Below are 51110 nucleotides of genomic sequence, written 5' to 3'. Positions count from 1 at the left end.
AGTGTTTAAAAGAATACAGTTTCTGTGTAATTATTTCAGGCACAGCTAGCCGGGTGGCAGAAAGCGGCCCGCCGCTCCTCATCACAATGGACACAAGTGTGTCATGAGTGTGACATCAACACCTGAGGTGGGAGGGTGGCACTCAGCCTTTTTGTGTTCTTGAAGCTATGCTGCCTTCACCTCACCTAAGTAATCAACAGATTTACCCTTTAAATGGACCTCACAGGACCCACCCAGAACCAGCTATGGGGCATAAGCCAAAGAAACTGGATGGAAGTTTACGAAAGTTCAAGCAGGATGATCCCTGTCAATAGAAAGTTCACACCCCTAAGGCATCGTATGTGCACACATTATACACTTAGTTACTGGATAGCAGCCTTTTGTGAGGACAAGGCCAGCCTGGTCTACAAACCAAGGTCCATAACAGCCAGAGCCACACTGAGAGGCTCCATGTCTGGAAAAATAAAGAAAAGATGAGATGAAAGAATTTTCCTCTAGCCCAGGCTTGTGATAATCAAATAAAGGCAGTCCTTGTCAACAAAATGTCCCCCTGTTTTTCCAAAAGTACAGGTATTTGGGGTGGGTCTCTGGAGTGCTGGGCAGAACATCCCAGCACTAGGTAGTGTTGTTCTAAAGCGTGTTCCTTGAGGTCTCTGGCCAGCAGAACTGATCCTTTGCTTCCAAATGATTATTGCCCCAACTCCGTGACTGATAACACATGAGCTTTAATACTGCAATCGCCCTGCTCCCTGATAGAAAATGAAAATGTCCCACAAAAGGTCAGTTTCAGGCACACAGAAGGACAGAAGATGGTGGAGGGACCTGGTGTGCTATGTCCCACCAAGGAAACTTCCTCTCTTCCTCAAAGAACGGGTTCTTTTAGACTTTCACTTTTTTTGTTCTTGAATCCTTTTCAGCTGCCCTGTTCCATCATTAGCATCACAAAATGGGATCTAACTCTTACCTCTGGCCCTCTCCAGCCCTGACTTTGAACTGCCAGGAAGATCCTAAGACAACCTCTTTGTAGGAGGCTTTCTGCTAGAGCACAGGCAGACATCCATCTGTGCCCTTCCTTAGGACACCATCCAGTGTGCCTGTCAGTCCTCAGGACAAAAGTCCACATGACTTGGCCTAGACTTGGAAAGTACCTGACTGAGTTATTAAGTGAGAACACCAAGGGACTTGGAAAGGGTGGGCAGGAGGCAGTGAGATCAGGGGAATGTGGTCAAAGCTTTCCATGTGCGTGTAGGTAAATGTCACTGAGAGAATACTCATGTTGTAGAGTCAATGTACACGAATGTTTTAAAATGGTGAATGAAGGAATGAACCCAGAGAAATATTAAAACTAAAGGTTAAAGTAGAGTAAACATCTAATTGATGCAGATGATAAAAATTGCCCCAATTATACCCCAGACCGAGGAAGAAAGAAAGGAAGAAAGGGTTATTTTCAATCCTGGAAACATATACCTCTAAACCCCAAATCTGTGACCTTAGAAGGAAACTCACTGTGTTCAGATTCAACAGCTCATGAATATCCACCAAGTGGGACCAGCTCACTTCTATCTAAATCACTCTTTCAACTGCAGATCTGTCAGGAGCCTCTCTCAACTGTAAGGAGAGGAGGCAGCCTCAGCCAGAGCAGTTAAGAAACAGGGTTCTGTCATTGTGAGGTCAGAGCAAGAAATGGACCAATGATGGCTTGGCTTAGATCACTGGTTTTCTTCACATTCTGTCCCTAAGTACAGGAAGGCTGCCCTGGTCAGTTGGCAGGTAGGGGCCTGGGGAGGCTGGTTACACCCAGTTAGCATTCACTATATCTCCCTTTTTTGTTCATCGTGTTTGTTCTTTCATTCTTTTGTTCTTTTGGGGACCTGACACCCAGCTCCCAATTAAATTATACACAGTAGCTTCTTCTTACTTACAATGCCTAGCCTTAGCTTGGCTTGTTCCTTTCCAGTTTTTCTTATCTTTGAATTATTTTGTCCACCTTTCCCTCTGGCTCTGGGCTTTTTAGTTTTTTGTTTTTTTTTTAAAAGCACTCTGTGTATCTTTCTTTGATTATTACTCAGTGTCTGGATAACTGGATAGCTTACCCTAGCATCCTGCTCTCCTTGTTCTCTTGCTCTTTCTCTGTTCCTTCCTCTACGATTTCTCCTTCCATTTATACTCTCTGTGTGACTGACCAACCTATCCTTTCTCCTGCCTTACGTTTGGCCATTAAAATCTTCATTAGCCTACCAGGTGTTTTAGACAGGCAAAGCATCACAGCTTCACATAGTTCAACAAGTGCAACCTAAACAGAAGTCACACACCTTGAAATAATATTCTACAACACCACATGCCCTATCTTTTCCTTCTGGGTTTATTTACCAGGTTCTCCAACTTTGAAACATGGCGACATGCTAGAGATCAGATTTTAAACACGGGATCTTTCCTTGGGTATTACACATCCAAGCCCTAATAGAAACCCTTTCCACTTTAATAATCACAGTAGTTGGAATCATGTGAATTATAACAGGCTCTGGATGTTGTCCTTCACCATTATGGACACTGTATACTTTTCAGGAGCCATTTTCCCAAAGATGATTGCAGGCACCATTGTCCTAAGAATGTTTGCAGAAAGCCTCACTATCTTGAGAGCTATTTTCTCATGAAAGCTGCCACAAATCCCAACTTTCTTGATAGGAGGGACCATTGTCCCAAGAATGTTTGTAGAGAGCCCCCACATCCTAGCTACCTTGAGAGCTGTTTGTTAAGCAGAGCCACAAAAGTAATGTTTCCACTTACCAGGTGTGCTGACTAGTGACTTTGCTGCCTTGGCAAAGGCCCCCAACCCGATTCAGGTCCCTCATCCAGGGGCTATATAAGCCACTGCCATTATGCTAAAAAATGGAGGCTTTGACAAGAGAATTTGGCTTGGCCTCATTCTTCTCTTGCGCCCATGTTCTTTCAGGTAGCACCTCTCTAGACCCTGGAATAACTGGACCTGCTGAGCAGGTAAATATACTTGCTTTCTCTTCCTGTGAAGAAACATCATGACCAAAAACAACTGGAGGAAGGAAGCTTTACTTCCCTTTCACTTTCCTATCAGAAGCTACCATGAGTGGAAGTCAGGGCAGGAAGTCAAGACCAGAACCTCGAGGCAGGAACCAAAGCAGGTACCATGGAGTAAAGCCACTTACTGACTTGCTCTCCTTTCCTCTCTAAGACAGCTTATTTTATAGATACACCCATGACCTCCAACCAAGGGACATCAGACACTGATTGAAATTCCCCATAGACTTACTTATTAGATAGTTAAGTTCCTTCTTCCTCAGATTACTCCAGCGTGTGTCAAGTTGACATTTCCAACTGGCACACACTGACACCCATCTATTAGTGGATGGGGAGCATGGTCCACTTCTCACAGACCCTAACATACTGTCACGACTTTTGGCTCATGGAACCCATCACATCCGTCCTCAAAGCAATCAATTCCTTTTGTAGTAGACTCAGATTGATCAGAGTAACATGGTAGCCTCTGATTGACTATGGGATGCTGTGGGAATGCTCTGTTTCCCAGGACACTCCAGGGCAAGTGACTAACTTCTACGGGGCTGAGAAGAATAGACTTTATCACATTTTCTCCATAAGCTCCTCATCCAATTTCCTACCAGACAGAAAACTAGGACCCCAGCAGGCAGTGTGTTGATATGTTCAAAGTGATCAGAGGAAAAAAAATCTATCAGTGGTCCCGGAATCCACACCTCTGAAGGGGGAGGCACATGTGGTTTCTTCAATGAAACCGGATGTTCTGGGCGAATATTTTAGGGGAAGTAGAGGGGGAAATCCTCCCAAAATAAACCAAATAACCACCAAAATAGTTGAGAATGCAAATGAAAAATTTAGAGCAGACCTCGGAGCTAGGGCAACTCCCAAGTAACTTTTCTGAGTGTTTTTAGACTCCTTTAGCTCTCATGGCTACTTTGATGATTTAAATTCTGTTTTGTGTCTCTGTCTATGTGGATTCTAAACCCTGGTACAGTTGGTGCTGTCTTAGTTCCAGGTCTTTATGATCTCATGCCTCAGAAATACCATCCATTGCCACCTGCATTAAGCCATCTGCTACTGCTAAGGCTCTCATTGTTGTCACCGTCTGACCTCCAGTCCCTCACTGCCACACACCACCTTCTACAAATGTCTCCACTGCCTGTTTGTCCTGCAGTCGAACCCTAGACCAAACCACAAGATCAGCTATCCACTCCCAGTTCTACTTTTTTCAATCATTTATCGTTTTTAGTGAGATATAATTTTCTCCCCTCCCCTCCCATCATCCCCCTCCCCTCTACCCTCTCCTATGACCCCCATGCTCACAGTTTACTCAGGAGTTGTCTTTTCCTACTTGCCATGTCCATTAGATCCCTGTGTGTCACTCTTAGGGTCCTCTTTGTTGTCCAGGTTCTTTGGGTTGTGAATGGTTGGCTGGGTTTTCTTTGCTTTATGTCCACTCATGAGGGAGTGCATGATATTTGTCTTTCTGGGTCTGGGTTACCTCCTTCAATATGATGCTTTCTACATCCATCCATTTGCCTGCAAATTTCAAGATGTCATTATTTTTTTTTTTGCTGTGTAGTATTCCATTGTGTAAATGTACCACATTTTCTTTATGTATTTTTCAGTCGAGGGGCATTTAGGTTGTTTCCAGGTTCTGGCTACGAAAAACAATACTGTTATGAACATAGTTGAGCACATGCCCTTGTGGTATGATTGCTCATCCACTGGATATATATATCCAAAAGTGGTATTGCTGGGTCTTGAGGAAGGTTGTTTCCTAATTTTTGGAAAAATCACCATACTGATGCTCAAAGTGGCAGTATCAGCTTTCATTCCTACCAGCAATGCAGGAGTGTACCATTTACCCCACCATATATCCTCTCCAGAATATGCTGTCATTGGTGTTTTGATCTTGGCCATTCTGACAGGCATAAGATGTTATATCAGAGTTATTTACATATGCATTTCTCTGAAGGCTAAGGATGTGACCATTTCCTTAATTGTCTTTCAGCCATTTTAGATTCATCTGTTGAGAGTTCTCTGTTTAGGTCCATACCACATTTTTTACTGGAATGTCTGTATTTCCCACTTTTTCTTCCATGAGGTTCAGTGTGATTGGTGTCATGTTGAGATCTTTGATCCTTCTGGATTTGTGCTTTGTGCATGGCGATAGTTGGACCTATTTCATTCCTCGACATATTGATATTCAGTTATACCAGCACCATTTGTTGAATATGCTTTCTTTTTTAATATTTTATATATTTTACTTCTTTGTCAAATATCAGGTGTTTGTAGGTGTGTGGATTGATATCCATTCTTTGATTCAGTTCCATTGGTCCTCCTGTGTGCTCTTATGGCAATACCAGACGGTTTCAGTATTGTAGCTCTGTAGTAGAGTTTGAGTCAGGGATTGTGAGGCCTTCAGAAGTTCCTTTATTGTACAGGATTCTTTTGGTTATCGTGGACTTTTTGCTTTTCCATATGAGGTTGAGTATTGTTCTTTTGAGGTCTGTGAAGAATTTTGCTGGGATATTGATACACGTGGCTTTGAGTATGTAGATTGGTTTTGGTAAGATTGCCATTTTGACTACGTTAATTCTGCCTACCCGAGAGCATGGGACATCTTTCCATCTTCTAGTGTCTTCTTCAAATTCTTCCTTCAAAGATTTAAAGTTCTTGACTCACTGGCCGCTGGTCAACTTGGAGGCAGAGGCCAAAGGGGAAACTTTGTGGACCGCCTATCGATGAGCACCTGAACAGGAGCTGCTGTCCTTGGAACCGGAATAGATCCGGAAGCGCCTGGAACTACTGAGTGCCAGATCCATAACCGCTGCCATGATACTGATCCGGGGCCTTCCGGGGGACTTGACCAACCAGGAAGTAGGCTATTGTGATCTTCTGAGCGACTATGAACTCAAGGACAGTTGGTGGACAAATACAAAGGGACAGCTTTCGTGACCCTGCTGGAAGGGGATCAGGCTAAGCTGCCATCAAGGCCTTCCACCAGAGCCGGCTTCGAGAGCCGGAGCTGTCAGTTCAGCTGCAGCCTACAGATGCTCTGTTGTGTGTGGCCAAGCTGCCGCCCTGCCTGACCCAGGCACAGTGTGAGGAGCTGGTGCGGCCCTTTGGCAGCCTGGAGCGCTGCTTCGTAGTGTACAGAGAGCGCACAGGCCACTCTAAGGGCTATGGCTTTGCAGAGTACATGATGAACGGCTCGGCTGCCAGGGCAAGGCTGATTTACAGAGCAAACCACTGAGCCCCCAAACACTGTATGTGTATTGCACAGATGCTGGGCCGCTGTCTCCTGCCTTTTTGCGCTCCCGGTGCCTCTGTGTGGACCATCTGCCACCTGGCTTCAATGATGTGGATGCCCTGCACCAGGCACTGTCCGCGGTCGATATACCCACCTTCTTTCACCTGCCATGTGGCAAGGGTGGGCAGCTGAGGGGCTTTGCAGTACTGGAGTATGAGACAGCAGAGATGGCAGAGGCTGCAGAACAGAGGGCAGGTAGCCTGGACCTGGGTGGCAGTCACCTTCGTGTGTCCTTCTTTGCTCTAGGTTCTACTGGCCACAGCATGCTGACAGCACTCATTGCTGCCCATGCCACAGCTCCCAATCGAGGCAAGGGACTCCCGCTTGAGCCAAACATCCTGCAGCTGTTGGACAATCTGGGCCCATCTACCTCCCTCCAACTGCTGCTCAATCCTCTGCTGCATGAAGTGCCAGTGGCCAGCAGGGCCTTTTGGGTGTGCCCACTCCATGCTACGGCTCAGCGGACCTACCCTGTCCACTGCCCTGCTCCAGTTAGCCCTGCAGACCCAGAGTCAGAAGAAACCTGAGATCCTGGGAGACTCTCCTCTGGGTACCTCCAGGCAGGTGCCCAACCTGTCAATTCCCTCCTTGGGAGGTGTCTTCAGATGGTGATGCTGGCTCTGGGACTGAAACCTGCTGAGGGAAGCCACAATCCCTTACTACCACCACTGCTGGGCCCTTCTGGGGTGACCGGGAGCCCATGAGTCTGCATTCCCCAGCATCCCAGCTCATTCCACACCCAGCCCCTGTGGGACTCTGAGGCCCCAGTCTTTGTTAGAGGCCTCCTGAAGGACAATGTGCCCCTGCCAACCACCCCTGGGGTGTCACTGTTGGTTGAGCCCCCAAAAGGACTACCGCATCTCCCTGAACCCCTACCTGAATCTACATAGCCTGCTTTCATCCAGCAACCTGGAAGGCAAGGAGACCCGGGGCTGGTGAGCATTGTTTAATTTCCATGTGTTTGTGGGCTCTGGAATTAGCATTGCTGTTGAATTCTAATTTTAAGCCATGGAGATCTGATAAGATGCATGGGGTGTTTCAAATGTTTTGTGTCTGTTGAGGTTTGCTTTGTTACCCAGTATGTGCTCAATTTTTGAGAAGGTTCCATGAGGTGCTGAGAAGAAGGTATTTTCTTTTCTGTTTGGATGGAATGTTTTATCGATGTCTGTTGAGTCTATTTGAGTTATCACATCTGTTAGAGCCACTCACAGCTCTAGATCTACTCTGGAAGGTGACCTTTGACTCTTGTCAGTGCTTTGACCCTGCTTATCTCTCAGGGGTGATGTGAACAGCCTTCTGGGATGGATGGCTGGGACCAAGCCTGCTTTGGTCTCAAGGTAGAGTGGCCTCACAGCAAAACCTGCCTTCAGTCAGGACCAGAAGGGGTTAATCTTAACAAGCCCTGGCTGGAATCTTCTAGGGTGGTTGCACCACTGTAGAGAATTAGATCCTCAGGAAATACTGGTCTTTGTTGTGATAGTCAATGGGAGGCTCCCCCAAGGGACTGAAATGGCTGAGAGGTCTAGTCACATTTTGGGTCTTTCCTAGTTAGGTTTCCACTGCTGTGATAAACGCCATGACTGATACCAACTCGGGGAGACTGGGGTTTGTTCTTTACTACACTTCACCATCCATCAATGAGGAAAGCTGAGGTTCAAAGCTGGAGGCAGGAACTGAAGCAGAGACCATGGATGAGGCTGCTTACTGGCTTTGTCTCTCTGCCTTTCTACCTTCCTTGTACAACAAAACCACCTGTCCCTGGATCACATTATCCACCATAATGAGACTAGGCTCCCCTGCATGAATTAACAATGAAGAACACACCCTGTAGTCATGTCTGCAGGCCAATCTGGTGAAGGCAACTCTTTGAGGTTCTGTCTTCCCAGGTGTGTCTACTTAATAACTGAGGCTATTACTGCAAGGTTTTATTCATTTTCGAGAGATGATTTCTTGAAACCCAAATTGACCTCAAATTCAATATTTAACTGAGGATGACCTTGAACTTCTGATCTTCCTGTCTCTGCCTCTCAGGTGTTAGAGTTACAGGCATGTGCCACCGAGGCTGGCTAAGAAATTTTTATTCCTCTTCCCAGATCCATATTATTCCATAATGTAGTGGATTTAACTGTCCTTACTTTAAATCTTTTCTTTTATTTACGTATCTATTTGTTTTTGCAGTAGGGACATCATATGTGCAGGACCTTGGGAAGAACTCAAGTATAGACATGTGCCACCACCCCAGCTTGTGTGTGTGTGTGTATGTATGTAACATGTGTGGTCATGTGTGTGTACATGTACTCAACTAGTGCGTGATGTCTTTACCTCCTTCTCCCTTTTCTTCCCTCAATCAATTATTAATTTTGTTTTTTGTCATTGCTTTGACAGGGTCTTTCTGTAGTCCTGAAACTCCATATATACACTGATCTTGAACCCACAAAGATCTCTTGCTTCTGAGTTCTGGGATTAAAGGCATGTGCTGCCATATTCAAATAATCCTTGTTGTTTTGTTTTGTGGAGCCAGGATCTTACTATACAGTCCAGGCAGGCATGGAACTTGGTATGTAACTCGGGCTGGCTTTGCATTTATAATCCTTCTGTCTGTCTCCCAGCTGGTGAGATTAACGCATAGGGCATCACATGGGTTTCAGCCTCAGTTTCAGGTCTGCATCCCTGTCTCACCGACCTTTAAAATATTACCCTAGATCAGTCAATTCTGTAAACTAGAGACAAGAGCAGGGGCGGGCATCTGGGAAGGCCAAATTTACATGGATAAAAATGTCTGTCCTCATCTGGTACATACAGAAGCTCTCTTCCCATCCTCGGTATGTCAGAGAACCACTAGAAACCTATTTGTTCTTTCATTATACCATGTTTTTTTTTTAACTTGAATATTTTGTATACAATGTATTTCCAGGAAATACTTTCCCTCTCCCCTCCTTCACTCTAGATCAGTCCTTCCCTTTGTGGCGAGAACTCCATTCCCAGTTAACAATGATATTTTAGCCGGGCAGGGTTGGCACACTCCTTTAATCCCAGCACTTGGGAGGCAGAGGCAGATGGATCTCTGAGTTCGAAGCCAGCCTGTTCTACAAGAACTAGTTCCAGGACAGGCTCCAAAGCTACAGAGAAACCCTGTCTCAAAACCAAAAGAAAACAACAACAACAAAACAAAAGACAATGATATCTCATCACATCAGGGCCTACCTGTTATTACAGATTAGTCTTTTATTCCTAGTCTGACATTCAAGAGCTCCCAAACAGGGACAAGTCTTGGTATATTTGGCATAAACAGACATAACTTTTGCTTGTCTGTGGAAAGAACAGCAGCCACAAATAGCTTATATGCATACGTTACCTGGGAAGGGACATTTTTGGGTGGCTCAATTCTAATGGATGGGTCCCACTCCCCTGGAGGGAGCACAGTCACCTGGTCCAGGAACTCATCTATCCCGGCCAGAAGGTCATCTCGCTCCTTGGCTTTATATGCCACATCATGAAAAATCTACAGAAGGGAGGAAAACACCTTAGGAAAACTCAACATTACTGTGTTTGCAACGATATCCACTGAGAAATGGATACAGCCTCTTGATTTTTATCTCTGGCATGGATATCTAAGACATAAAACTTAGTGCTTAAAGGAACCTAACGCAGAGTGCGGAGGTGCCTGTGCCCGTGAATCCAGGCACACCCCAGACCACAGCAGGAGGGCACCTCAAGTGGAAGGCCAGGTGGGCTCAGGGAGTGAGACCCTGTGTCAAGGAGATAAGACACCACTTAAAGTCATTTTATTGTCTCCACAGGAGAAAGGACACAGAAATTCTCTTAGTCACGTCTGAAAATAGACAGTCTTGCTAATGGAGGTCATCTGTGAAAGGACCAGAGAGAGATCACACATGAACTTAGCGCACAGATGTGTGCCTTGGACAGCCATACATGAACTTAGCGCACAGATGTGTGCCTTGGAACCACTGCACAGCAGCCCTCACCAGGTACAGAGTGACCATGACACCTCCACATGACACTGCCCGAGGGCACAGCCTGACCTTATGCAAACCTCTCTTTCCAGGGAACAGGAGTATTTCTTTATACAAATAAGTTCAACATATTTAATTAACTATATTCTCTAGAAAGTTAACTCAGGCTTCATGAGCTACATTAAATATGAGTTGACACATTTTACTTGGCAATAATAATTCTCCCAGAAAATGATGTCTTTGCATCTTGGATTACTTAAAAAAGGGAGAGTTAAGTGGCCATACTGGTACATGCTTATAATCCCAGCACTAGGTGTTCAAGGCCAACCTGGGCTACTAAGAACCTGTCTATAAACAAACAAGCAATGGAACTGCAAGGAAAGTCTCCCAGAGGGTGTGGTTCTCTTTGAATGGCTCCTAGAGAAGTCCCGGATGCTTCCCAGCAGATGCTGCCACAGTCCTTATCGTATCCCCAACAACGCACACAGCTTCCGCGAGATAGAAATGCTCACTAATTACGAGATGAGTGGATGGAAGGCAGAGTGGTCTGTACCTCATCGGTCATGATGGTGGCCATGGATCTGCCAATCTCGTGGTACTGCTGACCTTTTCCTACTGGGCCCAGCAAGATAAACAAAAATCTGCCAAAACACACAAAAGAGGGAGCTACATAAATAAAGAAGGAGAAGGGACATCTTATCCACTCTAAATAGCAAACCTCGCCCCGACTACCACACAGAGACCATCACCGCCTTCAAGAAGAACATCAGCCTGCTATGGCCAGGCGCCATTCAGAGCTATTAATAAGACATCATTCAATAACGTGGCTGGCTGGGCTTCTTAGCGTTACCATAGACACAGTTCCTAGCCATAGAAAGGATGTCTTTTCAAAACACTGCACCGCTGTGTAAATTCAAGGTTATCTAATCCCCATCCATTGTTCTATTAAGAAAATGACAGAGAAAGGGAAGGATAAGAAGTTGAAATGACCAAGTCCTGGAGAGGAGCGTGAATTGTGTTCTGGACATCTGTGCACTCTCTATAATCAGTGGGGCTCTGAATCACCACGTCACCACCTTGGGGCACACAAATAGCCAAGTCCTGCCAGCACTGTGGAAAGACATCAGTACCTTTCCCTAGAGACAGTTCCCTGGAGACGAAGGCCTCCTGGTGTGACAATCCACTGGACCTTGCTGTGCTCTTTCCCTGTTCTCCTGGGCTCTTCTTCCAAGGCCAACAGTACTCATGGTCACAGCCTTAAAACTTAGAACTCACTCCCCCCCACCCCTCATCCTCCCTTCACCCCCACTTTCATAGCTCACCAAGGAATTTTAAACACTCTCTCCGAACGGCACACCCTAACTTCTGGTACTAACTAGCTGCTAGCGCCAGTGCTCACACAGGTCACTCAGCTCGGGGCAGGACCCAGGTACCTTGTTGGGATGGGCACTTCTGTCAGGCCCGAGAGGAGCACAGCTGGGGAGAGCCTCACAAAGGCGACGATGGGACGGTCCAGAGTGTCCACCTCTCCAACCAAGACATTGGAGGCCTCTGCCCCAGTGGGAATTTTTTTCATGAAATGAAGGTCCACCTGAAAGTACACAGGAGCCTTTGAGAATTTAGGAGCCATCGGCTTCGCTGGCAATCATTCTCTTCAAGTATCACTCAAGGTTACAGAAGAGTTCCTCACTGTTTTATTTGATTTTTATAAAAACCCTGAATGGAGCGATCATAGATCAGATCAGTCCACTATTTTAAAAAAAAGGGGAAGAGATTAAGATTCAGGGAGAGAATTCTGACTACAACTACGGAGTATAGAATACACGCATGAGTGTGTACACACACACACATTTATCATTTATAGCACATATAAACTATATGTAATTTAGTGTGTGGGGTGTGTGTTTAGGTGTTGTATGTGTGTGTGTCTACACAGGCTGCAGTCCATGTATGGAAGCCAGAGAACACCTTGTGAAAATCAGTTCCTCCACCACTGTGTGGGTTTCAGGGCAGAATTCAGGCAGCAACACCTTTAGCCACTGAGCCACTCAAGAATCAAAGTTTAAGTCCGAGAACTTTCATCCCACCCCACCATGCTCCTCTGGGAGGAAGCGCCTCGGGAGTTCTGGGTCATGTTATTTCTCCTTGCAAATACTGACTGCTCCATCAGATGCAGCAGCCACAGCCCTCCAAGAAGAGCCAGACATCACGAGCTTTAGGAGGCAGCGGCAAAATACTGCAGTGACAACAGTGACGAGAGTGAGAAGGATGCACGGCAGCAGGTGCCAGAGGGTCACTAATGCACCGGGAGCCGGGGCAGTGGGGCTCAGCAGCAGGCTGCCTTCACTGCGCTGAGTCGGCTGGCTGAGTGTGCACAGGGAGACAACAAGGAAGATGGCGTCCCTTTTCACAGAGCAGTGCTGCTCCTGGGGAAGGCTCATGAGCCATCGGAGCTTACCAGACCCCAGAAAGATTCCGGAAGACCCTGGGCTCCACTACAGATAACCTTCGGTCTAGAAGTCAACCTGCCATGTCTCCTCACCTTGCTTAGATCCACAGGACTGTGCTCGCAATTCACTCCGTTTTTCACCTCAAGACTCGTAGTTGGAGCAGACTGAGGAGAAACAGTCTGACCTATTTGGAGACAGTCAAACAGAATCTGCCAAGGGCTTGCCCCTCCTTCCCCTCAGATCCAGCCATCCATCACAGCCAGCTGTGACCTCTACAGGCTGGGAGGACTATGAAGCAGAGTCCATCACGTCTGTCCCTGCACTCAGTGCTAAGAAGGCAGAGGTCTAGTCCTCCATTACCTTCCTATCTTCCTTTCTCTCTGCAGAGAGCCATCCTGACCCTCAGTGCGCCAGCACCTCTGCACAGAGCTTGGCAAACAGCTTGCCAGCAAAGGAGGAGAAGCTGCAGGCGAGGCCTCGCCCAGCCATGGCAAGAGAAGTGGTTAACAGCTGGGCCCACCCGCGCCTGTACACAGGCTATGGACCTAAGCTAACACACAGAAATCCCACAACAAATGGAAGGAAGGTCCTGCCATTGTCTTTATTAAGTGCGATGTGAAGATTGTCCAGGGCCATACACTCTCCAGGGGGTGGAGCCAAAGCAGAAGCCTGGAGGCCTGGCTAGACCACAGCAGTTTGTGTCTAAGCAGACTTTTGTTTAACTGGACAAGGCTGCAGCTCACCTTCTCTGGCCCAGCTCCTCATCGATGTGACCATTCTCCCCAGAGCTACACCTTCTCTGGGAGCACAGGGGATACATCCCTCACCTCGCAGTCCCCCCTGGAATGCTATCCAAGGGCACACGGAGAAGGGAGCATCCTAGTCACCCAGCTCACTACCCATCAAGGAGTCCAGGGGCCTAAGTGTCACAGCCTCGCCCTGCAGTAATTCCGCATCGCCAACTGGTCCCCAAATGTGTTTTCAACAGAGAGAAAAAGAGAGACACCCCCAAGTCCTTACCATCTTTGTCCATGGAATGTGGGTCCGATTGCTTCTTGCCAACCTCAGCAAAGGAGCGGACAATGGGAATGAGGTTGTTCCTCCGCCTATCATTCTGATGGTGGTGTTTCTTGAGAAGGGCTTCCCGCACTTTAACCCTCATACTGTCATTCAGGTCACTGAACAGTTCTTGCTGGTCCAGTATCAGGTCTAGGAAAGAGACATTCACAGCAACACTCAGACGGAGAGTTCAGGAACTCAAGGGGAAGGGTATGAGGTGGCAGGGGAAGGGGAAAAAGGCAGAGATGAGCTGCTCTCCTAGCGTCACCAAGGTGGTTTCAGCTTCCTGTCTGAAGGAGCATTTGGGTTTTGTAGGTATGGAACACCGTCCTTTGCTTATTTAACAACGAGACAACAACGTGAACACATGGTTTAGGGACAGAGTGTCACTATGCTACGTAGGCTGCCATGAATTCCCGGGTTAATGTGACCTTTCTGCAAGAGTGGGACTTACTGGAGCTGGAGAGATGGCCCCATGGATAAGAACACTGACTGCTCTTACAGAGAACCTGGGTTCTATTCCGAGTACCCCCATGGTGGTCATAACCATCTGTAATTCCAGTTCTAGGAGACCCAACACCCTCTTATAGCCCCCCAAGGGCACCAGGCATGTGGTGTACATGCACACATGATATCAAACGACTCATACGTATAAAATAAAACTAATTAATTAAAAAAATTTTAAGGTAGGACTTAATCACGGTGAGTATGCCATTATGCTTAGCTCCAACCATTGCTTAGGGAACGAGGTCTCTGAGTATTTAATGCATGCCCAGAACTGTACCATGGGGTTTTCATCTGTCCAGTCCTCACTGAAACTCAAAAAAGTGGGCATTTTGATGAAAATTCTTTTTTAAATTCTATTTTTAAATGGATTTTTTATCTATATTTATGTGTGTGTGTGTGTATGCCCCATATGTGTGCAGGTACCCAGGAAGACTGGAAGAGAATCATCAGCTCCCCTGTAGCTGGAATTACAAGTGGCCATGAGCCACACAATGTGGTCCTGGGAACCAAACTTGAGTCCTCTGCAGGAGGAGCAAATGCTCTTAACTTCTGAGCCAGAGTTCTTCCAAACAAGGAAACCAAGGCACGGTTCTTACAAAAGTCCCCAAGCTCTTACACCTGCGAAGCCGAAGAGCCAGGGTTCGCGTCCAGCTCTGGCTGACTAAGAGCCCACGATTACCCTCTTAACTCTACTGTCCTTCCTCCATGAGCCCAGCATTGTTGTAACTGTCAGGGATGCTGCAACCTTGAGCTCCAGTGGATACTTGAAAGTGCAGCCTATAATCAACCCAATTATAAAATGGGGCACTGAGCTGAACAGAGAATTCTCAACAGAAGAACTTCAAATGGCCAAAAGACACTTAAGGTCATGCTCAACTTCCTTAGCGATCAGGGAAATGCAAATCAAGACAACTTTAAGATACCATCTTACACCTGTCAGAATGGCTAAAATCAAAAACACCAATGATAGCCTTTGCAGGAGAGGTTGTGGAGAAAGGGATACACTCATCCATTGCCGGTGGGAATGCAAACTTGTGCAATCACTTTGGAAAGCAGTGTGGCGGTTTCCTAGGAAATTCGGGATCAACCAACACTGGACCCAGCAATACCACTCTTGGGAATATACCCAAGAGAGGCCCTATCATACAACAAAAGTATATGCTCAACTATATTCATAGCAGCATTGTTTGTAATAGCCAGAACCTGGAAACAACCTAGATGCCCTTCAATGGAAGAATGGATGAAGAAAGTATGGAATATATACATATTAGAGTACTACTCAGCACTAAAAAACAAGGACTTCTTGAATTTTGCATACAAATGGATGGAAATAGAAAACACTATCCTGAGTGAGGTAAGCCAGACCCTAAAAGAGGAACATGGGATTACTCACTCATATTTGGTTTCTAGCCATAAATAAAGGATATTGAGCCTATAATTCGCGATCCTAGAGAAGCTAAATAAGAAGGTGAATCCAAAGACAAACATATAGGCATCCTCCTGAATATTAACCTTCATCAGGCGATGAAACGAGACAGAGTCAGAGACCCACATTGGAGCACCGGACTGAAATCTCAAGGTCCAAATCAGGAGCAGAAGGAGAGAGAGCACGAGCAAGGAACTCTGGACCACAAGGGGTGCACCCACACACTGAGACATTGGGGATGTTCTACCGGGAACTCACCAAGGCCAGCTGGCCTGGGTCTGAAAAAGCATGGGATAAAACCAGACTTGCTGAACATAGCAGACAATGAGGACTACTGAGAACTCAAGAACAATGGCAATGAGTTTTTGATCCTACTGCACGTACTGGCTTTGGGGGAGCCTAGGCAGTTTGGATGCTCACCTTACTAGACCTGGATGGAGGTGGGTGGTCCTTGGACTTCCCACAGGTCAGGGAACCCTGATTGCTCTTCGAGCTGATGAGGGAGGGGGACTTGATCAGGGGAGGGAGAGGGAAATGGGAGGCGGTGGCAGGGAGGAGGCAGAAATCTTTAATAAATAAATAAATTTAAAAAAGTATATAAAAGAAAAGAAAGTGCAGCCTAAAGAAAGGTTAAATTGGGGATGGAGAGATGGTTCCGTGGTTTGGAGCATGGGCTGCTTTTCCAGAAGACATACATGCAGATAAAATATGAATATAAAATGAAATAATAAAGTTTAAAAATGTATTATTTAAATTAGTTAACTGCTCACTGAAGACAATCACCAGCATTAAAACTATCAAGGTTTGCGGAAGGTCTTACTTGGTTCTGTCATCAGGGCTCTAGATAAATGTCCAGAGCTTCAGGCCCTACACTCTATCCCTAATTCCATTATTCCTGACCTATCTGACCTTGGAATTACATGACCACTCTCTTCTCAGTCTCCCCTATACAGAGAGGACAGCGCCGATGTCTCCCCATGCTGATGGCTGCCACATTGAGCTGTGAGCAGCTGGTCCTCCTGCCTGTTCTATGTGCCGGGACCAGAGGGGTGAGCAATCAAGGCAGGAGTCCTGCATATTTAGCCTTTATAATGATTATTTCTTCTCTCATAAACACTCATGCTTCAAAATCCTGCACTTTGAAAGAAGAAAATTCCACCAGGGCCCTCTTCTAGCTATTGTTTTTATCTTTTCTCTTCCCACTTAAAATTCTCAAAAGCAAACAATCGTACTTTAAGAATTACCTGCCGCTCCCTGCCAAGTGCCAAAGTGTCACGAAAATCCGTGTCTGCTCTGGGCCTTTAGGAACACAGCTCTGCCAAGAACTCATTTCAGATTTCCGGCTTCCAAACTTATTGTTTGATTGGTTTCATTTTGAGACGAGATCTTGCTACAAGCCCAGAGTGGTCTTGAACTTGATCTACCTGCCTTACCCTCTGAGTGCTGGCATTCCAGGTGTTACCGCCACACATGTGGACTTGGGTTGCAGCAGTCCTGGTGGCTAACACAGGCTTGGCAGCTGGCACTGGCTGTCCCCTCACCATCCGCACTCCTGAGCTCAGTCTCCACGGGCGACTCGCTTCCGTCAGCCTGCTTATGCCCCGCAGTCATCCTCAGACAGGTGGTGTCCCCACCCCCATTTTTATCCTCAATGATCTCAACTGCCCTGGAGACTGTAAGCACCAAATGCCATGGACCGGTGTGACCTATCTCAAGTCACATCAAAGATTCAATCATGAGCAGACATCATCTGGATGTACCCACACCCTAAAACTTAGCAAGTACAAAATGAAACCCATCCTCTTTCCACCCACCAGACCTCCGGATTTTCTAGTCATCCAGCCACAAACTAGAATCCTGAACATTCTTCCCTTCCTGCCCAAAACCAGTCCATCAAGTGATTCCCACCACTCTATCTCCTGAGCTGCTCTGGCAATCAGCCCTTGCTGTAGGGCCCACTGAGGGGACCCTGGCCCACTGAGGGGACACTGGCCCACTGAGGGGACCCTGGCCCACTGAGGGGACACTGGCCCACTGAGGGGACCCTGACCAACTGAGGGGACCCTGGCCCACTGAGGGGACCCTGGCCCACTGAGGGGACACTGGCCCACTGAGGGGACCCTGGACCACTGGAGCAGGTGGCTCTGCCAGGTCTTACCCTTCTCCCTCAGCCCCTCTGCCTTGCTTAAAAACCTTTGGGTTGCATTCCTAAAGCTGCCACCAAGGTTTCTTCCCTTGTTGTCCACCTCCTCCTCCTGAGACTGACTCGAGTCCAGCTATCAGAAGCCCCCTTTGACTCACCTAATTAACATGCCCAATTAAAATTAAACACCTCACCCTAATACAGATTTCTCCTACTTTACCGTTATGTGCCTATGTGCCACATCTGTCTCCTCCTATTCGGAGGCGGTCCTTTGTCCCTCTGGGACAAATATTCCTGCCCCCCTTCCCTCATCAGCTTCCCCATCCCCCCTCAGCCCTACCTCTGTCATCACCGCATCCTAGCCCACTTAAGAGAACCCCCTTCCCTCATCTGCTACCCCATCCCCCCTCAGCCCTACCTCTGTCACCACTGCGCCCTAGCCCACTGTAACATGGACCCCCTTCCCTTCTCCTAAAATTCCACCTGCAACGTCATCTGCTGCTTCTTTTTCTGCCTGAGTCAGACAGCAGCCACTTAAACTTTTCTTTTCCACTTATAAAAGATCACCTTAGAAACAGGTGCTTGGATGTGGTTTGTACCTAATCTGGGGTCCAGGAAGGAGCAGCCCTGTGCCGGGGGTGGTGGAGGGAAGGTCTCCTTCCTCTGCAGCAGTGGAGCACCATCTCACCTGATCGGATCCAACGACCTGGTTCACGCTCCCTTTAGCTCACCCTCCGTCTTGCTTACAGCTAATTTGATCGAGTACTACCCCCCAGACTTCAGCAGGGTCTCCTCATTCTTGATGATTATAATATCACTAACTCTCCAGGGCTCCTCCACTGAAAAACAGGGCACAAACTTTCTGGGGAACTTCATGGGCATTTATACACATAGTCAGAAGTCAATGAAATACAGATGCGACCCACTTGGATTAAAGTCTATGAGTTGAGTCGTGTGAGGGAAGATAAAAGTACTCTGGGAAAATTCCCAGAAACCATGAGTGTTGGGACCTCAGTTTCTTCAAAAACACCCAACTGTTCTGGGATGTGCTTTTGTGCCCCTTCCAGGTGTATTGATTGGACAGGAGTAAGTTTATTCTTTACGACTGGCTACTGTTTGTATGAGGTGTATTGATTGGACAGGAGTAAGTTTATTCTTTACGACTGGCTACTGTTTGTATGAGGTGTATTGATTGGACAGGGGTGAGTCCACTCTTTCTGATTGGCTACTGTTTTTATAAGCCTCCACAGAGAACATGTTTTTGCCAATTGCCAAGGGCAACTTGCCCACTACCTGAGACTTGCCTGTGGCGCTGTCTTCAGGGTGTAAACTGTACTTTGGGGCTCCATTCTCGCAGGTTCCACTATCTCTAGAGCAGTGAACGTGACTCTAACTCTGAACTCACTTTTTTTTTTAAAAAATTCTACTTCCCCCACAGTTGGGAGTACACCTGGGGCACCGCCTTAGGAAAGAGTTCGCACAGGAGTCCATCAGTACTGACCTCCATCCCCCGGGGCCCCCAAAAGTCCTTAGAGAGGCATGATTATTTAGACACTTGGAATGGAGAAATCTTTAACCTGTCTACTAGAATGGAGTCAATCTGAGGGGAAGTGTTCCACATGCCATCTGGTAGTCTCCAAAGCTGTGCCCCAAACACAGTATCTTAAAGTCTGTTCACATCAGAAAACCCCACAAGACAGGTCTATCCTGCATGCTGCGCTGAACCATGGGAATGCTATGGCTCACGTTCCTGCATATCTGTTCTAGATGACATATTTTATACTGCTAAATCTTTAATTTTCTTCTTTTAGGTATTAGGATTGTCACAATTATTTGTGTGCACGTGCGTGTGATGAAGGCGTGCGCCATCGGGTCTTCGTGGAGGACAGAGGACAACTTTCCTAAGTTACTTCTTCCGTCATGAGTTTCTGGGTGGGACTCAAGTTGCCCAGCAAATATGTTTACTAACTGAGCCATCTGAGCAGTCCTTTCATTTTCTTTCTTTCTGACTTCCTTGTTCTGTCTGTTTTGCTTAAGATAAAGTATCACTGTATAGTGCAGGCCTTGAACCCGTCTTTCCCCTGCTTCAGCCCTGCCAACTTCCAGGATTACCGGTGTGCACCAGAACACCTGCCTCTTATACTTTCTATTTATGCAAAATGTCTCGGCCCTTTATTAGCCTTACCTGAAATTTCTTCTATGCTGCTTGCACGCATGTCCAGGAGGACAGAGCCATTGATGAGGCAGCTCCTCAGCTCAAACAGACTGTGCAGAGAGAGGGTGGCCACGTAAGGCTTGCTCCAACGCTCTCCCCCATCTTCAACATCCTCTTCAAACTTCAGCCACCTGCAAACACGGCCAATAATGAGATGCCACAGACAGAAGATGGTTTTTTTTTCAAGAGGACAAAATATCTAAAAGGTCATAGAGAACACTGGAACACCTGGTTCAGACACAAAAATACTGGAAAAGCAAGTTGTGACACAGTGCAAATCTTTTTTGTTTTGTTTTTTGAGTACGGGTTTCTCCGTGTAACAGCCCTTGCTGTCCTGGAACTCACGTTGTAGACCAGGCTGGCCTTGAACTCCTTTGTCTCTGTCTCCTGAGTGCTGGGACTAAAGGTGAGGATCACCAATGCCCAACCTTAATCCCACTTTTATTTAAAGACAAATCTAAAATTATAAACACATATATGTATAAGACCCTAAATATATGCCTTGTTTTCGCCTTGGGACAGTAGGATTGAAGGTAACTGTCATTTTCTTCCTTTTGCGTACCTTCACTTATTTTATTGTCTATAGGAAACGTGACTTTTACAAATTTAATCTTTATCATTTGGACATATTGACAAACCGTATTAAGAAAAAAATGACATTTTTATCTGTGCTCTATATGACTTCAGAAATCCACAAAGACAGAAACACGGAAGACTAACCGTCTTGTCACATGGCATCAGGCCAGCTGGCCTGTTTAGCTCTCTCGGCCCCTGGGAAACAGCCACAGTAGGCCATGTATCAACGCTAGCTACATCAGTGTGAGCAGGAGCCAGGCCTCCTAGCTACCACTTCAGCCATGAAGAGTCAGGGCAAGCAGGCCTGCCACCTGCTGAGAGGTGTGCACCTGCCTGTCCCCGGGCTCCTGACCCGGCTCCTTCAGGGCCTCACCTGGCCCCGTCTCCTTCCACTTGGCATCCTCTCCCTCTCTCAGACAGATCTCGTCCAGCTCTGTGAACAGCTCATGAGGCACATGCTCCTCGTCGTCCTCAGTGCCCAGAATGAACTGAACATGCTGAGAGGGGGTGTCTAGAAAACCAACAGAGAAAGGTCTGGATGTGTATCTAGCTCCAAGTCAGAACGAAAATAACATTCTGCCTCACAGCTAAGGGAATATATAGATGTCCTGAATACAGATTTAAAAGTTCTTTTGTTCTTAGGGAAAAGGCTAAGGGTAAACATTTAAACCAGAGAGCAGAACTATAAACTAAGACCACTGCAGAGGTCCCATGAGAACCTAGAAATCAGTTCAGTTCCCAGCACCCACACGTAGTTCACAACTGTCTAACTCCAGTCCCAGGGATATGTCCCCTCTTCTAGCCACCAAAGGCACCGGGCAAGCATGTGGCGCATAAACATACATGCAGGCAAAACACCCAAACACATAAAAATAGATTTTTTTAGTTTTCTAGAGAGCTGACAAATTTTAAATAGCAAAGGATTACTTATGGTGTTGACTGAGGTGTTGAAATGTCAATTTCAGGAAGACATTTTTAGTTCTTAGAAGCATTCCTTCTTCCTGGGAACCCTAGCGAAGGGCTAGAAAATCAAGACCACCTGCCTATGCCTTCTGCATTCCCATGAATCACCATATCACCCTCTCATAGACACTGGTCCTCTCTCCTCAGGGTTGTTACCTCCCCTCTCCCCAGAGCGCTACCCCTCTCTCCCCAAGGTATTACCATGGGCCAAAGCTTCCAGGACCTCTTCACCCTGGCTGGTTCCTTTGCCCCGCGCTCCTCGTCTCCGGTGCTTCTGGCCATGAGTGCGGTGGTGCCGATGGCCCTGCCTGCCCAGTGGCATCCGAACCCCCACATACAGAGTTCTATGACCTGGATGAAAGCAGAAGACCTATGGTGAGAATGCCTTTCCCAAAAGGAGTCTAGCGTAATTGAGAGTAAAGAACCACAGGGTTTTTGTGCCAGGCCCTTCTGGAATGATTAAACATCAGAGACTCCACTAATAAAGACAGCAATCACAGAGTTGGCAGTGTCTTCCTCTGTCCTGCACGTGGATATAAACCTCACGAGGATGTGTGGCAATCTAATGAAGAACACGTGAGACTGAAGGACATGTGAAGGGCACAGCAGGTCACATATTAGAGCACGGGAATGCAGCTGGAGGCCTTGGTGTGTGCAAGGCTCTGAGAGGGAGGGGGAGGAGGGAGGATTGGAAGAGGGAGGGAGAATAGGAAGGGAAGGAGGGGATATGACTTACAAACTATGGATATATGTTACTTTTTGCTATTACAAGAAAAATGGGGTGATTTTAAGAGACAATTCCTGTATGGGGACTTTGGCCGGTTTTGGCAGAAAGTGGTTAAGCATGGTCAAGACCCCAGTCAGCCCAGCTGGGCTTAAAGCTCCCTTTCAGCACTGGATGTCTGAGGATGAACAAGCCTCTCTTGACTCAGCTACTAAAGGAACGCTGGCACTCCTTCTTTTTAACTCACGGGGTTATCAAGAGCAGCAAAGAAGATTAGGACAGAAACTGCTCAAGGCAGTGCCCAGCACCGCAGGCCATACCACCTAGACTGCTGCAGATGGACCTTCTACCTAGGGGGCCTGGTTGGGTTTAGAGACACTAAAGACAGGCACAGAGTGGAGGACACGGAAGTAAGTGACCCGACAGCAGTCCTTTCTCGTCCCTCCTCCTGCTCCCCACTCCTCCCATACACCCCCTTTGGTTTTCATCCTCCACCTGACTTCCTGCCAAGCCTGGAGCCCAGAATCAGAAGCTTCAGGGCTGTTCCAAAGCCTTATACTCGCAACACTGCTGTGCCCACACTGTTCCCATGGCTCCTGGCATCTTTAGCTGGTGTCTTTGAATCCTACCTACACCCATTCCTTCCCTTTGACTCCTTGTTTCTTGCTTTACTGAGAAGACGCGGGGCATTTCATGGAAACGCTGTTCATCACAGTCTGGCTCCTCTGCCCGGCTCGGGAGTTCTCCATCCCATGCCCCCCACTCCCCTGTCCTCTGCTGGGATGGCTACCCTCACTCTCTCCTCAATCCAGTCCTTCCATGGCTGACCTATGAAGACTCCCACTGGCTGTTCCCCGTGTTTCCCCCTCTCCTTCCTTTCCCACCAAGAATCATGACTGGCCTCACTCCCCCCGCCAAGTTCCTGCTCCATGGCCTCTGACTGTGGCTTCTGTCCCTGCCCTCTACTAAAGTTGTATGCAGTAAGGACATCAGATGGCACTTAGTCACCAAAGCTCTGTCCAGCACATCTCCCAGTTCCACAGACTCCACGGCGAGCCCGGCATGGATCCGGGAACTCCAGATGCCCGTCTTCTTTGGAGTTCTGGGTTCCTTGCACTCTCGTGCCGCTGCCGCCGGACACCTTCAGATGTCTCATAACCCAAAACAAGGGTGACTCTTGACCCGTGCTCTCTCCTCTTTTTCAGTGGGACCCAGTCTTTGAATTTCAAGTTCACTTCTACATGAGACTCTCCTAGCCCCTGGTTTTAAGTCTTTATGTTTATTCCAGCTTGGCCTACCTGGTTGGTTTTCTACAATTCTGCCTCAGTCCGGAATTATAGGTGTGTGCTACATACAGCTTGAAATCTTTTATGTTTTAATGGCTGAGCCATCTCTCAGCTTTTTTTTTTTTTTTTTTGGCACCACTGCCTGGCCAGCTTCAAATAATCTTTATCTACAGCAGTGGTTCTCAACCTTTCTAATGCTGAGACCCTTTAGTACAGTTCGAAACCATAAAATTATTTTTGTTCCTACTTTATAACTGTAAATTTGGTACTGTTACAAATCATAATGTAAATATCTGTGTTTTCTAATCGCCTTTCATGACCCCTATGAAAAAGCTGTTTGACCCCCAAAAGGGGTCATGATCCGTAGGTTGAGAACTACTGACCTACAGTAATTAACATGCCCCAAAACAAATTTAAAATTCTCTCCCTTTGAAAGTCAAGCTCATTGCAGATGTGGTATCTCACACCTAGAATCCTAGCACACAAAAGGATGAGAACGGTTGGCTAAACCTTGGAAGTCAATCTAGGACACATAGCGAGTGAGACAAGAGGGAGGCCCTGTCTCAAAACAAGCAAACAAACCTCAAACTGGAATGAGGCACCACATTTATGTCCACAACGCCACCGCTGTGTGGATTCCATGGTGGCTGGGAGGGTGCTCAGCCCTGAGCTGCTCTTGTTGCTCTTGCAGAGGCCCTGGGTTTCCCAGCAGCTCCACTGTGGCTCACAACTGCAATTCCAGTCCTAGAAGAGCTCACGGCCTATGCTGGCCTCCATGGCATTGCATATACACGATGCATTGATAAACATACAGGTAAACACCCATACACAAAACAAAGTCATTTCCCTCAGCGTTACCTTAGATTCCCAGGTCCACCCCGCTGTCCCCTTCATTGTGGGTCCTTGTAGGCATAATTAAAGAGACCCACAAGATCCCAGAATAAAGGATAACAAGTGTTTATTTATTTGAGGAAAAATCTCACGATAAGGGTGGAGAGCCATGGTCCTCTATGGGTGCTGGAAGCTGTGACCCAAACTCTGACCACCAACCAACAGAGAGCAAGCACAGTTTTCATCTGCTTAGACCTCAGACCATGCCCTCAATGGTCGATACCCAAAAGGCTATTGGCTGAATGAATTCCCACATCAAGCCATTCGCGTCTCCTGCTCTGACGAAGCAGGGTCTCTTCCCTGCCCTCCACACTAACTTAACGTTACAGAGTTGTTCTCCTGGTTACAGTCATATGGTCCATCTTGTGTGTGCAGTGTCCCTGTGGTCAGTTCTCAGTGACCATCCTGTGTGTGCAGTGTCCCTGTGCTCAGTTCTCAGTGACCATCCTGTGTGTGCAGTGTCCCTGTGCTCAGTTCTCAGTGACCATCCTGTGTGTCCAGTGTCCCTGTGGTCAGTTCTCAGTGACCATCCTGTGTGTCCAGTGTCCCTGTGGTCAGTTCTCAGTGACCATCCTGTGTGTCCAGTGTCCCTGTGGTCAGTTCTCAGTGGCCATATTGTGTGTCCAGGACAACTGTGCTCGGTTCTCCTCACTTCTTTGGATTTTCTTTCCTTTGGGTCAAGTTTACATATTTAACATGGAAATAAACGACCCTAAAAAACCAGGTTATCAGCTCAAGAGAGCAAAAAGGGTAGCCCTACCTCTGGCACAGAACGAACATTCTGGAGAAGAATACACGCGCACACCTTTGTAGCCTCGCCAGCACCCAGTGGTAGGTCTCGGCGCCCTCCGCCTTCCATAGCTGCTGTATCCACAGTGGTTCATACTCTCTACCTGAGCCAGGCTGCTCTTCCTCACGAGTGCTGGCACTGTCTGCACATGTACTCACCAAATTCTCGGTAAACTCTCTGCCTCCTTGGCATTGTTTCTAATCTCCCCGGTGAGATGTGTGGTCTCCTTCCTCCAAGCCACCCAGAGCCCCAGCTGAAGCTTTTCTCACGCCTTCTTTTCTGTCTTGCATTACAGATGAGCAGCTGCTTACTCCCAACTGTGATATGTGAACTCCAAGTCCCTGCTGAGATCTACTCCAGCACTGGTGTGGAACCACGCTCATTCTATAGTGAGTGTCACAGTGAGTCTACAGGGGTCATGCGGCTGCAAATAATTTAGTAAAACTTGTAAGAAAGATGTTGATGTTTTTTAAAAAAAATGCACACACACACACACACGCACAAACACACACACACAAACACACACACAGACACACACAGACACAAACACACACAGAAACACACACACAGACACACACACAAACACACACACAGGCACACACAGACACAAACACACACACAGACACAAACACACACAGAAACACACACACAGACACATACAAACACACACATAAACACACACACATAAACACACACGCACAAACACACACACACAAACACACACACAGACACACACAGACACAAACACACACAGAAACACACACACAGACACACACACAAACACACACACAGGCACACACAGACACAAACACACACACAGACACAAACACACACAGAAACACACACACAGACACACACAGACACAAACACACACATAAACACATACACATAAACACACACGCACAAACACACACACACAAACACACATACAGACACACACAGACACAAACACACACAGAAACACACACAGAAACACACACACACAGGCACACACACACAGAGACACACACACACAAACACACACACAGACACAAACACACACAGAAACACACACACAGACACACACAAACACACAGACACACACAAACACAAACACACACATAAACACACACGCGCGCGCACACACAACACAAACACACACACACAGGCACACACACACAAACACACACACACGTGCACTGAGAGCAGCCATAAATGAGAAACACGGGGTCTTTGGGACAGAAGAGAAAGCATGGGTTGGAGCCACCACAGAGATGGGGCTGCAGACCACACTGCAGCTGGTGCTTATGGCCGAGCACTCACTGGGGAGCCCTAAGGGAGACTCTGCTCCTTTGGGCTCCCAGGATGACTCTAAGTGGATAACCACAGGAAGTCCTACATGAGGAACACACGCAAGCCCCTTAAAGCTACAAATACAACCAAGTGGGGCTAGCTTTTGTTAAAGTGCATTAAGCTGACATCAGGAGTCATAAATCTAGCACTTAATCAGGAGTAATGTCATTTTCCAGCACTGTGATATCCTGCAGTTTTCTTTCCCAGCAGAGGGGAGCATGGCATCATCTGGAGATGTTGCTGAGCTGACCTCGATGGATGAGACCTGGCCCTCAAGATCCATGAGAAGCTGCCTGGGCTTACTATTCTATTCCCTCACAAAAATATTCAAGCATGTCCACTTCCCAGGGGAGGATTAACGTGCACAGGTAATTGTAGAGGACAATGGAGCTGCTCACAATACCCTGCGAGGCGCTGGGACAGCACAAGGGTGAGGGGATACCTGTGTGTCTGCCTTGCAGTAGAGAGGGAGAAAAGATGGATTCCACCCAGTCTTCCCCACCATCAGGTCGGTTCTCAAAACTAAATTGGAAGTTGCACCAACATGTGTCTCAGGTACTGTGAGGGCTGAAGTTATGTTTAAGTTTAAATTACTGAGTCTAAGAGATTTATATTTTAAAAAATGCTTCTAACCTGTAAGCCCCACTTACAGGGATAACTTCCTGGAATGCTGGGGCTCTTGTTCATGTAGGACAACAAGTCACGTGTTCTCACTTCTCTAAACAAGGTTGGCGGCCCCAACTGCATGGGATGTGCTCCATCACAGGTAGGTTGGAGGCACAGAGGCAGGAAGTACAGCTGGATATATGCTTGCCTCTGATTGGACGAAGGCCGGAAGTGCAGAGTCTTGCAGGGTTTGCCTTTATAAAGCCCCTGGCTAAGGTAATTTGGCCCAACACTCTGGAAATCCTGGGTAGGGACCTGGCCAGAGTCCAGAATCCCAGCCAGAATTTAATAAAGCTTGCTTCAAATATCTCAGAAACTGTGGTCATAGTCCTATTTTTGCCTGTGTGATTACCAGTACTACAGATGCAGTGGGAGTCAAGATCATGATTGGGAAACCCACAGAGACAGCTGACCCCAGCTCGCAGGAGCTCCCAGACTCTAGACCAACAGCTAGGGAGCCTGCATGGGACCAACCTAGCAGTGGGGTCAGAATCAGTCCCTCGTGCACGAGCTGGCTTTTTGGAACCCACTCCCTATGGTGGGATGCCTGGCTCAGCCTTGATGCAGGGGCAAGGAGCTCGCTCCTGCCTGAAATTGATATGCCAGGCTTTATTGACTCCCTAAGGGAGGCCTTACTCTATTTGGGGCAGGGGCTAAAAAGAGGTGTGGTGGAGAGAAAGGGAAGAGAAGAGAAAGGGGAAACTGGTTGGTATGTAAAATAAATTTTAAAAAAACTGCTACAAACAAAAAGGCAGCAGTTACGAAGAGTCAGTGAACTAAGTGATCACTTCACAGTCTCAAAGAAAGGGTTTTTGCTATTGTTGATATCTGTGCTGAGCGGCCCAGTACTCCATGCCTGTGTCTCACGCTGCCTACTGGGTCCTGCGCCAAGCCTATCAGACAGGGGCACGCTTATCTCTGCTCTTGTTTAAGACAAGGACCAAGAGGCAAAGGAAGGTAGCTGTTTTCCCCACAGGGTCCCTCAGCCAGGAAAAAAAGAGTCAGATGTGAACCCAGGTCTCCAGAGGACTTTTGTTTTCCCTGGCCATGGGAGGCAGCCTCCTACCTTCCAACTCTTCCTTCTCATAGTGAACGTTGAGGGTTGTGCTGGTCCCGCCCTGATCCACCACAGCTTCCTCATCTGGTCTCTGTTTAAAAACAGATATGCAAATGGTCACAGGAATACATGCATATTCATTCTCCAATGCAAACGATCATGGAAATACACGCATATTCATCATTCAAATACTCCAAACCACAGTATATACCAAGGCTCCTCTGAGATACCTGGAGGGGGAAGCAGTGGTTTATATATATTTTTAAGTTGGAACCTCACATCCCCTTGAGATGCAAATATGGCAGTCATTCTCTTTCCCAGGCTGTAACATTAAATAACCATGCCCCGAGATCACAGATGTGGTAGAAGGAGTTAAGACTGAGCAGCTCCATCCTCTCCAATGGCCCAGTTACACATCTGCAAAGCCAACTCGAGCAGGCACTTGCCTTGAATGGTGACTGCCCCTCACTTCCAAACTAACCTAACAGCCCCCAATTTTTATGTCCTAAAGGCATACTGCAATTCTGCTTAGCAAGGAAACAGAGATGTGGGGGCTAGAGAGATGGACCAGTGGTTAAGAGTGTGTATACTCTTGCCGTCTCCAGCCTCTGACTCCAGCTCCAGGAGATCCAACACCATCTTCTGGGCTCCGTGGGGCAACTGCACTCGTGCACACACACTCACACACGTGTACATAATTCAAAACAAAACAAGCCAGGCATGATGCACTCGGAAGGCAGAGGCCAACCTAGTCTATAGAGCAAGTTCCAGGTCAGCCAGTGTTGCATAGTGAAACTGTCTCAGAGAAGAAAGGAAAGGAAAAGAGAGATATTTTTAAAAGACTCTAGCCCCATACACAGCACAGAAACATTCACATGGTAACTGCTCAGTAAGACTTTTTTTTAAGATTTAATTTAACTTTATTTTATGTGCATTGGTGTTTTGCCTGCATGTATGTCTGCGTGCAGGTGTCAGATCTTGGAGTTACAGACTATTGGGAGCTGCCATGTGGGTGCTAGGAATTGCACCCAGGTCCTCTGGAAGAGCAGCCAGGACTCTTAACCACGGAACCATCTCTCCAGCTTCCAGAAAGTCTTTCTTAAAAGAATGCTGTGACCCAGTCCCCTCCTCCTTCACAGGCATCGGGCCACTAAGACAAACACACTCAGTGCTACTCTGGACTTACTTTCCCTTTCCCGGCATGAGGCTCCAACTGGGCTACTTCACCACAGGGACACAGGCACACTCTCACTTCCACGTGGCCTGTGCACACTGCCAGGCTTGGTGCTTCCCCCAGCTCTTTAGCTCGCCAGGATCGCCCTCCAGGTATAGCTCAGATCTCCAACTCACTCTGAAGCCCCCACATCATCAAGCCCATCTACGCTCACCCCCCCAACACAATGCTGAAGACAGGCAATCCAGTTCTCCAGTGAGACGATATTTTAATGAGATTAACATAGATATTCTTAGAGAAATAGAATGTCAAATGTCAATTCGTGATTAATTTGATAATTTACTTTTGTAGATATTTAAAATTACATATTACTATTATGAAAAATATTTAAGAGATAATATTAAGTTTTAAAAGCAAAGTGGAGAAAACTGTGATTTGCTCCATCTTACCAAAGAAAAGGGAGCTGGAACATAAACGCCTGGCTAGACTTTAGAGCACAGGGCTGGAGAGAGCTCCACCAGCCGCCACATGACCTGCACACACAGGGCAGGTGTTCACAGACACAGACACACATGAATAAAAATACATCTCTTCCAAAGGGAATTCTCAAAATAAAAAACCAAACAAGCAGATGTGAAATTGGTGGTGTGGCTATTTCAGAAGAATGATTCTAAGTCAGAGCGCATAGAGCTGGAACGCGGCCGGCTGGGGCTGGCATTCCAACTCCAGATCAGTTCCAGGCAAAACAGAAGACAAAGAGAAACCAGGACAAAGTAGCCAATTGCCCAAGCAGTACACATTCCCAAGAACAGACAGACAGACAACTGCAGCAAAGATCATAAACTGCTTTTTCTCTTTTTTGGCTTTTGAGAACAAGTCTTTCTCTGTAGCCCTGGCTGCCCTCCCACGGGCTGTCTTGCTTCAGCCACCCTGAGAGCGGGATTAGTGTGAGCCACTGCGTGGAGCCCCCTGAGCGGCCTGCAGGCAGCACGCCCTTGGTGGCAGCACTCACACTGGGCATCGGCATCTGAGGGCACAGTGTGCTGTGCGGTGACTGTGTGAACTGTGTCATCCCCAGGGTGGCTGAGAGGAAGGACTCTCAAAGGGTTCGCAATGAGACATGAGAGCAGAGATAGAAGGTAAATAAAAAGGCTATGTCTTTCTCACGTGGAAGGTGTCAGTGAAAACATACGACACATCCTTTGTCCATAAATAGCTTTAAATTAGTAGATATTTTTAACCTCTGTCCTTTCAAAGGCCTATAACACATGATCAACCGTAGCTGGAAGTATCATCGGCACCAAGATTATGACCTCTGAAAATATCATTCTCTACTTAAAGAAATCAGAGTTTCTTGAAAACGAAACAAAACAAAACAAAACAGCTGATAGAAGGGCATAGTGGCGTCCACCTTCAAACCCAGCACTTCAGAAGCAGGAGCAGGAATATCTGTGACTATTACAGGCCAGCCTGGCCCACACAGTAAGACCCTCTCAAAACAAAACAAAAATTGGCTGGCTACAGGTCTGGAACGTGTTTGAACCCTTCCCTTTTATCAGACAGTAAGACAGCAAGAGCAGCAGACACACGGCCACGGGCACCAGCAGCCGCCAACCACAAGTAACCTGCCCTTCAGTGTGGACCGGATTTCAGTAGGCCACACAGAACAAATATGCTAAGATCCGTGAGTCTGCACACTGTAACTTCTAACAAGAAGCATTGTCTGGCCTGTGCAGGACCATGGGTTCAACACACAGACACACACACACGCACACGCACGCACACACACGCAGACACACACACGCACACACACACGCACACACACGCACACACACACACATGCACACACTTTCACACACACACACACACACGCACAGGCACACGCATGCGCACACACGCGCACACATACACACACGCACACATACACACACGCACACATGCACACACTTTCACACACACACACGCACACATACACACATACACGCACACATACACACACACACACACACACACACGCACACACACACACTTGAACTGATCAGCCTTCTTTGAAGGACAGTGCTATCAAGGCAACTCTTCACTTGGGAAGGTGACAGTTTGTCTAGGCTCTCTTCCACGTGTACCAGAGCAGATGAGAGAGGCTTTTCATTACAGAATAAATGAAAAATATCTTTTAAAAATTCCCAAACACCACTTGAAAACCGCTCGCGGACTGCACAGGCCTTCAGTGGCTGCCAGCGTGGCAACGAGAGACAATGAGCTAGTGGGGACTGCGGTATAAATCGTCCCTGAGTCTGATAAGCATCTAAACCCAAATACGAATTCACCGAGAATCCAGGGTTCTCACAGGGTTTCACAGAAAACACCACCATGGAATACAGTCAGCAACACTGCACTCCGTCCACTCAGCCGGGTGCCATCAGCACAGCGCCATTAGCACTGGGATCGCCGGCTCTTACACCATTTTCTGCTACAGAAAATTCAAGCAGGTTAAACAATAAGCCTATTAGATTTTTATTCAAACCATTAGCTGTTTCTTTTTTAAAAAAAATTGTGCAGGGCCAACAAGATGGCTCAGCAGGTAAAGGCCCTCACCACCAAGCCTGACAACCTGAGCTCAATCCTTGAGACAGGACCCGCACGATGGAAAGAAAACTGACTCCCCCACGTTGTCTTCTGACCTCTACATGGGCGCCATGGCATGTGCATGTGTGCACAAGCATACAAAACAAGTAGATAAAAAACGTAATTTTAAAATATGTCTAGAAGCCAGGCGGTGGTGGCGCACACCTTTGATCCTAGCACTTGGGAAGCTGAGGCAAGGATCAATGGGTTCCACACCAGCCTGGGCTATGCAGTACACAGCCAGACCCTGTTCAAAAGCAAGGTCTGCACAGCTATTGGGATTGCCAAGAATCTAGGACACTAGTAACAACAGACCTCCCTCTTTGCTGTTGGGGAAAAACACAATTCTGCAGCCACACTAGAAGACAGTTTCTTCCAAAAACAAATTCTTACTTTATAAATCAGTGTTGATAGTTACCACCCAAGACTTTATTATTATTATTATTATTATTATTACTACTACTATTATTATCATTATTTTGGCGGTAGTGGAGCACACCTTTAATCCCAGTACTCCGGAGACAGAGGCAGGCAGATCTCTGTGAGTTCAAGGCCAGTCTGGTCTATAGAGCTAGTTCCAGGACAGCCAGGACTATTACACAGGGAAACCCAGTTATAAAAAGTTTTAAATCAACACAAAAACCTGAACATAGAAGCATGCAGAAGTTTTATTCATAATTGCTAAAATTTAGAAGCAACCAAGATGTGCATCTTGGTGAACAGATAAACTGTGGTCCATCTAGACAATGGAGTAGTGTGGGCATGAAAAAGAAATGAACTATTAAGTCATAAGAAGATAATGCCTTAAATGCATTTTATTAAGTGAAAGAAGCCAATTCAAGAGGCCATGAGACCTGGAGACACAGGACGGTGGCAAAGAGCTGGCCTGGCATGAGGCCCTGTGCTCCATCTCTAGCACTGCACAGAGAGGAGAAAAGAAAACTGGGAAAGAATTATTAACTCTCCATAAACTTTTAACCCAGTGTGGTAGCACACTCCTGTAACCTCAGAACTCAGGAAGCCGAGGCAGGACAATCACTAGTTCTAGGGAAGTTGGGTTTGGGGTGTTTTGTTGTTGCTTTTAAGAAAGAGAGAGAGAGAGAGAAAAGAAAAGAAAAAGGAAAGGAAGAAAATTCCATGTACTGAATAATTCCAGCCCTGTGATATTCAGGAAAAGACAAAGCTATGGAAACAATAAAAAAGAAGAATGTAGGGACTGGAGAGATGGCTCAGAGGTTAAGAGCACTGACTGCTCTTCCAGAGGTCCTGAGTTCAATCCCAGAAACCAAATGGTGGCTCACAGCCATCTATAATGAGATCTGGTGCCCTCTTCTGGCATGCAAGCATACATGGAGGGAATGTTGTATACATAATAAATAAATAAATCTATCTTTAAAAAAAATGAAGAAGAATGTACTGGTTGTGATGGTGCATATCTTTAATCGCAGCACTCAGGAGGGCAGAGGCAGACAGGTCTCTGTTTGTTTGTTTGTGTTTTACTTTTTTTATTAAGCTATACCTTTTTCTCTGCTCTACTCCTTTCCATCCCCTCCCTTCTACCCTCGCCCATGACCCCCACACTACCAATGTACTCAGGAGATCTTGTAGTTTCTACTTCCCATGTAGATTAGATCCATGTAAGTCTCTTTTAGGGTCATCATTGTTCTCTAGGTTCTCTGGGGTTGTGAATTTTAGGCTGGTTTTTCTTTGCTTTATGTCTAAAAGCCACTTATGAGTGAGTACATTTTATATTTGTGTTTCTGGGTCTGAGTTACCTCACTCAATATGTTTTTTTCTAGATCTATCCATTTGAACTGTGAGTTCAAGGCCAGCCTGGCCTACAGAGTGAGTTCCAGAACAGCCAAGGCTACAGGGAGAAACCTTGCCTGGAAACCTTCCTTCCCCCTGACCAAAAAAGAAGAGCTGGGGGGAGAAGCTAAAAGGTCACACACAGAGCATTTGGGGGAACGGGAATGAGTCTGTATGGTCTAAGCATGGGGGGCCCATGTCATCAAACATCTAAGCCTACAGAATGTCCTGCACTAAGGCATCACCCTAGTGCAAGCTACGGACTTAGCACAAAAAGCTGCTCTGCTGGGGAAGTGGATAATAAAAGAGGGCAGGCAGGGGGTGGGACAGGGACCAAAGAGAATGTTCTGTGCCCTCTGCAGTGTACTGTGAAAATAAAGCTGTTTGCTGCAAAGTCTCTAAAATCAGAACAAAAATGGGACATATGGGCCAAGTGCCAATGCGAATGGTGACGAGGCCACTCGTGGTAAGCGAAGACTGCTCCCCTTTGGACCACGGGCTGGTGTGGTGCAGGCCTTACAGTGTAGAGACACACCGAAGAATTATCAGATGAAGCTAATGTTTCAGAGCCAAGCACGATGTTCACACTTGTAATCTAGATGAGGCAAACAGATGGCCATGAGTTCAAAGCCAGCCTGGACTCTATAGTGAGAACCAGGTCTGGGAGGCTACACAGAAAGACCCTGGAGAGGGGTGGCAGGAAGAGGAGGAAGGAAAAAGACTGAAATTGGCCTATATAGTATTTCTTTTTTTTCGACATAGGGTTTCTCTGCTTAACAGCCCTAGCTGTCCTGTAACTCGCTCTATAAACCACGCTGGCCTCAGACTCACAGAGATCCACCTGCCTCTGCCTCCCCAGTGCAGGGATTAATGGCGTGCCCACTGTGGCTCGGTTAATCTTCAGATACACCTTTTAACCTCCGCACCTCCCTCAGCCCCATATGATGAACACCATTTCCAGCGCACAGCAGCTCTACTTGCAGAGAAGCTGCAGAGTCCACAGTCTTCCCTGCAGAATCATTTTCTGTTCTTTTTCGTGTGCACGAGGGGCTAGGAACCACGTTTTAGTGGAAAACAACTGACTTTACTCACATGCGCTCTGCTTACCTAGCTTATCTTTCAGGTCCTGAGTTTCCCCTCCCTCCTGCTCTCCCTCCCTTCTTGCCTTCTTGATTTGTTTTTTAAGACAGGGTCTCAGTATGTAGCCCTGGTTAGCCTGGAATTCAGAAATCTACCTGCCTCTGCTGGGCTTAAAGGCATGTACCACCACACTCAGCATGGAAACACACTGTCATCCGTGAGTGTCCCCTAGAGCCCAGCACAGTGGCCTACACTGAACCCGGCATGCGTCCCTGTTAGCTCCAGGACAGGTGTCACTTCCTGACCAGGACAATGCCAGCACGTGACAAGTAACTTCCAATGAGCAACATTAGTTTCTGAACTCGTGGTGTGTGTGTGTGTGTGTGTGTGTGTGTGTGTGTGTGTGTGTGTGTGTGTGGTTTCTCTGTGTAGCTTTGGAGCCTGTCCTGGAACTTGCTCTGTAGATCAGGCTAGCCTTGAATTAACAAGAGTTCCACCTGCCTCTGCTTCCCAAGTTCTGGGATTAAAGATGTGCGCCACTACCACCTGGCCTACTTTCTGAACTCTTTATGTTATCATATAGTCTCTTGAAGCCAGGTATAATTTTATATGGAGGTAATTATTAATGTTGACTACCAAGTTACTATCCAGCTAGAGCTAGTCTCCAAGCTGATATTTAAATATCCAGCATCACTTATAATAGTTGGTACCATCTAAGCAGACAGCTGGCATAGCACAAAACAAGGTGCCAATAAGGAGAGGGAGGAAGAGAGGTAGAACTTACAGATTTCTCTAAGACTATAAATCAACAGAGGTGGGAGGGAGGGAAGGAAAGGGATAACTGATACAAATCCATTATAATCTCAAAGAATAAAATTAATTATAACAATTTAAAAAACACATCTTCAACATTATATATGTATATATACATATCTATATGTGTGTTATGTGTATGTATGTATGTATGTCGTTGTGTATGGAGAGAGAGAGTAAAGTCAACTACTGGAAAACTTCAAGCTTTCTTATCTTGGTTATCCAGAGCTGAGCTCACTGACAGATGTTCGTCCTCTTTGTCCGCCAGAGGAGCAGTCACTATCCACATCCATTAGCAGCTGGAACACTGAAAAGGCCACACTGGAATATGAACGTGTGTCCTGGCTCACATAAAGTCATGTTTAAAAAATAAAAGAAAAAATAATTATAACTAATTCACAGAAATTTAAACAGAATGGCTGATTATATTCCTTTATTTATAATTTGTTGTTGAGACAGGGTCTCTCTATGTAAACCTGGATGTCCTGGAACTTGCTATGTGGACCAGACTGGCTTTGAACTCACAGAGATCTGCCTGCTCTCAGGTACTTTTTAAGGTATGGTAATTGTTTGGAAGTTCCATCCCAAGCCCCCTCTCCTGGGAGTTGTCTCAGTCCAGACTCCAGCTCCAAGAAAGACCACCAAAAGATGAGCCTCCCCAGAGATGCTCAAGACCACACCCACAGGGTATTTAAACTGCCCCACAGACAACAAACAGTGGTTTTCTGGTCTTCCTTCCTTCTCCTCTCTGGGGGGCTGGAATGCCACCTGGGAGCGCTGGTATCCGTTCAACCCCGGCTTTCTCTAATTCGGTTTGCTCTGACTTAGACTATTGCAGCAGCAGAGAGGCTAATCAGGCTGCAAAACCTTTTCAGTTAGTAATCCTGTGATGTGGCCTCAATACATTTTAAAAAACGCCCTTCAGCTGGGATTTGGAGCCTGGAGAGAGACAGAGAAGAAACAAGATGTGTGTTCATTCTTGATGCCAAGTCATGGGCACAGGGTGATTCACTATGCAAATGTTTCTCCTTTGATAGACATTTGAAATGTTCCCCAAATTTCAAGCATATGCCAAAATTGTCTGAAATTGTTAAGTTTAAAAGAAAAGAAAGACTGGGCCTCCTGGTTTATGCCTGCTGCAGGGGCCACCCAGGCCGGTTGTATTTGCCTCTGCCACCATCACTGTCCACAGAAAGCAAGATTTACCAATGTGGAGTCCATGAATTTCTAGAATACCTGTGGATGCTTCAGAGGAGGGGGTGGTATGTGTGCATGTACGTTTGGTGGTATGGGAGGCTGCCCACGACTTTTACCAGAGTCTCAGAGGGCCTTGTGACTCAAGAACGATTATATTCACAGGAAACACATTAAACACGCTTAAGAGAAAAGGAGAGGGAGGGCAGGAGGGAGGGAAGTAGTGAATTGGAAAAACAACATGTAAAGTAATCCTCTTTTTATATTTTCTCTGAGTGGCTCATGAATTATGCCTCCTATTAAGCCTGAATTGGATGGTCCCAGGGATTAGTTAGAGCTGAGGTGGCTAATTCAACTAAAGCTTTGACACTGGGATGCTGGAGAGTCAGTTGCTAAGCACTTGCTGTTCATATAGAGAACCAGAGTTTGCTTCCCAGCACCCAAATCAGGCAGCTTTCAATTAACCACAATAACTCCAGCTCCAGGGGATCTGACACCCTCTTCTGGCCTCCACAGGCATGTGTGCTCGCAAGTGCCTATGTGCGCAAGCACACACACATACACAGAGACAAATACACACGTACACATAAACAAAAATGATAATAAACTTTTTAAATTAAATCATTGATATTGCATGGCATGTCTTGAGAGATAAAGTGCTGTTTATAATCCTTAAAAAATTGTCTTTTCCAGGAGAAAGCTCCCCAAACTAGTTATCCAACACTGAGAGGTCAGCTCTGAGAGCACATACATACAGCCGACATGTGGACCGAGCAGGCTGTATTTATACACTGTGTGTGTTGTGTGTGTGTTCGCGTGCACGTGTGTGTGTGTTTCTGGGGGAACAATTAAAGAAAAACAGACTATGATGTGAGAAAGAGAGCAAGAGGGTGAATGAGAAGGGTTGGAGAGAGGAAAGGAAAGGGAGCTGTGACATGACTATATTATAATTAAAAACATAAAAATTATTACTGAAGAAAATGAATGAAGCAGGACACCGTGACACATCTTTAATCCCAGCACGCAGGAGGCACAGACAGGTGATCTCTAAGTTCAAGATCAACCTGGTCTACAAACTGAGTTCCAGGACAGTCATGGCTACAGAGTGAGACCCGGTCTCAAGAAAAAAATGAGTCTGATTTTGGTAAATTAAAGCCTTGCTTTCAGTAATGAACAAAGAAAAAGACAAAAACAGGGCTAATTATTATTACATAATGCCCTAACTCCTAGACACAGCCAAGAAGCTGCAGGGAGAATGAAGGTTGTGGGCACAGGCCACGTAGAACCCCTTCTAGACACACTGACCCTGCTGGCTATTCTGGACTTGTGCCCAAATGAACTCCATCCCTCTTCTGGTACGAGCATCCCAACTTTATCTCAAACACCTCTTCCATCCCCACTCCACCCCATGGAGCCAATGTTTTCAGTCTTCAGCTGCGGCACTCCCCGCAACCATCATTCGCACCCAGAACAACATCAAGAAAGCTTTTGCTGAGTGCTGCAGAGTGAGCTCCAGGGCCCCCAGGCGAGCACTCCGCACAGAGGACATCCTCAGCCCTACCTCCTGGGTTTCTAGTCAACCAAAGAACAGGAACTAATTTCAACAAAAGGCTTACTTACGCCTACCAGTTTTGCTACAGATATCACATACTTAATCTTCACAAGGTCCTAAATCAAGACAAAGTAAGATCTCACAGGAGCCGAGAGGGGTTACAAGGTTCAAGTTTGTTATTAATTATGTATTGATAGTGCACAAAGCAAAGGAAGTGGCCAATTTTGAGTGTTCCAGAAAACTAATCATGGATTCATACCCACAGTGAGACCAGCTTGAGATTCACATCGTCTTCCCAAGCCGTCAATGCTCCAGGACCTCACATACACAAGAGTCCTTTTGCTCAGCAGCTCTCCAGCCGTTTCCAGCCCCTGGTCCATCTGCCTCTTCACCTGGATTCTGGCCCTCAGTGGAAGCCTGGCCGCTGAGCCTGACCCAGCTCTCTACTTTTCTTGCACATGTCCAACTTTGGCTTAGAACAAAAGAAGCCAAAGAGGAGATCTTTTTGGTGGCTTTCTGAAACAAAGAGCCGTGCAGTTCTCGAGCGTGAACTCTGTGGATGACAGCCATGTGCCTGCCTCACGTTGAAAGGTTGGACATGCCTGAGTGCCTTCACTAACTTCCTCACTGCCTACAAACACCGGTCCACAAGGCCTGTGGCAGGAGTCGTGAGCCATGAGCTTTCCTGTCCCTCGCACCCTCCAGCAGTTTGCTGGGAAAAAAGACTCCACAGTGGCTCTGCCATTCTTCCCTTGAACCCCACTTAGAGTCGCTCCTAATTAGCACAGACTTGGAGAATAATGGCTCTTGGAGAGATGCCCATCTGATCCCCAGTGATCTGAGAGTTTGTGACTTTACCTGGCAAAAGAGAATTAAGACTACAGCTAAAGGTCACATCACTGATAAACTGACCTTCCAAGAAGGCTGTTGGAAATTATGTAAACTCCAGAGTAACTTCCTGTAATCTAAAGCATTGTAAAGCCAGGTGTGGTTGTACTCCAGCACGTGGGAGACTGAACTAGAAAGAGCACAAGTTCAAGGCTAGCCTGGTCTACACAGTGAATTCCAGGCCAGCCTGGTCTACACAGTGAATTCCAGGCCAGCCTGGTCTACACAGTGAATTCCAGGCCAGCCTGATATACACAGTGAATTCTAGGCCAGACGTGAGCCTTTCTTTTTGAGGTTGTTGCGATGGTTTGTTAGGTAGGAGCACTGGTTGCTTTTGCCAAGGACTTGGGTTTAGTTCTCAGCACCCACATAATTGTTCATAACCACCTGTAACTACAGTTCCAGGGAATTCAATGCCTTCTTCTGGCCTCTGGGGTAACTGTACATACATGAAGCATCCACATGCATGCAAGGAAAACTCTCAGCCATGTAAATATTTTCCAAAATTCATCCACAAACAAAAGAGGCAGAGAAGTAGAATCAGAGAGGAAGATTTGAGGGAAAATTTTTGGCCTTTAAGACGTGATTTTTGGCCCTGAGGCAGGAAGAAGAGAAGGGGAAACGAAGAGGCAAAGAACATGGGCCAGTCTTAATCTAACAGGATGGGAAGGGACAAAGAGACTCTGTCCTGAGGCTTCCAGAACCACAGCCCTGGCGACAGCTTATGCTTACAAGCAAAGGCATCAGACTCCCACTGCAGAACTGTTCCCATGTAGACATAGGTAGTTTGAGTCACTCTGCCTCTGGTAACGTCACGGAGGCAGTAAGAGGCCAGTGCAGTGTGTGTATTTGGACTCCCTAACGACCACAGCTAGCGTGAACTTGTTCTTACCTTATGGGAAATGACCAAGGCTCCTAAGGTGTGCTGCTGTAACCTAGCAGCGCATTTAGAGCCGACTTGCTGCTTTTCCTTGTGTTGATGGCTACGGGCCCTGGTTACCCTGCCAGGGCAAACAGCACTGAGATGGGTATCTAAGGCTCCTAGGAAGGAAACGTGTAGCCTGAGCTGCCCCGTTTGCTGCCCACGGCTCTGCTTGGCCCGCAGCTCTGCTACAAAGCTTCCCAGCAGAGCTGGCAGGGCATGGCAGAGGGTACCCACAGCCACCCCACCCACCTGCTAGGAGAGGACGGGGGTCGGCTTGTTATTCTGCAATGAGGTGACAGGGCAAACTCCATCCAGGATTGGCACTTTTGTTCAGTAGTGTTGAGCAAATTCTTATCATCTGCTTACCACAAACCGACCATGACCCTTGGGATGCCAATCTGCTCTCCCTGGAGCCGCTCGTTCATTTCTTCAGCAAACAGGTACTGTGGTCCTGTGCCAAAGTCAATGAACACTAGAAGCCACAGCTCCTTTGGGAACTCTTGTCCTGCGTGGTTGTTCCCAGTCTACCGTAAGAGATAGGGGCATGCTCTTCCAGCCGGCTGTACGCTTCAGCCATCGCCCACACGCCAGGGTTTGGCACCGTCTCCTGGCTGTTTGTTTAGCCAGAGTCTCACACAGCCCAGGCTGGCCTTGAACTATCTATGTAGCCAACATCCATTGTGAACTTTTTTCTAGATTTATGTGTTGAGTGCTTTACCTGCACGTATATGTGTGTGCACTACTTGTGTGCCCAGTTTCAGAAGAAGGCATCAGAGCCCCTGGAACTGGAGTTATGGTTACGAGCCACCATGTGGGTGCTGGGAATTGAACTAGGGTACTCTGCAAGAGCAAGAAGTGTTTTTAACTGTTGATTCATCTTTTTTCAAGTATTACACCGTGTGTGTGTCTGTGTGTGTGTGTGCACGTATGTATAGTGTATGCAGGCATGTGCTGCCATGGTGTACCTATCAAGGTCAGAGGACAACTCTGTAGAGTCTGTCTTTTCCTACCTTTATGCAGGTCTCACAGTTCAAACTCAAGTGGTCATACTTGTCCAGAAGTGCTCTGTCCATTGTTCCATCTCCCTGGCTTTGACCTTGAACTAATTCTCCTGCTTCTACATTCCCAGTGCGGGGATCACAGCCATTTGCTCCCATGTCTGTCTCCGGGGTTTGGAGTTGGTACAACTGTTCTGGCACTGGTGCACAGAAAAGCCAGGCTTCTTTGCTTTCCTTGTCACTATTTCCACGCTCCCTCGACGTCCCGTCGATGCCCTTCTGTTCAGTGTCTCCACGCTTCCTGAATGTCCCACCGATGTCCTCTGTCCACTGCCTACATGCTCCCTGGACGTCCCATTGATGCCCTCTGTCCACTGTCCCCACACTCCCTGGACGTCCAGTGATGCCCAGCACTACCTTACCTGGACGCCGTGATGCCCAACCTCCCAGTCCTTCCAGCGCTTCCTTCTGGTCAATTCTGAAAGTGCTGTTCAGCAGAACTGAGAGGCTGTCGGGTGTTCTAGCACAAAGTAGGGCTTTCCCTAAGCTGTCTGGTTGCTTTCTATTACTCCCAACTTGTAAGGGCTTGTCAGTAACACCTCAGAGAGCTTAGCAAGGTGGATGATGCAGGCCACGTTGACACAGCCTGCATCATGCCAGCAGCCTCGGGCTGGCCTCCCTCACTCCAGCCGGCTGTACTCCAGTGCATTCCTTGTGTGCCTTTCCAAGATCTTCTGGTGCTCACTCAGGGCCAGGCGCTGCTCCAGATGGCAAGACAAACAGCTGTGGTAACGCACAGTAGTTGAGGGCACAGCCTTTGGAGAGCAGCGGCTCTGCCCTTTCTGGAAGTCCCTTCACCTCACTGCATCTCCATTTCTTTGTTTACGCAGTGGGACCAATACAGGTGCATATTCTCAGGATGACAGGAAGATAACGGGGATGTGAGGGTGGGCAGTGCAGCCACAGAGTGCTTGCCGGGCATGTGTGAGGCTCGGGTGCAATCCTCAGCGCTGTCACTAAAGAAAGGGGAACACGTGGAGAGCAGCCAGCATGGTGCCCGGCACATAGAAAGCATTCCCTGCTCACACAGCAACAAAGGGAAGATCGGGCAAGTGGCAGGAGCAGAGTGGACACATGGGAGTGCTTGGCGGGGGCAGTGGGCAGAGGAGACCGAGTGGCAAATCCTGGTGGAGCTCCATGGAACCAGCTCTGAAGGCCAGAATGGAATTTCCTCAGAGAAGAGACGGGAAAGTTGCTGCAGCTCCCTAACCTGAGCAAAGGTACCAAAGAACGAGGAGCTTATGAGTGTGCCACTAACAGCCATCTGCTGCTCCGTGCAAATCCTGTTAGTAGACCACGAGCTCCTAAGAGAAAGACTTCAGCCTCCCGAGCCTTCCCCTCCAGCAGCCAAGCACTAACTGGACACTGTTAGTAGACCACGAGCTCCTAAGAGAAAGACTTCAGCCTCCCGAGCCTTCCCCTCCAGCAGCCAAGCACTAACTGGACACTGGGCGATGTATGAGACAGGGTCACCAGCGCACCCTGCCCTCCTGAAACTTCCTCAAGAAGACAGCAGGACATCAAAACAAGAAGACTCATACACAGTGTGCTAGGGAGGAACACAAGAGCATCCTACGGAGCAGTGTGACTCAGGGTGGAGGTCAGGGGAAGCTATTCTTCGGGAGATGCAAATGAGTCATGAGGACACCGAGCTGAAAGAGTGTCCTAGAAAGAGGACACATCCCCGAGCTGTGAGGGAGCTGGTCATACTAAAGAAACACAAAGCCAGCCAGAGTCGGAGTGCGCGGTGAGAGAGAAGGGCGTTCCCGGCACAATGGGCAAGGCTGCAGTCATGTCCAACCTTGGTAAGCCACCGCAGAGTTAGGGTTTTATTCTAAAATTCACTAGGAAGCCGCTGGCAGGGGTCAAGTGAGGACATGATCTGGCTGGCATTTCTAAACCCCGCTGGCTGCACGGTGGAGCCGGCTGTGAAGAGAATCAAAGGGAAAAGCCGGAGTCCACCAGAGAAAACTCTAGTCTTGGGATGGGGGATGAGATGTCTGGAAGCTCTCTGCTTCCATCGAGTCACACAATCTACTCTCTTTGCAAGGTCCAGCTCTCTCAGGTGGGCACACAGGGGGCTTGGTCACTAAGGTCACTGCCCATTGGTTGACTATGTCTCCTCCAGGCCATTCCCACTTCCTTTCCTCTTTAAGTCCCCATTCTCCTCACCTTCCGAAATCTCAAGTTCCTGTGTCTAATGCCTGACATCACGAGCACCTGCTGGTCCCTCCCTTTTCTCTCTCCACTCCGTGACCCACAATAATAGTAGCTCAATGTAAAGAACATATTTATTGTCTGTTCAGAAACCCAAACCACCGACCATCAGCAGAAACCTAAGGGTGCCTATGTACTGGCCATAGCCCGCACACATTCCGCATGTTAGACACAGGGTCTGCTCACATCCGAGCTTGATCGCCCACAGAAGCCAGAGAAATCTTTCAACAGAGGAAATCTGAGCAGGACTAAAGCTCATCATGACTGCTCTTGGTCCTCAGGTAAATATCAGCTTCTTCAGTGGGGGCCAAGGTGTCTAGCTGTTAGGAACCCAGGACACACCCCGCCATTTCCTCCTTGCTCCCTGTGGCTCCACCCTATGTCCTTGCAGAACGCGCCCCCTATCGGCCACAGGACTGTTGTACACCCTCTCCTCTGTTTCCAAGTCTCTGACCTCCCCTTTCCTTCAGCTGAGAGTCATTCTTCAGACCTTTGCCCATTTTCTTCTTAGAAAAATCTCCTATGATGTGCGTCAACGTACACTCACAGGATGGTCTGAGAGGTGTCAAAGCACCTGATTTTATAACAACACAGTTCCTTGTGCAGATCTTTTGAGACAGGGTCTCATTATGGAGTCTATGTGAACCCCAAACACATGATCCTCCTGCCTCAGGCTCCTAGTATTTTGTGTGAAATGAAGATGGGTGACGTACTTGTCTCACAGAATGAAGACCTGGACGCAGACCTCAGCACCCATGGAAGCAGGCAGCATGTGCTCGTCTGTAAGCCCAGCACTGGGGGTGGGGGTGGGGCGAGTGGGTGGGGGAGACAAGCAGATCCCAGGGGCTCACTGGCCGGCTCAAATGGTTCCAGGTTCAGTGCAAGAACATGTTTTCAGTAAATAAAGATAGAGTGATAAAGATACCAGTTATCAAACTCTGGCCACCAAACACACACACACACACAGACACACACAGACACAGACACACAGACACACACCCCCCTCCACACACACACAAACACAGGCTGGGGATAGGGCTCAGCAGCAGGGTGTCTACCTTTAAGTAAGAAGGCAGTCCATCCCCAGCATTCTCAATGGCAAAACAAACAAAGCTAATTCTCCTCCTTTCCCAGCAGCTGGGAGGAGCAAGATCTTGGCCTCTTTTTGCTTCTGTCTCCCAAACAGAAGCTGACTATAACATGGTATGTCATGAGATCAGAAATGGAAAGATTTCCCAAAAATCTCACATCTATTTATTTTGGTGACTGGCAAGCAAATAGTCCTGCCAGGAAAGAAGAGGAGTAGGGAGCGTCACACCCGTGTCGCAACACTCAGGAAGTTTCCCCTGCCTTTCCCAGACCCCACAACCATGTCAACCGGGCATTTGCTTCCAAAACCCACCACCCTTCTGCAACAACATCGTCTCGGTTCCCCTCCCTCCTTCAAATCCTCTTTCCAGGGCAGCAATCACATCTGATCCGGGTTTCACAAGGCGGGTGGGTGAGAATTCAAAAAGCTACTACTCGCTTATTAGGGCTCACACAATAAACCGTGATTCACAGAGTCCTTAAAACAGCCCTGTGAAGTAAACCGTACAAACATTACTATTTCCATTTTAATAGATGGGGAAACTGAGGTTCAAAGAGGCAAGTAGCACGCACAAGGTGAGAAAGCCTAGAAGAAACAGACCGGGACTTGAACCCACACACTCTTAATACCTAGTCCAAATGCTTCCTAATATTAACCGACCCTGCGGTTCCACCATCAACTACTTAAGGCTGGTGGTGTCGTTCCTGGCTTCCCTGGTCCATGTGCAATCCCTTCCTCAGAACTTATCGGCTGTCTGGACAGCAGGGCGCCGATACACAAAACCGGCCACATTCTCGGGGTCTTTGCAAGGCTTCCTCTTAGCCACCGAGGAACCAGAATCAAAACACAAAGACCCGCGAAGGTCCCCGGATACCCTCTCGACCACCTAAGGTAGAGAGCGGGGCAAGGCCAGAGGCCGGCGTCTGCCGCCAAAGGGGACCCGCGGACAGAGGTCACTGGTCCGGGACACCGGGCTGCAGGCGATGCGGGGGGGCTGCGGCGGTGCCGGCGGCTCAGGGTTCGGCTCAAGGTCACCCTCCCTGGCCACCCTGAGCGCCCCCTGGCGTCCCACGCGCCCTCCCCTCCCCCGGCTCTCGGGGACACGCCCGGAGCCCCGGCTGGAACGGGAGCCGGGCGGTGGGCACCCGACCCAGACTGAGCCGGGGAGGAGCGGGAGGCGGGGCCCACCTGATAGCTGAGGACTCCGTCCGGCTCGTTGCTCCCGGCGGGCATGGCCGGGCGGAGCCCGGTCTCGCCGGTAGATTCCAGGTTGAGCAGCAGCAGTCCTCGCCCTCTGATCCCGTGGGAGCGGATCGCACATGCGGCGACCCCAACCCTGAAGCCAACGCTCAACCATCAACCGGCGCCACCTTCATAGCCACCAGCCGGCGAGGCGCCCGCCACAACCAATCAGAGAGCGGACCGAGCAGCCAATCGGAGCGCGGAGCACGGGTGGACGCTAGCTGGCAGTATCCTGAGCTACCAGGAAGAGGCCAGGAGGGCGCCAGAGAGCCAACCCCTCCCTGGGCCGGTTGCCTTGGAAACCGCCTCCCTCTCTCCCTCAGGGTGGGCTGGGGGTTCTGGGCTCAGAGGTCCTTTCAACTGCCTACTAGGAAGGAAAACCACTGCTTCTGTTTGCATTGCACCGACTCTGGGAAAGTGCTGGGTTTAGCTATTCGGATTTTCTTCCTCGGATGATGGATTTTTAAATTAGGAGAAAATCCCTCTCAGAAACAAAGATGGCAGGAGGAAGCAATGATGAGAAGAGGGGCTTCTTAATTGGCTTATTAACTCCAGACTGAAGAGCGTTAAAGAGCGCTGACAGGCAGCAGGCCCCTCCACAGGCTGAGACTTAGGTCTACCTGCCTCTAAGCCTGACAGCAGACAGTGGAGTTTGAACTGAGGATAATTTCAACTCGTCCTTAAAAAATAAGAACATAAATAACAAAAAAGGATAAGAAAAAAAGCTCTAAGACAAATTACTATCTAACAGCAGAACTAACAGATCTGAGGCAAGGTTGGAAAATGATGAGTAACACAGTCAATTCCATCTGGTTTTAAAAGAAAGCAAAGTTAATCCTCTGAGCGAGTCTTAAGAGAGAGAAAGGGCCCTTTGTCTCATAGGCACTATCACTTGAGCCTGGAGGTGATTCCACACTGTTGGTGGCAAAGCGACCATGCAAATCATTCGCAGCCTCTGCCAAAGCTCCAGAAGGGAATATGACAAGTCCAAGTTCTATCACTGTGGTGGTGCGGGCCTACCGTCCAGTTTAGGAGGCTGAGGCCGCAAGAAGTTCAAGGTCAGTTTAGACTCCTGGTGACACCCTATCTCAAAATAAATGAACAAATAAGTCACAACTTCTGCATACCATCCTTTGTCTGGAACCAGAACTGGAAACAAGACTGAGCCTTGATGTCCCTGGAAAGGGACTATATACCTGGAGAGATGGCTCTGTCTAAGAAGCACTTCCTATGAAAGTTTAAGGATCTGAGGCCCCTGCCCAGAACCTGAGAAAAAAAGCTGGGTTTGGTGGCAAAAGCTTGTAACCCCAGAACAGGAGAAGATAGAAACCGTGCGTTCTGGAGTTTGCTGGTCAAACAGTATAGACCAATCTACCAGGAGCTCCATCTATTGAGAGGCTCTGTCTTAACAAATAAGGTGGAAAGAGTTAGAGAGATGGCTCAGCAGCAAGAGAAGCTGTTGCTCTCATAGAGGACCTGGGCTGGTTTCCCATGGTGTCTCACAGCCATCCACAATGGCAGTCCCAGAATCAGTCCAGCTCTTCTGGTCTCCTCAGACACCAGAAATGAATGTGGTTCACAGACACACATGCAGGAGAACAACTGGTGCACATTAAAAAAATAAGTAAAGAGCTATTGAGACCTAGACCTCTGGCCTCCCCATGTGAGTCACACAGGAATGTGTAAAACACACGCACGCACACACACACACACACACACACACACACACCATGCACCTTTATTTCTGATCTTCTATAAAAAGCCCGCTGCCCAGTTTCTCATCTCACAAACAATGATTTGTGCCTCTGTACTCCACACAGCCGCTAAGGATGCTGAGCATCTAGAGGACTGCAAACACATGTGCACTTATCCAATCTACTCATCAATGTATGGAGGTCCAGCAGGACATTATTATCTGAGTTTCATCAGCAGGACCTACATGAAATAAAAAGAAAACCAGCTCTCGTAAGCTGTCCTCAGGCCTTTACATGCGCAGCATGGCTGGTGTGTGCACACATCTTATTGAGCTGAAATAAAGAGCACGCCAACAGCTCAAGTCTAGAGTGAAGATTAAGCATGGTAGCACGTGCAGAGTAGCCACAACCAGGCCAACACAAAAGTGCTGTCGAAAGGCGCAGTAGAAGTGAGTGTTGCCTTAGAAAATGCTCTTGTCGACTGTGGAGCGCTGGGTACTGAGTGCAGACTTCATTTCCCTGTGTAACAAAAAATCAGACCATTAAAGGTTTTAAGGAGCCCCTCTACATACCAGGACCTAGTGATATAAAATGTGTCGTTCATTGCAGTAGCCGTGGCGTCTCTATCCTCTCTGTTTCACTAGTGAGAAAGCAGCATCACAGGAAAACTAAACAACGTCTTGACCAGGCAATCACTAAACAGGGATTCAATCAGCATTTGTTGATTACAATGGCTTTGCTGAGATCTCATGTACCCAGACCTGGTTGTTCGGTGCTGGGGAACCAGCAATGAGAAAAGTTTGCCCCCTTGGGACTTAGGGGTTAGGTTAGGGTTAGTAAGTCAACAAGATCATTCTGTAAGTTATGACAGCCACTGTGAAGGAAACTGCAAGGGTATGTGACAGAAGGAACCTGGTTATGTGACAGGGGACGCATCTCCGTGGAGCTGAGGACAATGAGCCGAGGTGAGCCTGGCTGGTCCTGGAGTTCCAGGAGGATGTGCTGCCCCATCTTGGAAAAGCTGCCAGAGGGTGGGATGGTTGATAGGACAACCCTGAAGCATTAGACTGGCCCTGAACAAAGGTGGTGGCCAAAGGGAGAATGTCCCTGTTACCTCCCCGCCCCATAAGACAGGTCTCACACAGTAAGAGGGGCAGGGCAGGGCAAGGGATCTGATTTCCCTTTAGTTCAGATGTGGAGGCAGTGCCCTGGCCCTTGACTTCAGGGTCCAGAGTCCCATCTTCTGGCCTGTACGAGAATTACAGAAGGAAAGTAGGCCAGAGCCAGAGCTGCTGAGGCTGAGACCTCTCTCCTAGAGCTCATTTGGTCTCTCCTTCCCAAGCTGGGTAGCTGCCTTGCTACCAGGAATCAGGCTTCTAGCTCCCAGCACTCCCTACACTGGTGTAAAAAGTGCAAATGGGCCCTGGAGCAGGTGGAGAAAAAACATTCAACTAAGAAACAGCATTAGCAGACCCCTGGAAGGGGAGTAAAGTGGACAGGAAAATACAAAAACACACACACAGAGACAGAAGTCATACAGGCGCATCAAATTAGCAGGACACTCGATGGGTATGACCTCATCTAATCCTTGCCACGCCTCTGTGAAGTAGATTCTCTCATCCCATTTCACATTTGAGAAACTGATGCTTAGAGAAGCCATGCCCCAGGTCACCCAGCCAGAACAGTAGGTTTGTGGAGATGCCAGCAGCTGAGGCCAGGTGCATCTGATCCAGGCAGGAAGGCTCTTGGAAGCCCTGGCTTCCCTGTCTCGTATAGACCCCACCCTCTCTTTCTGTCCTCCAGATGTAGTCTCTGCTTCTCTCTGCTCTTTAACATCGGTGGTTCACACACTTGGGGGAAAGAGGTTTGTCTTGAAAGCCCTGATACATGACAAATTGTTTAAGTCTCTCTCTGTATACAAAGCACACAAATTTGCAGTGTGTACAGACATAGCTGGGGACGAGGATGGTCCTAAGATACTCACCGGTAGGCAGGTCTATCCCTGTGCAAACATGTAAGGTACACTGCGCACAAACGGAGTCTACTAACACAAATTAAGAGGACTACCGTGTCACTCCGCGACACAATCCTAAAGGACCACCGTGTCCACATGTCCTACCCTCAACCAAAATGTCGTTATGTGTGAGTGTGTATGCATGTGTGCGTGTGCGAGTGTGAATGGAATGCGTGTGTGTATGTGTTTGCATGTATGTATGTTTGACTATAAATGCATGTGTGTATATGTGTGACTGTATAAGCATGTGTGTATGAGTGACTATGTATACATGTGAATGTATGTGTGTGTATGTGATTGTGTATGCATGTGTGTTTGTGAATGCTTGTGAGTATGTGAGTGTGAATGTGAATGTATGTTTGTATGTGTTTGCATGTATGTATGTATGACTATAAATGCATGTGTGTATATGTGTGACTGTATAAGCATGTGTGTATGAGTGACTGTGTATACATGTGAATGTATGTGTGACTATGCGTGTGTGAGTATGTCTGACTGTGTATGCATGTGTGTGAATGTGTATGTGTGTGAGTAAAGTATATGTGACTGTGTATGCATGTGAATGTATGTGTGACTATGTATGTGTGTGTACGTGTGATTGTGTATGCAATTGTTGGTGACTGTGTATGCATGTGTGTGTGAATGTGTACGCACGTGTATGAGTTTGTGTGACTGTGTATGCATGTGTGTAAGTATGTATGGATGTGTATGCATGTGAATGTGAATGTGTATGCACGTGTGTGAGTTTGTGTGACTGTGTATGCATGTGTGTGACTGTGTATGCATGTGTGTGTGAATGTGCATGCATGTGTGTGTGACTGTGTATGCATGTGTGTGTGACTGTGTATGCATGTGTGTGTGATTGTTTATGCATTTGTGTGTGACTGTGTATGCATGTGTGTGTGACTGTATGCATGTGTGTGTGAATGTGTATGTGTGTGTAAGTATGTGTGAATGTGTATGCATGTGTGTCAGAGAGTGAGCATGTGAGTGTGACTGTATTGGCTGGTAGCATTTTCTTCCTAGGAGACAAAATGACAAAAATGTGAGAAACAAACATCTGAGAAAATGTTCTATAATTGCAATCAATTTTTTCCATCAAAATCATCTTAATTTTTCCTGTTAGCTTGCTTTTCCGCTCCAACCAGGGACCTCGCCTACATGAGGCAGGTGTTTCTACCTCCAGACTACACCCCAGGCTCTCCAGCTGAGCCCTATGCCAGTTTTGTTTCTTTGGTTTTTGTTGTTTTGGTTTTTTCTTGTTTCTCCCCGCTCCCCACCCCAGCACTGAGGACTGAACTCGGGGCACACTGGACATGCCAGACAAGCA

The 51110-nt window shown here is 47.6% G+C and overlaps 1 protein-coding gene and 1 pseudogene across 1 annotated transcript; one reads left to right on the top strand and one right to left on the bottom strand.

Moving 5' to 3' along the window:
• Positions 1-3099: 3099 nt before the first annotated feature.
• On the top strand, positions 3100-7285 carry LOC142844132 (ribonucleoprotein PTB-binding 1 pseudogene; annotated as a pseudogene).
• A 2224-nt stretch (positions 7286-9509) lies between these two features.
• LOC142843393 (electroneutral sodium bicarbonate exchanger 1-like) lies at positions 9510-46217 on the bottom strand. Its single transcript, XM_075960693.1, has 10 exons — positions 46019-46217; positions 28415-28496; positions 21861-22010; positions 21078-21207; positions 20091-20257; positions 13791-13979; positions 12863-12954; positions 11754-11911; positions 10874-10961; positions 9510-9848 (listed from the first exon to the last, which is right to left on the bottom strand). Exons 1-10 carry the CDS (start codon positions 46061-46063, stop codon positions 9564-9566), a joined length of 1386 nt encoding a protein of 461 aa, XP_075816808.1. The 5' UTR covers positions 46064-46217; the 3' UTR covers positions 9510-9563.
• Positions 46218-51110: the final 4893 nt, after the last annotated feature.

The sequence above is a fragment of the Microtus pennsylvanicus genome, chromosome 2 (genome assembly GCF_037038515.1).
Source record: "Microtus pennsylvanicus isolate mMicPen1 chromosome 2, mMicPen1.hap1, whole genome shotgun sequence".
Lineage (NCBI taxonomy): Eukaryota > Metazoa > Chordata > Mammalia > Rodentia > Cricetidae > Microtus > Microtus pennsylvanicus.
This window is presented reverse-complemented; position numbering and strand designations above follow the sequence as displayed.

Bases quoted from the DNA above. Each gene is read 5' to 3' on its own strand.
- LOC142843393 (XM_075960693.1), bottom strand. From the start codon at position 46,063: ATGCCCGCCGGGAGCAACGAGCCGGACGGAGTCCTCAGCTATCAG. The intron at 11,912-12,862 runs GTGAGGAGACAT...GTGTACTTTCAG, and splicing joins GTCCTGTGGATCTAAGCAAG to GTGGACCTTCATTTCATGAA. The intron at 10,962-11,753 runs GTACCTGGGTCC...GTGTTTTGGCAG, and splicing joins GAAGTGCCCATCCCAACAAG to ATTTTTGTTTATCTTGCTGG.